The following is a 50512-nucleotide window of genomic DNA, read 5'->3' as shown; positions in this document are numbered from 1 at the left end:
CAAAGTCAAGTTGTCATTTGTTTCAACCTGATTTTTACAACTATTAAGTGTTTTATATAAGCTTCAAAATAACTACCAAGAAAATATCTATTGTAGAGACACAGAGAAAATGAGAAAGAAATCAAAGTATGTCAACATACCCTACACACACACCCCACAAATCAATGAAACATAAAAGAGAGGAGAGGAAATGTAGGACAAAAAGCTGTAAGACAAGCAAAAAATAACTAAATGGCAAAAGTAAGTCCTTCACCATTAGTAATTACTTTAGATATAAATGGCTTAAACTCAGCCACAAGACATGTTGGTAAATGTGTGGATTTAAGGAAGGAAATGTAACTATACTGCCTACAAAATACTCACTTCAGACTTAAGAACACAAATAGACTAAATGAAGAGCGATAATCCGTACACATAGCAACCAGAAGAGATCATATTATAGGAAACAAAATAGATTTGGGATCCAAAAAATGTCAGAGACAAAGAAGGACATTATATAATGTTGAGAGTAATTAACCAGGAATATAGAACACACTCAATATCAGAGCATCCAAACATAAAGAATAAACGTTGATGAAACCAAAGGGAGGGTCTAGTGGTGTGGCTTAGCAATAGAGAGCATGCTGAGTATGTGTGAGGCTGTGGGTGGTGGAAGAAATCTGAAGAGAAGGAGACCACAGCACAATAATAGTAGGAGTTTGCAATACCCCACTTTGACTAGTGGCTATATCACTCATATCGATCAGTAAGGTAACAGAGGACTTGCTTGAACAACAATGTAGACCAACTATTCTTTTTTTTTTTAATGTTTTTTATTGTAGAAATACTGTACAGAGGGGTTACAGTTACATTAAGTAATGACTACATTTCATATCAAGGATTGTTACCTATTCCTTTGTTTTTCCCCTACCATCGCTTCCCCAACTCCTCCCCTCCCCCAAGTTGTAAAGTTCATTTTCAACATAGTGATAGACCAGCTATTCTTAATATATATAGAAGATTCTACACAAAAGTGGTAGAATATACATACTTCTCAAGATAACACAGTATGTTTTCTAGAATATGACATGTTCAGTCAGAAAACAAATCAAACTTTAACAAAGAAAGCTGAAATGATACCACATGCCTTTCTGATCACAGTGTGATAAAACTAGAAATAAATAGCAGAAAAAAAAACCTAGAAAATTTTAAAGTACATGGAAATTATACATTCTCGGACAATGAATGGGTCAAAGAAAAATCAAATGAGAAAATAGAAAATATACTAAGACAAACAAGAATGAAACATAAGCATATTAAAACTTATTGGATGTAGCAAAAGCATAATAAGAAGGAAATTTATAGCATTAAATACCTACATTTAAAAAGAATGTTAATGCCAGGCACTGGTGGCTCACGCCTGTAATCCTAGCTACTCAGGAGGCTGAGATCTGAGGATCATAGTTCAAAGCCAGCCCAAGCAGGAAACTCCATGAGACTCTTAACTCCAATAAACCACTCAGAAAACTGGAAGTGGTGCTGTGGCTCAAGTGGTAGAGTGCTAGCCTTGAGCTGAAGAGCTGAGGGACAGCACTCAGGCCCAGAGTTCAAGCCCCACGACTGACAGAAAAAAAAAAAGAATGTTAACAACTAAAGGAATTGGCAAAAGAAGAACAACATAAGCCCAAAATTAGTAGAAATACAGTAATAAAAAGATTAGAGTGGAAACAAAATAGAGAAAGAAAATATAAACAAAATTAAATTGGATTTTGAAAGGATATAAATCTACATGAATATCAACTAATCTTTAGCCAGTATTCTGAAACAGTACAATAGGTAAAGTCCCTTCAACAAAGTGTTTCAAAAATTGAATATTTCCATATAAAATAATGATATTGGACCTTTATCTTATACAAAAAAACTAATTCAAAGTGGATTGGAGATATAAGCATAAGATCTAAACAGTAAAAATTAAAAAAAAAAAACAACAAACCATCATCTTAGTAATCCCAGCTACTCAGAAGGTAGAGATTGGAGGATTACCATTCAGGGCAGGGGTGGAGGTGAATAAAAGTTAGGAGATTCCATCTCAACCAATAAGATGGGTGTGGTACTGCACATCTGTAATTCTAGCAACTTAAGAGATAGACGTAAGAGTATTACAACCCTGAGAAAAACTATGCCAGAAAAATAACTAAAGTGGAAAGGGGCTGGAAATATGGCTCATGTGATAGAGCAAGTACTAGGGCCTGAGTTCAAATCCTATTATGAAGAATAATGAGGAAGAGGAGGAAGACAAGAAGGAGGAGGAAGAGGAGGAGGAGGAGGAGGAGGAGGAGGAGGAGGAGGAGGAGGAGGAGGAGGAGGAGGAGGAGGAGGAGGAGGAGGAGGAGGAGGAGGAGGAGGAAGAGGAAGACTCTGATATTAAAGACTAGGAAGTAGGCAGCTAAGCTGGGTGCTGGTGGCTCATGCCTGTAAACCTAGCTGAGATCCAGAGGATCACAGTTCAAGGATACCCTGGGTTAAAAAAAAATTCTTGAGATTCTGTCTCAAAAAAAAAAAAATAGAGTAAAAAGTTAGGCTGGAAACATAGCTCAAAGTAGTAGAGCGCCAGCCACAATACTGTGTCACACACACAAAAAGAGTAGGCATCTGAAAAGGTGTCTGGGGACACAACCAAACTTCCCCTTGAAGCAGCCTTTCTTAAGAAAACTAAAGAAAATGAGAGGGAAGACTAGGAGACAGGTAGAGAGCGAGGCAGACAATGGACTATTCAGTGAACACTTTGGTATCATTGGTCAAAACACTGTTAAAAATAAGTGCTATTTCAAAATATCTTTATCCAGAACAAATTTGAAGCAGGACTAATTGGGGTGGAACATTTAGAGTAGAAATGTTCCTGAGGGGCCTAAATTCAGGGGTGTCATAAGCCGAAGAAATTTTAATGAATTTGAAATGATTTTGACATCTATGAAACTTCTTACTGGAAATTATCCAAATGTCCATGAAAAATAGAATGGTTTTTTTTAATTGTGAAATGTATGAGTCTGTTTTCTATGGCCAACCGTGCAAAACCAGAGGCTGGGGAATGTGAAGAAGAAAAGAAGTTTACTTTAGCTCTCTGTTCTGGGGGTGTAAGATGTAGAGAAGGTGCCTGGTGGTGGCTTCTTCCTGGCAGAGTTGGGAGGTGATCTGGGTCATCACTGGAGAGGGACAAGAGCATGTGTGTGTGTGTGTGTGAGAGAGAGAGAGAGAGAGAGAGAGAGAGAGAGAGAGAGAGAGAGAGAGAGAGAGAGAGAGAGAGAGAGAGAGAGAGAGAGAGAGAGAGCTCTTCCTCTTCTTACACAGACACCAGGATTCATGGGGTCCCATCCCGAAGACTCTCCCCAAGGGCTCCAGCCATTCACTCCACCCTCTTCACACCTCTCATGGGAAAGGTGGCAGCACTTGAAGCTTTGGGTGCTCAAACCCTTGGAACTCCTGTTTTCCCACTCTGCCCTTTCACCTCTTCTCTGACGGCTGACCCCTTCCTCAATAACTCAATTCTGATTTATAGTGCATTATGGCAACATCTCCCCCCCAGGGTGAAATGATTTTATTATACTATCCGAGAAACAGTTTGGCCACAAACCATCACCCCGAGAGGTAAACGTTAAATTCTTTCTTCCTTTTTCTATGTCTTTCTTTCTTGTGCCAATACTAGGACTTGAATTCAGGACCTGTGCTCTGTGTCTGAGCTTTCTCATCCAAAGCTGGTGTTCTTACAGCTTAAACCACAGCCAGCTCCACTTCCTGATTTTGGGGGGATGTTTAATGAGAGATTAGAGTCTCACTGGCTTTCCTGCCCTGGCTGGCTTCAAAACCTCGGTCATCAGATCTAAGCCTCCTAGGTATTAACTTCATCATCTAATGAAGGTAAAGAGGCGCAGACACATAGAGAAGCCGGGCAGGGAAACAGTTGGGGTGCACCTGCTGCTGCAGAACCTGAGCGGGAAAACAACTCATCCCTGGACCTGGCCTGAAACAACGAATGCGCACAGCGCAGCCGCAGGTCTTTCCGGGACCCCCCGTGGTCTCCACACCCTGAAAAGGGCTTCAAGGGCACTGGTGGGGTAGGGCGGGGATGGGGAGGTCCCGATCCAGGCACCCCACCCGGGCATCCTGCGGCGGTCAGACGCGACTCCAGTTCCGCGCTCCGCCGCCAGGAGGCGCTGCCGCCCCGTCCGCCGCTGCCTCGGGGCTCGCGGTCCCCCGCAGCCCGGGCGCCCCACCTGCAAGATGTCCGTGTGCGGCGGCGAGCGGCCGCCACGGCCCGGGCCGCGCCTGTCCTGGCTGCTGTGCTGCAGCATCCTGCTGTCCCCGGCCGCCGGGTACGTGATCGTGAGCTCGGTGTCCTGGGCCGTCACCGACGAGGTGGACGAGGAGTTGGACAGCGCCTCCACTGAGGAAGCGCTGCCCGCGCTGCTGGAGGACTCGGGCAGCATCTGGCAGCGGAGCTTCCCGGCCTCGGCGCACAAGGACGACGCGCACCTGCGGCCCCGCGCGGGAGCCGCCCGCGCCCGGACGCCGCCCGCGCCCCGCGGGATGTTCTCCTACCGGCGGGAGGCCGGCCCCGCGGCCCGCGCGGCCCCTGAGCCCGGCCCGCGCGCCGCCACCGCCCGCTCCCTGGCGCACGCCAGCGCTTGGGGCTGCCTGGCCACCGCGTCCGCCCTGGAGAAGGTGAGCACCGGCCGGAGGGCTGACTGGGGTTGGAGGTGCGGGGCGGGCGGGCGCTGCAGGTGCGCGCCTCGGGGTGACCCGCCCGGTAGGTGGCGCGCCCGGCCGTCGCGGCGACGCTGGCCCCCCAGCGCACCACGCCGCAGCCCCGGCCCGAGGGCTCCGCGGCACCGCGGACGCCTGGCGCGGCCGAGCGCGCAGGGCCGGGGGCGGACGCGCGCCCTGCCGGGTGACAGGGCCCGGGCTCCCCGGTGTGGAGAGGGCCGAATGGATGCGCGGATAACCAGCGTGTGGCCAGCGGCCGGTCGCCTGTGGAATCACAGAGGAGCCAAGCGCAGCTCGTGCCCGCTCCCGGCGCCGCCCACATTTCCTGACCGGGCAGCCCAGCCCAGGGTGGGCGAAGCCTGTGGTGAGCGGTGATACTTCCGACAAATGGAGCCCCGGGAGTTCTTCTGGAAGGGAGGCGAAGGCTGCCAAGGGTCCAAGATGCTGCCGGACGGAGCGGCTGCGGACCGCGCGCGGCTTCTGATCCGCCCGCGGTTCGCTTCACCTGTTAGACCCGAGCCCGCCCGGGGGGTGGGGGCGAGCAGGCCCGGAGCTCCGCTAAGTGACCCTCCGCCAGGCTTCCGGAGCTGTCGGGATGCAAGTGGGGACCGCCGCGCTGCAAGGCCCAGGACTTCCTGCAGAAAGGATCCGTCGTGTTAGCGTGCCTAGGGCATTGATCAGGGGGCCGGGTTTTTGCTCAAGCTCTAGACTGAGCCGCTGGCTCCTCTCTTCATCTGGAAAACCAAGTGTTAGCTTGGCAGGTCACACACACACACACACACACACACACACACACACTCAATTTCAGGGCCTGAGGGCTGTCCTTAGCTATTTTGCTCAAAGCTAGTGCTCTACTATTTGAGCCACAGCGCCTCCCCGCCCCCCTCCTCATTCCCACCGCCCTCCCCTTTGGTTCAGTGGAGATAAAAGTCTCATAGAATTTGCTGCCCAGTCTGGCTTTGAACCCACAATCCTCAGACCTCACCCTCCTGAGTAGCTAGAATTACAGGCATGAGTCACCAGTACTTGGCTAGCTTGGTGGTTTGGGAGGTCTTTTTTTCTTTTTTTTCTTACAAAATTATGGCAATGACCACTTTAGTCCAATGATGGTGGCAATGGTCTTAACCTCTTTGTGTCAGATTCTAAGCATTTGGATTGTCACAGCAACCACCCGTTTTTTTTTCAGTTGTGTCTTACACTCCTAAGACACACTGTAAGAAAATGTGACGTTTAAATATAAAGCTAATCTTAGATTAAAACATATCCTTCCAGACAATGAACTGTCTTGTACCCATGTAGTAAAGATAATTTCACTCTTGCCAGGCACTGGTGGCTCACACCTGTAATCCTAGCTACTCAGGAGGCTGAGATCTGAGCACCAAGGTTAGAAGCCAGCCTAAACAGAAATAGAGGCAAAGTGCCTCATACAATCTCTGGCTCGTGTGCAAAAGCGGTAGAGCACAAGTCTTGAGCAAAAAAAAAAAAAAAAGCAAAAGTGCAAGAATCTGAGTTCAAGTCCCAGTACTGGCACATGCATGGACACATGCACATACACATACATGCACACACACCACACACATACACACATAAACACACACACAGTGTTTTCACTCCCACAAACTCTGCCTTATCTTGATTAGGAGTTCCTCTTTCCAGTATGGACACTTAACCCAAATTCAATAAACTCAGAAGCCATTGCATGAATGCAAAGCATGAGTCTGTGAATGATGTTATTACCCTTTTGGAGTGATCCTTGACATGTTGTTTTATTAACAGGTTGAAGTCCTTTCTTTTACAATGGGACACACTAAGGCTGTGCCACACTTGAAAGACTGCCCCTGAATTCTGAGCTAAGTAACAGTGGGTGCACTTTGTAAGGAGGACACTCATGGAAGATTGGGAGGTTGTGCCAGTAGTGTTTGGGAAAACTCTATTGATTACAATTAAAATATAATGAATAAATGAGAAAGTGTAGCCCTAAGAGAAATGATAAGAGAGTGGACACCTGTGGCTCACTCAAGTAATCCTAGCTTCGCAGGAGGCTAAGATCTAAGGATCGAGCTTCAAAGCCAGCTGGAGCAAGAAAGTCCATGAGACTCTTTTGTTGTTGTTGTTGGCTGTGGGGCTTGAACTCTGGGCCTGGGTGCTTTCCCTGAGCTCTTCAGCTCAAGGTGAGCACTCTACCGCTTGAGCCACAGCACCACTTCTGGTTTTCTGGTGGCTAGTTGGAAGAGTCTCACAGCCTTTCCTGCCTGGGCTGGCTTTGAACTGCGATCCTCAGATCTCAGCCTCCTGAGTAGTTAGGATTACAGGTGTGAGCCACTGGTGCCCGGTAGTCCATGAGACTCTTATCTCCAGTTACATACCCCCAAAAGCTGAAGTGAAGCTGTGACCCAAGTGGTAAGGTGCCAACCTTGAACAAAAAAACTCGGGGACAGTGCCCAAGCCCTGAGATCAAGGGCCAGGACACACACACACACACACACACACACACACACACACACACACACACACACGAGAATGTTGCCAGACTCAAAGGCCAAGCAACACATTTAAGAATTCTATCCCCAGTTTCCAAAATTTTGGGGAAGTCAGTGAAGGTGATGGGTATTTGAGGGGAACTTTGTGGGAAAGGCTTAAGAGCACCCACCCTCATAAATTTCATTGCTCTCCCTAACATTAAGTTCAATAACACAGATGTATTTGCTACTTCCAGAATAATCTTGTGATTTCTACACTGAATGTCGCTGCTGAGTATTCGCCTCCAGAGATGCTATCTCCCCCACAGCTACCATGGTGTCATGCCTTCCCCTCCACACACATGCTATGTTGTCAGTACACAGGAATTCAAAGTCTTGTTACTGGGGTGTTTTCTAGATACAAGGACTGCCATTTGGGAGCTGCCTGGCCATCAGTGACGGCCCACTCAGCAACAGCACTGGGACCCCTTTCTTCTACATGACAGCCAAGGATCCCGTGGTGGCTGATCTTATGAAGAACCCCCTGGCATCACTGGCGCTTCCAGAGCTGGAAGGAGAGTTTTGTAGGTAAGCAAGGGTTTGTCCCCACACGTGCAGGCCCAGGTAATTTGGGGCAGAGAGGACAGAACAGAAACTTGTGATGTAAACTGGTGTCCTTTATTCTTGGAATCAGATAAACTAGAATTTCTCTATGTACCCAATGGGTGTGATTGGGAACAAGTGATTTGCCTTTAAAGGTCTGTACAATGGAAATATAATCTTCACTTACACTAGGGTTGCATTCCAATAAACCCATTATAAGCTGAAAATAATAGTAAGTCAAAAATCCATTTAATAATAAAAAAAATCCATTTAATAGCTGAGCACCAGTGGCTCTTGCCTGTAATCCTAGCTACTCAGGAGGCTAAGATCTAAGGATTAAATTTCAAAGCCGCTCAAGCAAAAAAAAAAAGTTTATAAAACTTTTACCTCAAAAAAAACCAACCTAGCAAAAAACTGGAAGTGGAGCTATGACTAGAGTGGTAGAGCACTAGTCTTGTACAAAAATGTTCAGGGATAGCACCGAGGACCTGTATTCAAGCCCCACAAATGGCACAAACACACACACACACACACACACACACACACACACACACACACACAGAGTGCATGGACCACCACTAACTATTTCTAACAGTTTTTGTTCACAAGCTTTTGGGAAATATTTTAATTTGATAAAACTAGATATAAGTAAGTTATTAAGTCAAGTAGTACAGGGCAGATACCTGGCCATACAGATTCTGTTAATTTTCCTCATTAAGAGGTTTTAACCGAGGAATGTTCAACTCTCATTTGAGTTTGGAAAGATTACCCTGGCCACTCGATTGAAGATTCATTCAAGATGATAAGGAGTGGACTATAGCCAAAAATGATGGCACACACCTGTAATCTCAGCTACTAGTGAGGCTGAGGTTGGGAGAATTATGGTAAAAACTTTCAAGAATCCATCTTGATCAATTAAAAAAAATCTAAGTACTGTGCTGCATTTGTGTCATCCCAGCTACATAATGAATAAATATAGGAGGATAGAGGCCCAAGTTGGCCCTCACAAAAAGCAAGACCTTATTCAAAATATAACATAACCAAAGTAGGCTGGGGGCATTGTTTGAGCGGTAAAACACCTGCCTAGCAAGCACAAAATCCTAAATTCAAACTGAGGACTGGGGAAAAAAAGAGAGACAGAGAGAGAAAGAGAAAGGACTATATATATTCTGCAAAGACTACTACATAGAATAGTGTACAATGCAAACTCCCCAAAATTGAGAGTAGAGTAGACTTTTAACAGCCTTAGAGGACAGGGTAAAGGGACATGATAATGTCATGGGTTGCTTTGGCTCCCCTGACCCCCCCAGCCCAAGGACTAGAACCTCCTAGGAGATGAGGGTTTATAGCATGAATGTGTCGCCAAGACTCTAAGACACCAAGACCATGAGGACAGTCAGTGGGTCTGAAGTGCAGATCCACTGTTGCCTGCCAACAACTAGAATTTAGCCCCAGGATAGCTCAAGTTCTTTCAAGAATTCAAGTGGAACAGAAAGATGAATGCTATGTGGTGTCACTGGTTATTTTGGAATATAAAGAAGTGAAGCCCATGGGAGCCAAGAGGACAGCGCTTGGCAGAGACTGGAGAAGATGGGAGGGGAGATGCTGCTCAGTGGGTGCAAACTGGGTATAAGACAGACAAGGGCAGGGCTCTAGTATGTAGCCTGGTTTAAAATGAATGTGTTCATTCATTTGATTTCAGTAATCATCACGCAGTTTATATGTGCATGTTGTTGGGAGCGTTGGGAGAAGGTACAGAACTGTGATTTGAACAGAAGTTCTCATACTTTCACTCCACTTGCTTATAGTTGGCACTCTTACCAGTTGAACCAGGCTTCCAGTCTGGCATTCTGCTAGTTAATTGTAGATGAAGTCTCCCAAACCTTTCTATCCAGGCTGGCTTTGAATCACAATCCTCAGATCTTAGCCTCCTGAGTAGCTAGAATTACCTTGAATATACTTAATCTTCAACAGTTAAATATTTTCTTGAAAGATTACAATCTGAAAAACAGTAAGGAAGGTAGCTTTTCCACTTGTAAAACATCACATCCATTCAAATCAGACCTACAAACATGTTCTGACTAATCATTCTTAGTTTATTTAAGGTCTAGCTTTTTTAATTACTGTGTTTACTTCTGGGTACTGTGATTTCTTCATTTAATTAATTAGACGGATTGAGGGAGGGAAGCAATTTCCTTACGCAGGCTAAAAAGGGTAAGATTCTGTTTTAAGAATCTGGCAACTAGCATCCTGTCCTCTCTTCATCTCCCTCTCCCTTCAAAACTCAGGTGCCCCTGCCACTAAGTGAATTTATGCTCAGACATGTGTGAAAGGTTAAAAACAAAACAACACAAAACAGTGATTTGCAAAGAAAAGACTCAAGAGGTTCAATCCCTAGCACTGCCACAGAGAGAGGGGAGGAGGAAGAAAGGGAGAGAGAGGGGAGAGGAAGGGAAGGGAAGGAAGTGGCTTATGAAAGGAGACTTCTCTGGCAGCCTCTTCCCTTACATTCAGACTTGAACACCCTGGGTTTTAGATTTCATTTTCTCAGTAAGGCCAGGCAGCAAGTCCTCAGGACCAGAGAGGATTGTCTGTTGAATTATATTCTGTTCAATGATAGTGATTTTATTTTCATTTTGATAAGATATAAATGAAATCAAGAGATTTATCAGCTGCTTCTGAAATGAAAACATTTCAATGGATAGTCAACAAATGCTAGGTAGGCTTGATGATTAAGAAAGGAGAAGCTGAAAGTATCTTTTCTCTCTTCTAAGAAAGCTTTCCATCAAGGTCTGCTGACACTGTCATGGCTGAAGGTGTCCCTGTCCTGACAGGTAGAAGGTTGCTTTTCAGAGGTGTGTGTGTGTGTGTGTGTGTGTGTGTGTGTGTGTGTGTGCACGTGTGTGTGTGTGTGTGTGTGTGTGTGTGTGTGTGTGTGTGTGCACGCGTGCGCCAGTCCCAGTCCTGGGGCTTAAACTCAGGGCCTGGGCACTGTTCCTTAGCTTTTATGCTCAAGGCCAGTGTTCTACTATTTGATCCACACCTCAGCTTTTTGGTAGTTACTTAGAGATAAGAATCTCACCGACTTTCCTACTTCAAACCATGATTCTCCAATCTCACTCTCTTGAGTAGCTAAGATTACAGGCATGAGCCTGTAATGACACTGGGCTTCAGAGCTTTTTTAATAGAGCTGAATATGATTTAGCATCAAAGGAGATGCTAAATTCCAGGTTTTGCAACAGGATCTTGTTTCTGAGGATGAGGTACCAGACAATGAATGGACTGAGGCCAGGGCTGCATGAGACATGAACTGGAAGCCTCAGCATGCCTTTCCAGGAGGGGTGCAAAATTAAGCATTGCAGAAGTAACTTGACTGAAGGACTCTCACAAGAAGGTTCTGGAACACGCTGCTCTGAGGTCATCCTCAATCCTGGAAGCAGCCTCACTTGTTATTAGCATACCAGCAGGAGAAGCATTTGGTGGGACAGAAGTGGGGGTTATTTGCCTTCATGAAGTGGGTTCAGGATAAACTTTTAGCAAGTCTTTCTGTATAAGACAATGACCTCACCTACCTCCCCCCATTGTAATGGTTTCTTTTTTGGGGGATGGGGTCTGGTCATGGGGCCTGAACTCTGGGCCTGGGCACTGTCCCTCAGCTCTTCAGCTCAAAGCTAGCATTCTACCACTTGAGCCACAGTGCCACTTCCGGCATTTTTTTCTGCCTATGTGGTGCTGAGGAATCGAACCCAGGGCCTTAAGCATGCAAGGCGAGCGCTCTACCACTGAGCCACCTTCCCAGCCCTGTAATCGTTTCTTATAAGAATAAAATATGGAATATTAGATGTAAACCTCAGCCCCACCTGATAGCAAGAATAGGTTCCCCTAGAAACCAAGCAGTCCATACACTCATCACTGTCCAGCTGAGCCTCAAGCAAGTGCTAAGTGAGCGTGCACTTGCCACAGTTCCCTGTTTGGCAGCCAACGTGAATCTGTATCTGGAATCTGCATTCACCTGAGACGTGATATGTATGTCAAAGCCCAGGCCTGGACCTAATCAGATACAGGAACTAAATCCAATTTCTCTTCACTGATTCATGTTCATTCCCCCTTTTAAAGCAATACATGTCTTCTAAATAATTTACCCTCTGTGCAAATTTGTGCTACCTCTCTTTCTCCTTTGCTGGACAGTTCCTATATTCCTGATAGATTTTCCCAGTATCCCCAGTAGATTTTTTTAAGAGTTACCAAAATCTGGGTATCAATAGTTTATGTCTGTCATGCTAGCTACATGGGAGGCTGAGATTGTTGGGATTGTAGTTCACAGGCAGGCAGAAAGCAAGAACAATGAGGCTGGCCTGTGAACTAGGAAGCTAACAGAGGTAGACTGTGCCTAGATGCAAGCACAGGCAGGAAGCAAAACCACATGTCAAAAATAATGGAGGCCAGGTGCCAGGCAGTTCATACCTATAATTCTAGGTATTCAGCAGGCTGAGATCTGAGAATCAAGATTTGAAGCCAGCTCAAGCAGGAAAATCTGTGAGACTTTTATTTCTAGAAAGCCAGAACTGGAGCTGTGGCTCAACTGATAGAGTGCCAGCCCTGAGCAAAAAAACTCTAGGACAACATCCAGTTCCTAAATTCAAGCCCCAGGATCAACACACACAAAAACCGGGCAAATTTCAGTACGGGAAGGGTGGCTCAGCAGTAAAAGTGCCTATTTACCAAACACAAGGCCCTGAGTTCAAAAGACTGCAGTACCATGAAATAAAAAACCAAAAGAGGGGCTGGGAAGGTGGCTCAGGGGTAGAGTGCTTGCCTTGTATGCATGAGGCTCTGGGTTCAATTCCTCAATACCACATAAGGAGAAAAAGCCAGAAGTGGCACTGTGGCTCAAGTGGCAGAGCACTAGCCTTGAGCTGAAGAGCTCAGGGACAGTGCCCAGGCCCAGAGTTCAGGCCCCACAGCTGACAATAAATAAATAAATAAATAAATAAATAAATAAATAAATAAATAAATAACCAACCAAAAGAACTGTTAGAGAGGCCTGCAAAGGGAAGCTAGTGTCTTATGTCTTCTGCTCATTTCTGTGGTGGTATCTCATTGCAATTTACAGCCTGATATTATTTCTCTCCCTCATATTATTTCATCCCATGAATGTTGGTCCCCATTATTCCTCTCTAGTTTATAAGCTTACTCATGATTGCAGTTCCTTGGTTCTGATACTGCCCTTTCCCACCGTCTGCTAACCACCCTTACCCATTTAGTTCACAAGCTTTAGGCAGAAGTAATGACAATAGTTGTTAAGAATGTAACCCCTGCAAATATATGCCCTCCACAAAGTTTTTAGCACTGTTAAGATTGGTGTAAGGGTTTTTTTGTTGGTTGGTTGAGTTTGAGGGGGGGTTATTGTAAAAATACTGTACAGAGGGGTTACAGTTACATGAGTAAGGTAATGAGTACATTTCCTATTGAGCATTATTACCTCCCCACCTCCCTCCCTCTTTCAATATAGTGTCCTGTACATCTCATAGTCACAATGGGTCAACCTGCATCCCCATTTAAGCATTCTGTTATATCCCTTCCCCTCCTTGGGGGGCTTTTTGGTCAGTCATAAAGCTTGAAGTTGGGGCTTGGGTGCTGTCCCTGAGCTCTTTTGCTAGCACTAGCACTCTACCATTTTGAGCTCCACTCCAATTTTCTAATGGTTAATTGGAGATAAGAGTCTCACAGGGACTTTTCTGCCCAAGCTGGCTTCAGACTGTGAACCTTAGATCTCAGCCTCCTGAGTATCTAGGATTACAGGCCTAAGCCACTGGCATCCAGCTGTTTTTGTTTCTTTGTTTGTTTGTTTGTTTGTTTAACAGGTCCACCAGCTCCTGGCAAGCATTAAGCCACTCTCTGTCCTTGTAGAGTTGCCTATTCTGTACATCATAGAAATGGAATTATGTAATATGTGACATTTTGTGGCTGGTGTCTTTCACTTAGCATCATGTTTTCAGGATTCATTGTGTTGTAGCATGTCAATAACTCTTTCTGGTGGCCAAATAATATTCCATCTTATGACTATATTATATTTTACTTATCCAATCATCCCTTGGTTTGTTGATGAGCATTTATTTCCATCTGTGGCTATTATGAATGATACTGCTGTGACCATTATGTCAAAGTTTTGTACAGACAAATAAACTGAAATTCTGGAATTTCACCTAGAATTGATGAGTCAAACAGTGATCCTTTGCTTAATTTTTTAAGAATGTTTTCCTGATTGGTTGTACTACTTCATATTCCTGCCACCAATGTATAAGTATTCTGATTTCCCTATGTTTTCACCAATACGTATTATTGTCTCTCATTTTTTGCTGTGCTGTTCTAGAGTGAACAAACTGATACCCAATTATGGCTTTGACTTGCACTTTACTGGTGGTAAATAGTACTTAGCATCCTTCTGAGGAGAAGACAGACATGAACTCTTTACCCATTTCTAAACTGGGTTATCTTTTTGTTGTTTAGTTCTATATATCTAATAATTCTGAGGGTTCTTTATTCCCCATAGGACCCTTTTCAGATAGACAATTTGCAAATATTATCCTCATGTTGGAAGAAACAAAAATGCTAAAGATTCAGTACTGACACTTGAATTGTATATGTTCTTGGTCAGTGCCATTATTATGGTTGTTGTTGTTATTGTATTGGGAATCAAACCCAGGGTCTTATATATTCTAGACAAGTACTCTACCACTGAACCACATCTCTAGCCCTAAAAACTTGTTTTTTATTTTTGAGACAGAGTCTTGATCATTTGCTCAGATGGCCTCAAACTTGCAATCATCTTGACTTAGCAGCAGAGCTTATAGGCATGTACCACTACACTTGATACTCTCAGAGGTTGAGCCTTCTTCATCAAGCAAAGAAATAATGAAAGAAACATTCCTGAGATACTTCAGAGGAGTACTTCACGTAGCTTATGTGCAGAAATTTTCTGGGTCTTTCTTTCCTTATTTTCTTTCTTTCTTTCTTCTTCCTTCCTTCCTTTCTTTCTTTCTCTTACACAAGGCTCATCATGAAAATAGGTTTTAGCTGGGATGCACAGTCCCTGTGTTCAATCTCCATCATGAAAAAAAGAGGGAGGGAGAGAGGAAGGAAGGAAAGAAGAACTGATTTTAAGTAACAGAATCACAAATGAATTTGGGAGATAAAATATTATTCCAATTATGTAAAAAACAAGGTGGGTAATAAAAATCAATTGAACATTAATTGAATTTATTCACTTAACCATTAATTAGACACACATACAAAGCAACATAGTGAATATTATTATTGAAATAGGGCTTTTTCCCTTCAAAGGGTATTTTCTGAGTATTTACTATAGAGTGGGTATTCATGGATAAGACTGAAAGACACACATTCTCCCCCTGCTTGTTTGTTGCCAGATACTTGAATCAAGCTAGCAAGATCTGCCACATAGGCATGAATATGAAATCTCCTAAGAGTTAAAACTTCCTCTCCAATAGTTGAGAGTTGTTGGAGTTTAGAAAAATGATATTTCAAAGAATGACAGTTTGACCTACTGAGTACTTAAAGTAAAATAAGTAATTTCAGAGACAGGGCCTCAGTGGTAGAGTGCTTGCCTAGCTGGCATGAGGCTCTCCAGGTGTGGTCCCCAGCAAAGAACAACTGAGTTCTCTTGGTCTAGGTATGTTTATATAGAGTTACTATGACCATTCTGGGTCTGGGGGAACCATCCCTGGTCTAAAAAACATAGTTGGTCAGGGCTTATTGGTAAACCATGGACAAGTGCTGGCAGTGATGGCAGAATGGAAGAGGGATCTAGAAGAAATGTCAGAGAAATATAGGTCCCATGGTTTCCCTCATTTGCAATAATTAGTATATGTCTAGGATAACCTTATCAGATGAGCAGAAAAGCTCAAAAGCTATGTACATATAAGATGATAAGTGAAGTGAACCCCAAGATATGGACCCAAGAAGTCTTCTATGTTGTTGTTGTTAATGTACTATGTGATTTTTTTTGGTTCCTTTGTATATTCTTTCCTATGGTGTATCCCCTGTTGTCCCTGTACTTGATTTTGGTACCCTGCATTTTGTATATGCATTTGTCTAATTTGAGGAGGGAAAGGGGAATAACAAAACGCTGAAACAGGGACACAGGATGGCCCATTGCAACAATGATACCCACAGGACAGTACATTGGAAATGAGCTTTACAACTTGGGATGGGGGAAGAGTAAGGGAGGTGAGAGAGGGAAGGGATATAGTGGGAAAACAACAAGGGAAAGGGTAACAATGCTTGACAAGAAATATACTCATTACCTTACTCATGTAACTGTAAAACCCCTCTGTACAGCATCTTTACAATAAAATAAAATTTTAAAAAAGACAAATCGCAGGAGTGATCTCAGGGAAGCATCGATCAGGAGTCAGCACTGCAGCTAGATCCTCAGGAAGGTGGGACCACACATGAGAATCACAGATCTCCTGATCCTGGAGAAGAGGAGTCAATATGACCCCTGACATGACCCTAAAGACCCATCGCTCACATAACTACCCTATCTGCTAAGCCTGGCCATAGGAACAGGAGTGAGGCTGTCATCCATTAGCTGGCTGTGTTCCTTTTGCTCTGCCTGGATAGAAACCATGAATGGATGAGGAGAAGCTCTGCCATTGCTGGCTTTCCTACTCCCTTGTGTGCCCAAGACTGAGGGTTTGGATTGACAGAACCAGAGGCTTAAGCTTCAAAGCTTGGGGGCTAGGGGTCTTCTAAAGTTTCCAGGCTTTAGAAGTCAGGGATTTATTGCTCTAGGCCTTCAGGTTGGAGGGTTATTGCTCTGGGCTTTAACCACCAGTGGCTCAGCTCTTGGCAGCTATTGTAGCAGCTTCTAGTCACAGTGAGTAGCCACAGCAGACTGCAGGTACCTGCGGATGCTACCTCCTGAGTATGCCTCAAGTGTTAAGACCCCTCAGCTTCCACAAAGTGTTACAGCCTTGGGACCTTAGGACCCTGTGTCCTAACAGAGGCCAGTGCCACAGCTCTCAAACCTGGGGTGTCAGGGACTCTTAGCCCTTAAGCCTTGGCAGTTCTCTGGAATTCTACCAATTACTGAGACTGGCAGTTTCTTAGGCAATTCAAAGCCTCCATTCTGTAGTCTTTGCTTACCACTCTGTTGCCTACACCACTGCTGCCACTATGTAACCACTTCTACAAACTTCTCTTTGTGTTACTAGCTCAGCCTATTCTGCTAATCATATGATAGGAGATAAGGAGGGAAAAAAGTAGGCAAGGTAAGATCATGCAATAGTTTCCTAACTTGAAAAAGTGAGCTTAACAGCCTGTTTGTATACCATAAGGGTCTGTGGCTAGCGTCTGCACCAATCACGTCAGTCCTTCCTTCATGTAAATAAATGGTTGCGTTTGCACCAATTACAGGCCTTCTGCTACACCACCAGGGGAAGTTGCTCACCCCCTCCTCATGAAAATGGCTGCCAATCATTAGAAAGTCACACAAACTTGTCTTAGAGTACTGTTTTCTAAGGCTAGTGCTAGCTTTGTGCAGTAGTCATGATTAGTGCATGTCTACATCTGTGATTGTAGTGGTACTCCACAGCTGCTCAAGTATCCTTTTCAGAATTGCAAAATGTCCAAAAATAGCTACTCTTCCCAAAGGGCAGTCTAGCCAGCTATCAGTAAAAGGTCTTCTCCCTTTACTGATAAAGCTCCCCTGCTCAAGGCTGCCATCCATGAAGAAGGGCCTGCTCTTGATAGTTTCAGTCATTCACAGAAAGTATTAAAAGGGTGCTGATAATAAAGACACGGAATAACATTTAGTAGCATTTAATCGTACTTACTAGTACTTAATGCTTAACAGTGCCTAACTCCTGCCTTACTACTCTGGGAAGATGTGTGCCCCTCTGATCTGTCTCAAGACCAGCCTGGCCCCAACAAGTGTGCTTCCGGGGGTAGCACATAAACTGAGGTATGCAACCTGAGACCAGTAGAGCTATCCCTTAAATGTTTTTTCTGATTTCAAATGTCTCTGAAGACAGGAGGTTAGCCAGGGAACTCTTGGTGCACATTTAAATTTGAGAATGGCTACACTAAGGTCAAAAGTCCTCTCATTTGTAGTTCATTGACCTGAATGCTCAAACCCCCTATTAATGTGTACTTTCCTTTGAGGAACTCATTTAGCTTGTGTGATTCTCAGTTTCCTTGGTCCTAACACAGGAGGAATCGTATCCATAATTTTGCTTTTGAGATGAAATAACTTGGTGTGTGCTCATTATTTAGCACATGTGCAGTACTAACAAATGTTGGAAAGAGAATGGCAGACACTGGAAAAGGAGATGAACATCAATAGTACCCGACTTACTCTGCATACCTCTTTAGTATAATAAGAGATGTATTTATGATGTAATATACATTATACTTCTGTGACAGCTAAGCCACTGACATAAATAACTCCTCATAGAATCCTCCTGAGAGTCTCCTGAGAACACTACCATCATTAGATCCATCTTAACAGATAAGGAAGCTGAGGCTCACAGCCTGAAGGACTTGCACAAGAACTCACAAATCAAATTCTGATGGGGCTGCGATTCCATCCCAGATGACTGCCTCCCTCTACAACCCCCTCTTACATAGCTACACACTAGAAACAGTGACAGGCCTCAGCCACAGTTCAGGAAGAGCTGGTTCTGATGCTATAAAATCTATGCAAACACAGTGGGATTTCATTGATTTGCATGCAATTTCCACAGGAACTTGCTTTAGACACCTGCATACAGATATATGCAACAGCCACTCCCAAAAGCATTCACTTCATCAGCTATCCACTGAGCATTCACTGTGTTATGAACTATGCTAAGCACTGTTGAGATAAAGATGAAGAAAGACAGTATCTTCCTTTGGGGGAAGAGAAAAGTATACAGCACACATAGAGATACTTAGCGTTCATTAAACCTTCTCTAAAGACATTATTCTAGAGATGGTTCGTGGGGAGAGAGAAGTTCCCATGAACCAGCCTTGTCTCACTCTACATGTTTGTCTGTTCTCTCTGTCTACCACCAAATACACCTATAGGTGGCAGGGACTCCTTAATTAATATTCCCATGATTCTCATGAATGACCTCTCACCTAAGCTCCAGACCTCAAATCCCACTTCTTCAATCCTCTCCTTGTTCCCCAGTGGGATCTTCTGCTCAGGCTCCCCATGCACTTGGTCACTCAGAGTAGACCTTCCATTGTCCTAGGTTTGTTCTCCCTTTCATAACCCACAATAGTCAGCAAAGTTTACTTAGTCTCCCTCTCCTCGGCTCCACACTTCTCTCCACCTCTGCCCCAAGTTTCCACTGTCACTCACTATCCTCTGTTGATGTTCCCAGTTGGATCCCAGTTCTTAGATCCTAACTGACCCCTTTCCCATCCATTCCCCATCCTAAAACCAGAGGAATAGTTACAAATCACCCATCTCATTATTATACCATTCTGCTTTAAATCCCTCATGCTTTCTCACTTAGAATTTTTTCCTTAAAAGTTTCATCTTGCTGTGGGATGAAATGTCCCAGAGTGTGCTCACTTTGCACCACATGTGCAGTACTAACAAATGCTCCTGTTGTCACAGCCAGCTCCACTGGATTGGATGAAAATTGGTAGAGCCTTCAAGGCCTTGAGTGATTTACCTGTGCACAGGTCTAACCTGTCTGACATCCCTCTCCTTCCCGTCTTTGACCTAGTCTAAATGACTGTGTCTTTGGCCCATTCCAGCTGCTATAACAAAATGACAGAGTCTGAGTAGCTTATAAGCAACTGGTATTTGTTTCTCATAGTTTCATGAGAAATCAAAACACAATCAGAATCTGGTTCATAGAAGGCAACTTCTTGCTGTGTCTTCTAGTGGTAGAAGGGGTGAGGGTCTCTGCCAGGACTCTTTTAGAAAAGCAAAGATCTCATTCATGAGGGTGGGAAGCACTAATGTCTGAGCCTTTCCTGTCCCCTCATTTTTCAGAGTTAAGCCTTCCTGGGCCCTCAGGACATAACAGCAAGTGAATAAATAAATCGGAATCTATATAGCAAGCTCCCAGTTTCTGCTGTAGTACAAACTCTGTGAGGACCAAGATTCTGTCTTTCTAGCTCTTCATAGCCCCCAGCAACCAGTGCAGAGCCTTGAGCATAGCATGGGACCGAATATTTACTGACTGAAATATGGCATATTTGAGATGGACCTTGGGGGTTGGTACATTCTTTTTCAGTTGCTGCTGTAATGAAGTTGCATAGCTTTTTTAGCTTAGAACAACATTGGTTATTCTTACACAGTTCTAGAGGCCAGAAGTCCAAAGTGAATTTTACAAAGCTTAAATAGATCCGTGTGATGCAGGTACCAGTGGCTTATACCTATCCTGGTTAATCTGAGAGCTGATGATCAAGATTGTAAGTCAGCCTAGTCAGAAGAGGTCATGAGACTTTTATCTTCAATTAACTAGCCAAAACCTAGATCAGAAGTATGGCTCAAGTGCTAGATCACCAGCCATGTGCAAATAATCTTGGTGAGAATGCAAGGCCCTGAATTCAAGCTCCAGCACTGGCAAAAAACAAAACAAAAACAAAATATACGAATGTTTGTCTCACCTGCTGTTCTCTGAAAGCTCTAAAGGAGAATTCATTTCTTTGCCTCTTTCATCATCTAGAGGTTATTTTCATACCTTGGTTCAGGGTCCCATGAGGTCCAACCTCTTGTTTCTATTGCCCTAAATCCTTTAGTCTATATATAAGAATGCCCTATAAGAATCCTTCCAATTACATTTTCCCTATGGAATCATCCAGAATATTCCTCCCTTCTCAAGTCCCCAAACAGCAACACACCTGCCATGTAAGGTATTACATGAGACCCAATGGTTAGGACATGGGCCTCTTTGGGGAAGCTATGGTTCAACCAACCACAAATGAATGTGCCAGTTTAAATGTACTTGCAAATGAAGATCACGACATGATAATTTATACTAATGTATGCTGTGGTATTTCAGGGGAGTCACGATTGCATTTATTTATAATATAAATGTTTTAAATTACAGAAGTTAAAATGGCTCAACTACATGCAATGTGATCTTCAGCTGGCCAGGATAAATTTTTATATATTCCAAGCTTATCTGTAAGCATTATGCCCACCTTTGGTCCTCAGCTCCACCCAGAGTTCCTGTCATACAGCTGGCCACTCCCTCTTTCTACCCAGACCCAACTGAGCACCCACCTGCCTCACTTCTTGCCCCCAGACCCTCCTGCTACAGATGCTTCTTCCCTGGGAAATATGGCCCCTCTAATAAACCTTGTAATAATCTTTCTTCTCTGCCTTCCTGCCTCCATATGGTCCCTGGGATGGATGTGAAGGATTCCTTTCCATATCAAAGTGAGAGAAACGATTAACTCAAGAGAAAAGGTTCATACATGGAAGCATATAGAGGTGTCATGTTGGACCTGGCATAGCTTAAGTGGTAGAGAACCTGCCTTCCTAACAAGTAATGGTAGAGAGCCTGCCTTCCTAGCAAGTAATAGGCACCGAGGTCAACTCCAATGACACTAGGAAAAAAGAAAAAAAAAGCCTCATTTTAGATAGTGACAACTCTCAGCAAGGACTCTTCATAGCATTTCTCCCATCCTAGAAGTGACTCTCCTTCCCCATTTTTCTGTCCTGTCCTATTGTAGGAGGCCAACTAGTGTCTGCTAAATAAGATTTGACATGGAATAAAAGATCCTAGCTCAAGATGAGCAATGAATGTAATGTAGCAATCTGTTCTTTAAATCTGTATGCCCCAGGCTTGTGAATGATGCTGATTTCATTCTGAGAAATTCTGGGGATTTATGGATAAAAAACATTGAACTGAAACATAGAAATGGCCTCAAACGGGCTGTCAAAATATGTCATCAAAATGACAAGTGTTGTTCTGAATTGCAAAAATCAGAGGCTAGGAAGGTCTGAGGAATGACACAAATGACTTATATAGTGATTCTGGAACAGATATTAAAAGATGGTTTCAACGTCCCATGAGAAGAAAGTAACCAGCTATAGGCAATATCATTTGCAGAGGATGGATGTCATCTTGAAAGACCATCCATTCCCTTGATAATTTCTCTACAATTGATCAGTTAGGAAATTATTGCTGATTTCTGTGTCATCTTCCTGACCCTATAACAAAAAATACTTGAGATAACCAACTTACCAAGGAAAAATGGTTCATTTTTTTGTTTATGGACTGGAGGTCTCAATCTATGATCCTAGATTTCTCAGCCTGTGGCAAAGAAGCATAAGAGATAGTGTGTCCCAGAGGAAAACCACTCACCTCCTTGCCCGGAAGCAAAACATAGAATGAGGAAGGATTGGAGTCCCCAAATTAGTCCAAGGGCATATCCTCAATAATCTGAGGATTTACTACTAGGCTCCATCTGAGGATCTACTACTAGGCTCCACCCCTCAAAGGTTCTAGCACAGCCCCATAATGAAATAGGATGAGGACCTCGCCTTTAACATGTGGGCCTTTAGGGGACATTCTGTATCCAAACAAAGTCTTCTCTCTAAGGAAAGCCTCCATAACGGAAATTCGCATGAGAACATTCCTATGTACCAAATGAACTAAGATGAACTAGAAGATAATAACAGAGATAGATTTATATTTGTTTGTTTTACACCTAATTTCGCAAAGAATGTGAGCGATGGTTTTAATTGAATGGCCTAAAGAGGTCTGTTATAAGGCTGGCTTGAACCTGAATTCTAAATAGAGTGCTTGTGTTTCTTTAAGCATTTATAGGTCTCCTAAAATATGGTGGCCACATAAAACCAAAGGAAGGATTCTGGGATTGAACTGAATTGGGAGTTTGATACGATGAATCGTATTTGAGAGAACGAAAATTGGTCAAGAGAAGCTGATATGGTTGGAATAGTTTTGCCATCTAAAACTCATGTTGAACTTTAATTCCTATTATAAGAGATTAAGAGGTAGGGTCAAGGTAGAACCTTTAAGAGATAATTGAGGATTTCCCCCTTTTTAAAGAATAGATGAGTTAATCTGTGTGATTAATAAATTCATTGATTAATGGGTGTGATTAACAGATTCATTGATTAATGGGTTATTTCAAGAGTATGTCTGTTACAAAATCCAGTCTCTAGGGCAGGTCTCTAGGGTACTCCTTGTCTCCTGCTATGTGGTCCCTAGGGAGAAGGTCATCACCAGATGTGGCCCCTCAACCTTGGGGCCATAAGACAAAAATAACCCTTTTTCTTTATAACTCACCCAATCCATGGTATTGTGTTACTATCAACAGCCAATGGACTATGACAAATGCCAAGGTCAAAACCAAGAAAATGGCATCAAGAAGGTAACAAAACTGGACAAAAACTAATGAGTACTAGATGAGACACGACATGTGCATGCTACAAATTTTTTAAATTCTATTACAAGCGAAATAGAATAAAATAGATGTGTTTTGTAGCTACTTCCATAGAAGGATGGAGCAGCAGATATGGAAGTGATTCACTGTTTCTTTTTCCATGCCTTCTACTACCATGTTGAGGTCAATTCTGGATATTGTAGTTTAACAGGAACATCACAACTGAGGATATGTAAGTAGCCAGCCTTGGTAAAGACAGTCTTAGAACCATGTGTTCTTTCTATAGATATCTGCAAGGTTAGCAAAACAAAGGGAAGTCATATGTATTCAAGTTACCTTGAAGGACAGAAGCAAAACTGGAGCGTGGAAACTCACAAGAGCCAGTTTTCTTCTCTGCTGCCACCTTATTTTTACCTTCAGCTCCATTCTATAGCCTAGTTCCCACTGCCCACTCCCACAACCACTCTCTAGATTTGCTAGAAAATACACCACAGCCAGCATCTTTATCCTTAGCCTCTGTCCCATATCCGTGCTTGGAAAACCCTCTGAAGCATGCTTGGACTACAGGGTGCCCACCAATCCTTTGCTTCCATCACAGTCTCCTGCCTGGCAGCACCTCCTAACTCCCCTCCCCCTTTGCCCAGGTCACATTCTGTGGTCCATCTCAAGACCTCCTCTGGTCTGCCCTCTTCTCTCTGTAGTTGCTCCAGGGCCACACCTAATCCCCTTAAACCCTGCTCAACTTTGCCCAGGGCAAAGTACATGCTGTTTCTTCCCCCAGTTAACCCAAAAAACAAGATCCTCCCAAGTGATCTCAGTAGTACTCAGTGGGACTAGAAAAACCTCACTCCATTTCCCAAGCAGGATCCTTACCTCCCTCCCTCACTCTCACACCTTCTCCTTTTCTTGAGAACAAAACTTATTGTTCCCTTCCTTTTTCTCTTAGTAATAGATCACCAACATATTTTTGTTTTGGGGTTTTTTTTTTGTTTGTTTGTTTTGCTAAGTCTGAAGCCATACAAGTGACAGCTCACTCCTTCCCTTCACTCAGTCTCTAACTGATCTGCATCTACACCAGGGAATTCAAACCTGAGGCTGGCACATCTCTCCCTGGGGACATTTGACAATATCTAAAAACCACTTTACTTTTGTGACTTGAGGAGGGGGATGCTACTGGCATCTCAGTGGGAAGTTGCTAATTATTCTCCAATATTCAGGATAGCCCCCATCAAGCAAATTATCTAGCCCCAAATATCAATACAGTAGTATCAAAGTAAAGAAATTTTAATTTCCAGAAATTAAAAAAAGAATAAAAAATAACAAAAGAAACAATCTTCACTGTTCTTCATTTCTTTTGTTGTTGTTGCTGCTGCTGCTGCTGCTGATGATGATGATGATGATGATGATGATGATAGTTTTGGGGCTTGAACTCTGGGCCTGGGTGCTCTCTGAGCTTTTTTGCTCAAGGCTAGTCCTCTACTACTTGACCCACAGCTCTACTTCCATCTTTTTTATTAGCTTTAATTAGAGACAAGAGTCTCCCAGACTTTCTTGTCCTGGTTAGCTTTTCATCCTGATCCTCAGATCTTATCCTCCTGAGTAGTTAGGATTATAGGTGTGAGCCACTGGTGCCAGAATGAATGGATAGATAGATTTATTACCTGGATGGATGCATGCAGGCATGCATGCATCAGGTACAGACAAAGCCTGCATGCTTGTCTCACCTATGAGATAGTTCAGGTTATCTCCTGCATTCCAACCCGGTCTCAGTAACAGTAAAAAAAAAAAAAAAACCCTCCCCAGATTTCCAGTTGCCTTTCATGAAGAAGAAATCTCTCATGATGGAAAGCTCTTATATGATGATGATGATTTTACCAGTCACAAGATTGCACAGTTCAGTCTATGGAAATCTCTGTCTCTCAGGGATTCAATAAAACAAATCAGTTTTTTCTCTTTCAAAGAATCTAAATAAAATTAAAGTAATTTTTTTTTGGTCCGGTCGTGGGCCTGAACTCAGCTCTTCAGCTCAAGGCTAGCGCTCTACCACTAGAGCCACAGTGCCACTTCCGGCTTTTTTCTTTTTGCTCATGGTGGTGCTGAGGAATCGAACCCAGGGCCTCATGCATGCAAGGCACGCACTCTACCACTAAGCCACCTTCCCAGCCCCTGTAGCAGGCTTTTACCAGAAGGTATGACTAGGTTTGTCTAGGTACCCTCAATTTCAGATTAAACTTTTTTTTAGTATAAGTATGTTCCAAATATTTGGATAGGGCATACTTATATTGAAAAAACAAATGTTGCTTCTCTAAAATTCAGATTTAACTAGGCATCCTGTATTTGTATTTACTGTAACACAGGGCAGATATCACACCACATGCCCTTCCTGCTCCCTTTCCTGGCTGTCCCTCAGAACTGAAAGGCACATCTCTTCTTACCTTGTGTCTCCACCATGTACTAGGAGAGGGGAGGGGAGGCCCGGGGAGGGAAAGAGAAAGGGGAAGGCAAAGGGATTTTAATATGAGCAGGTCAATCTCTCACAGACATTGTAGCTTTAAATTAGAGTTTTTACTCAGTGTGATATAATTATCTTTACCTTCTTGGTTCCAAAGTGATTCAAGTCCAACCAAAAGCAACTAATGCAGTGTTTTACATGATATCAAGAGCTGTGAAAGATCTACAACTTTTACCCTATTTGCAAACATTGCCTGACACAGTTCATAGATTCTCGCAGAAGACATGCTTATTCCTGGGCTAAGGATAAAGGATTCTTACTCATCACATTATTGTCTGCATATCATGGCACTATTTTTTGAGCTCTAATTCCAATAGGATGATATGAAGAGGGCCAGATGACATTTGCATACACAGAGACCATCTGTGATTTTTAACAGTTGAGGAAAAGGTATCTACTGTGTGCCTCTGCTCTCAAGACATCCAGAAACATAAGAACCATGATGAAATCTGACTCCAAACCCATGGCCTGTTAATCCTACCTCAGGGAAATGTTTGACTTTGTGAATATTATTAAATGGTGCCTGTCTTTGCTTTGCATGGTAGGCTATTGTAGAAATGCATACATAGGGATTATTTGCTTGAAACAGTTCCATGATAAATATAAAATATGATTTGGGATCCACTAGCTCATGACTGTCATTCTAGCTACATAGGAGGCTAATATCAGGAAGATTGTAGTTCTAGGCTAGCCCAGGCAAAAAAAACTCTACAAGATTCCATCTCAATGCACATCATTCCAGCCACAGTAGGAAGCATAAAATAGCAAGTTTCTATTCTACTGAGTACCATGCCTATGTTTGTTCATCCTCTCTCCCTCCATGTTTGCACCCCCCCTTATGCCCTCCCTAAGACAGAAAAAAAGAATAAGCAAAAATAAAATAAAACCAAAAATCAGCAACAACCACACCACCAAAAAAAAAAAACCCTAAAGCCCATGTTCCATTTCTTGGAATTCATTCAGATAAATTGTATTTTAAATGTTCAGAGGTTGGGGCTGGGAAGGTGGCTCAGTGGTAGAGCGCTTGCCTTGCATGCCTGAGGCCCTGGGTTCAATTCCTCAGCACCACATAAGCAAAAAGAAAAAGCCGGAGGTGGCACTTTGGCTCAAGTGGTAGAGTGCTAGTCTTGAGCTGAAGAGCTGAGGGACAGCACCCAGGCCCAGAGTTCAGGCCCCACGACCGGACCCCCCACACACAAAAAATAAAATAAAATGTTCAGAGGTTATGCCTCTTGGAAGAAACAGGAGGATCTTCCTATAGTTTCGCTGTTTATGCCTAGAATCCTGTATAATTGAACATGCCCTGGTGTATATTAGAGTTAACTTCTGCATATGAGAGAAAACATGTACCTTTTGTCTGAGCTTGGCTTTTCTCACTTAACATGATTTGTTCTAGGTCCATCCATTTCCCTGCAAATGACATAATCTTATTCTTTCTAATGAATGAGTAAAATTCCATTGTGTATATAAGTACCATATATTTTTTTGGGGGGGGGAGTCCGGTCATGGGGCCTGAACTCTGGGCCTGGGCACTGTCCCTCAGCTCTTCAGCTCAAGCTAGCACTCTACCACTTGAACCACAGCTCCACTTCCGGCTTTTTTTTTCTGCTTATGTGGTGCTGAGGAATCGAACCCAGGGCCTCATGCATGCAAGGCAAGCGCTCTACCACTGAGCCACCTTCCCAGCCCAAGTACCATATTTTTTGATCCACCCATCTATTGTAGAGCCTCTGAAGATCCCCTTTTCTTGACTTTTCCAGCTTCTTGAGGCTACCTACATTCCTTGGTTCATGCCCCCTTCCCTATTCTCATATCACATCCCTTCCACACTGTTTTTTTGCCTTTCTCTTCTACGTGTGTGTGTGTGTGTGTGTGCGCGCGCGCGCACACACACACACTGTTCTGAGGTTTGAACTCAGGGCCTGGGCACTGTCCCCTGACTTTTTCACTCAAGGGTAATACTCTACCCTTTGAGCCACAGCACCACTTCTGATTTTCTGATGGTTAATTAGAGATAAGAGTCTCATGGTCTTTCCTGCCCAGGCTGGCTTCCAGCCTCAATCCTCAGGTCTCAGTCTCCTGAGTAGCTAGGATTACAGTAGTGAGCCACCAGGGCCTGGCTTGCATTTTTAAATCTATAATGTCCTTTCTATTCCGAATAACCAGCAGCAGTGGGAATCAAATACATCCCCTACTGAAATGTATGGTTATTCTTTCATGACTGAGTTGAGTGCCAGTTTCATTGCAGAGTAACTTTGCTGAAGTATTTACTTGCCATCATGAACCCATGATTATCTTGACCATTATTTCAGATCTCTGTAAACTTGATTCCTGTTTGCTGACTTCACATATTTTCTCTATGTACCTGTGTCTTTTTCCCAAAGTGCAGTGGGCTTCCATATTTCTAGGTTGTGATGACATCCCCCCATTCTTTCATCACACTCACAACTCAGCAGCTATATTCTTGCAACACAGCTTGTAAAACTTTCAAAGTTAACACAGTGTTCTTACGTGAAGCCATTTACCAGAATACGTGGGCATGGCCACTCTTACCCTCTCTCGCTAGGACTCACAGGGGTGTGTAATAAAGGAAAACTTCTAGACAGGTGAAAACAAGTTCCTTAATTAAAAGGCAAACATGTGCTTCGCTTGACGATGTAACTTGCTCAAGACTTCAATGTGAAGTAATAGACACGAGGAGTTTTTGTAAGGTGTTGGAAATGTCTCGGGATGTTGGGGTGTCCCATAGGAATAAGAATACCAACTCGGGAACTCAGCAAGGCAGAAAGGTGTGCTACTGACAGAAAGCCAAGTAAGCAAGTGCACTGGGTGGACAGTACATCTTTGTTTTAATCCTAACTGCCTTTCATTCCAATTGCTCAGAACTTAGGTACATAATCTTACACAATTGGTTAGATTGAAAGGGGTTAAAAGTTTAAGCTATCAACCAAAACCAGACTACCTGGCCAAAGCAAGAACTTGTTAAAGCAAAAAAAAAAAAATTCTAACTCCTACTTAAGTCACATCTCAAGACATCTGAAGCATCTCTTTCTCCAGCAGGCTGAGACAAAGTCTTCTACAACATCTAGCAAGCATGGGCCATCTAGCACTTTGTCCATTTTGCATTAACTAGATGGAAGAACCAATTCAAAGAGGATTCTATAGGTGTACCAAGGCGAGGACGGAAGGGGCCAGCTCCAAATCATGTGACACAGGCTGATGAAAATAATAAACCATAAAGAAATGTACATATCATCTGATGTGGAAGAAATAGTTGTATTGTCAAAGCTCATAGAATTCACAAACTTTATAGACTATGATCATGACAATTTACCTTGTGGAGGTTAAAATGTATTTGGGACTTTAAGTATCACTATTCAACAATACTGTGAAATTTGTGAAATTTATGTAATCACTTAATCTCAATAAGAAATCATTTAATAAAAAAGAAAATAATAAACCATCACTGAAATTAGAAAATAAGAAGCTCAAGTGAAAACGATATGAGAAATTGATAGTCCTAAATACTTATGCTTGAAAAAAATACTATAAATTAACAAGGTAAGTATCCAAATCAAAGCCCCATTCACCTTGCTATCAGATCAAGAAAAAAAATAGGAAATTAGCTGGGCACCAGTAACTCATACTTGTAATCTTAGCTATTCAGGAGGCTGAGATCTAGGGATCATGGTTTGAAGCCAGCCCAGGCAGGAAAGTCCATGAGACTCTATCTCCAAGCAACCACAAAAAAGCTGGAAGTAGAGCTGTGGTTCAAATGGTAGAGGGCTAGCTTTGATCACAGAAGCTCTGGGATAGTGCCCAGGCCCAGAGTCCCAGCCTTAGGGTTGGAGAGAGAGAGGAGGGGGGAGAAATAAAGAGATGGGGAGGAAGAGGGAGAGGGAGATGAAGAGGAAGAAGGAGAGGGAAAGAGAGAGAGAGAGAGAGAGAGAGAGAGAGAGAGAGAGAGAGAGAGAGAGAGAATTACCATAACATTTTTAAGCCTACTCTGTGTGTGTGTGTGTGTGTGTGTGTGTGTGTGTGTGTGTGTGTGTGTGTGTGCGCACAAGTGCAGGCACTGTAGCTAGAACTCAGGGCCTCTTGCTTGATTTTTTTTTCTATTCGAGGCTGGTGCTCTACCACTTGAGCTACATCTCTACTTCTGGATTTTACTGGTTGAGATGAGTCTCTCGGATTTATCTGCCTGGGCCAGCTTAGAACCATGATCCTCAGATTCAGCCTCTTCAGTAGCTAGTAGCCATCAGCCTTGTGTATTTTATTTGCTAAAATCTATTCCCAAAGGATGATTTTTTAAAACTTTATTTATGATATCTTTTGTTTTTAAGAAAGGAAACAATAAAATTACAGTCAATAATGGCTTTTAATCTAGAATAGAGACAAGGAGCATAGCTCACATAGCTTGAAAACTTCTGGCAAAATTGGTGAAGCAAGAAAGAGAAGAAGCAAATAAGGAATAAAAAGAGGAACATCAAACCTAAGCACAGACTTAGAAGAATGTTATAAATAGCTGAAGGTATGGTGGCTTGAACCCAGTGCCTCTTGCTCTTGTTTGACTCTTTTGTTAGCACTCTCCCACTCAGGCCACACCTCCACCCTGGCTTTTTGCTAGTTATTTTGGGAATGGAACCTCGAAGAGTTTTCTGCCTGGAAATCTTGATCTTCCAGATCTCAGCTTCTTGAGTAGCTAGGATTACAGGTATGAACCATGGGTAGCTGGCTGTAAGTGATTTTATAAAAATAAAATTGAGCATTCAGATGAAATAGATTAAAAAAAAAAGAACTTGCCAAAGGACAGAAATCTTTGAACTATACCATTTAAAATAATTGAATCATTTCCTTTATGTCCAGGGATATTGAGCATTTCTTCATGTATTTATTGGCCATTTTTACTTCTGAGAATTGTCTGTTTAGTTCTTTGTCCATTTGTTAATTGGGTTATTGACTCTTTGTGGGGGGTAGTTTTTTAGCTCCTCATATTAGATCCTTAATTAGATTCTCTGGCAAAGATCTTCTCCTATTCTGTAGGTTGTATTTTTATTTGTTTGCTTGGTGCTGGAGATTGAACCCAGGGCTTTACATATGCTAAGCATATGCTCTACCACTGAGCTACAACCTCATCTCCTAATGCTGGCTGTCTTTTTAGCTTAAAACTATATCCTGCCTGGTGCTGGTGGCTCATGCCTATAATCCTAGCTACTCAGGAGGCTGAGAACTGAGGACTGAGGTTCAAAGCTAGCCCAAGCAGAAAAGTTCATGAAACTTTTATCTACACTTAACCACCAAAAAGCCAGAAGTGAAGCTGTGGCTGAAAGTGGTAGAGCACTTGAGCAGAAAAGGCCAAGAGACAGTGTGCAGGACTATGTTCAAGCCTCAGGACTGGCACACACACACACACACACACACACACACACACACACACACACACACACACACACACACACACACACACACACACACACACACACACACGAGGCCCCACAACTGTATCTTTCATTGCGCAGAAACTTTTCAACTTGATACAATCCCAACTGGCAATATGATAGTAATACTCACTGTACATATGTGAAAGTGAAACTAGAAAACTTCAAGAAGCAGGTGGATTTAGGATAAATAGAGGAGAATAATGAAAGGATGACACTGACCAAGATTATTTTTACATGGACATGCTTTGTACAGATATTTGAAGATCATAAAATAATTAAGTCACTTTTTTAAAAAGTACTCACAAAATTACTATCAGGCTCAGGTGAGCTTATATATTCATTTTCTACATGTTACGTAGATAACAACTCCTAATCTTATATACAAAGTTGTAGAGCTTAGAAGTAGGAAGCGCTTCCACCATTTTCAGGACCAGTATAAGCTTAATGCCAACTATCAAGAATAGTAGGAGAAGGGAAATTACCCATCAAAATAGTTCATAAACACAGATGCAGAAGTCCCAAATAAATTGATAGCAAGCTGAACCTATTATTATGAATGAAGAAGGAAACACATTCATGCAGCTACTATATCAGTAAAAAAAAAATTGTAGGAAATTACAGAAATCATCTTGTTAGAGCAGTTGAAACTTGCCCATTGTATATTTTTATTTCCCAAATCTGGTAACCTTATACCCAAAGGATATTTTTTTAATTAGAATATTTTGTTAGAGAAAAGGGTTGTACTTTACTTAGTCAAACCATCTATCTTTAGGGTTTATTCATGTTGTGTCTTGTTTAAGAAATTTCTTCTAACCCTCAAGTCATTAGCATATTTTTCTACACTTTTATCTTAAATGTGTTAGAGTTTGCTCTGTATTTATAAATTATTGATTTCATTTAAAATTAGCTTGTGATGGGATATAGTTATTTATTTTAAAGTATTTTCCATATAGCCACTTTCCAGCACTATTTATTGAGTAATAAAGTTTACTTGCTAAATTCTACTTCTATCCTGATGATCTATCAAGAGTCCTTTCTGCATAGACCTTAGGTTTCTATGACTTTTCATCTACTTCTCCCTTGGCCCATTTTTGCTCAGTGCCTTATTGAATATTGAATATTTTGTTAATATTGAATATTTTGTTAAGGAACACCTTCTCACCTTGCTGCCTTCTTTACAGTGATTTTGACTACTGAGTTTTGTTATTCCATTTAAAGTTTAAATATAGCATCCAGTGCTAACTGATACATGCCTGGTGTGTGGGGAAATAAGGATTTAAAAGTAGATTGTGGTGATGGTTACATAAATCTATAGATTAAAAAATCTGATGTGTATGGTTCTAAAGTTGGAATTTTAGCCAGGCACCAGTGGCTCATGCTTGTAATCCTAGCTACTCAGATGGCTGGGATCTAAAGATCATGGTTCAAAGCCAGCCCAAACAGGAAAGTCCATGAGACTCTTATCTCTAATTGAGCACCAAAAAAGCTGGAAGCAGAGTTGTGGTTCGAGTGATAGAGTGCTAGCCTTGAGCACAAAAGCTCAAGGACAGTGCCAAAGTGCTAAGTTCAAGTCCCAGGACTGGCAAAATAAAAACAACATATGAATGTGATTATTTGAATATGAAGTGTCTTCACAAGTTCTTATGTGAAGGCCTTCCCAGTCTTCTGTGGGTGATAGACACCATCAGAGGTGAAGCCTAATTGGAAAAAGTAGATCCCTAGAGACATACCCTGGAAAGATATGCTTGGCCACTCACCTCCTTCTTGCCAGGAAATGAGTAGCTCTGTTCCACCACAATCTCCGGCTGTGATGTTCTGCCTGGCCTTGGGCCCACAGCAATAGGAATAATCGACCATGGACTGAAGCCTCCGAACCTGAAAGCCAAAATAAATCCTTTCTTCTTAAGTTTGTTTGCTCAGAACAGCAACAACCACAACAAATATACTACTTCACTAACACAGTATTTATTTGAGTGTCAGATAAACAACAAATGTTTTAATCCTATGAGGATGGCCCAGGCTATATTTTGTCCAGCAATCCTAATTAGGAATTTATTATATATTAAATAGATTTAGACTTCAGATTTAAATATTTGGGCAAGAAGTGATATGTTAAGTACAAGTGTATGATTACAGCTCAACAAGAAAAAGGCAAACCATCTGGGCACTCACATCTGGTGACTCACATCTATCATCCTAGCTACTTGTGAGGCTAAAGTGTCAAGGATCTCAGTTTGAGGCCCAACTAGGCAAACGCAATACTCTTCAACCAGGTATGTGAGAGGCTGAAATCAAGTGGATCATGGTTTCAGCCCAGCTCTAGCAGAAAAGTTTGAATCGGTACTTGAACAGAAAAAGTGAATGTAGTAACTTATGCCTTTCATCCAAGCTATAGATGGAAGAATAAAAAAAGAGGCTCACTCTCCAGGCACATACTTGGACAAGAAGCAAATTCTCAAAAAATAGTGAGTGCATAAACAATCTGAAGGCATGGCTCAGTGGTAGAGCATCTGCTTAACAAGCATTATGTGGTTCTGAGCTCAAACTCCAGCACTGGGAAAGGAAGGAAGGAAGGAAGGAAGGAAGGAATGAAGGAAGGAAGGAAAGAAGGAAGGAAGGAAGGAAGGAAGGAAGGAAGGAAGGAAGGAAGGAAGGAAGGAAGGAAGGAAGGAAGGAAGGAAGGAAGGGAAGGGAAGGGAAGGGAAGGGAAGGGAAGGAGGGAAAATAACTCAACCCAACAGAGAAATACAAAGAAAAAGAAAAGCCAACAAATAAACATGTAAACATGTTTAACTTTGTATACCATCAAGGGAATTACAAACTAAAACAATACTGAAATCTTCAATTGAAGAAATTTTAACTCTTCAACAAATGGTACTGGTAAAATTAGATATTCACTTGCAGAAAACTGAACTAGATCCCCACATATCACCTTGTACCATCATCAATTCAAAATGGTTCAAAGACTTCCATGTAAGACCAGCAAAACTTTTAATTGGTGTAACATCAAATGTTAGAGAGAATGTGGAGCCACAGGATCGTGACTGCACAGATTACAAATGACAAAACCACTCTTGCAACTTTCAGATATGTGCCTAGGGAGTTAGATACAAGGGTGATTATTGTAGAATTGTTTGTAACCAAATTAAATTGAAAATGGACGAACTAAAGAAGAGTGAATAAATTCAGTGAACACTTTTACCACAGCATACTACACTGAAGACAAAAAATAACTGAGTTCATGTTGACAATATCTGTAATCCTAGCTACGCAGGAAGCTGAGATCTAAGGTTTGAAAGTAGCCTGGCAGAAAAGCCCATGAGGTGCTATCTCCAAATAATGAAGAAAAATACTGAACTGGCGGTGTCTTAAGTGGTAGAGCACCAGCCATGAAAAAGTTGAGAGCAATAAAGTTCTGAATTCAAGTCCTGGTACCAGCACAATAACTAAATGAATAAATAGAAAAACATTAAATCACTGAAAGTTATGTTTGATGTGTACACATTAAATGTTAAATGTACAAAAGACAAAATGTTGCTTGTGGATGCATACAAAAACAGATATAAGCATAAAAGCATTAAAAAAAGAAACCATTAAGATTTGACATTAAGACTTGACTTGATGGGTATTGATAAAATGAACCTTTGAGATTTGCTGACAATACTGTCAGACATAATGTTGAGAACTGAACCTGTCAGAGGGAATAATTCTCTAGAATCTAACACTGCCTTTCAAGGTTTGAGAAATACTGGATGTTTTAGTGGACTTACACCACCCTGATTGATGCACATGTGCAACCACTGGGCTTGGTAGCAGCCCGAGTCTTTCTTCTGCAGAATGCTGGTCCAGTCTTGCTAAGCTTGTTTCTCCTGATTTGTAAATCTGTTCTGCACCCAAGTAAAATGATCTTTGTACCAAGCACTGGCTCATTTCTATAATTCTGCCTATTCAAGGAGACTGAAATGTGGAGGATCAAGGTTGGAGGCTAGCTTGCAAAAGGAAAGCACAACAAACTTATTTACTTGTAGTTTCTGTGACATGGAAGACTCAAGACCCAGGGCAAACTACCCATTGTTATATGTACGTTGGTGAAGCAGAGAAAGCCAAGTGGAAGTGGGATTGGACAAAAAGGTCCGAGATCACAGAACCTTGTGGAACAGAGCCTGGCCAGGCTGGCAGCTCAGGGCCCTCCAGGCCTTCTGGGCAGCACCCCTCTAAACTGGAATCTACTTGTAAAGTGGCTCCAAGGATTTCTTTAATTAAATTGATGGTGATGATGACGATGGAGTTGTACAATTCCAGAATTCATGTTGTGAATACAATGCTTCTTGGGCAATGTTACCCCTTTCTCGATTTTTCCCTATTTTATTCCTCCCATAGTTCATTTTTCACATAGTGCATATTGAATACAATGACTACATTTGTTCACCCTTCTTCCCTCCATTCCTGGGACCCACTTCCCACCTTCACCCTCCCTCCCCCCAAAAAACCCATGTTTCCATTTCCTGGAATTCATTCTGATAAACAGTACTTTTATTGTTCAGAGGAGTTATGCCTTTGGATTCCTCCTCTATGTTTATCTTCATTTCTTCAATTTGTATGTAAATACATAGAGCCCTGTATATGTTATCATGTCTATTTGTTTTCTAAATCAGGCTTCCACATATGAGAGAAAATATGTACCATTTGTCTCTCTGAGACTGGTTTACATAACATTATTTGTTCTAGGTCCATCCATTTCCCTGAAAATGACATAATATTACTTTTTTCTAATAGATGAATAAAATTCCATTGTGTATATGTATCACATTTTCTTGATCCAGTCATCCTTTGTAGGGCATCTGGACTATTTTCATAACAGTTATTAAGAATAGTGCATCAATGAACATGGATGTGCAAGTGTCTTTCCTATATCCTAACTTGTAATATTCTGGGTAGAAACTCAGGAGTGTCATGGCTGGATCATAGGTAGCTCTATTTTTAATTTTTTTGAGGAATCTCCAAACCATCCTCTAGAGTGGTTATACCAGTTTACATTCTCATCAATCATGCAATAATGTTCCTTTTTTCCCCACATCCCCATCAGCATTTGTTATTGTTCAAATTTTCTTTTCTTTTTTTCTTTTTTCTTTTTGTTGATTGTGGGGCCTGAACTCTGGGCTTTGGCCCTGTCCCTCAGCTCTTCAGCTCAAGGCTAGCGCTCTACCACTTGAGCCACAGCACTACTTCTGGCTTTTTCTACTTATGTGGTGCCAAGGAATCAAACCCAGGGCCTCATGCATGCAAGGCAAGCACTATAGCACTGAACCACCTTCCCAGCCCCTGTTCAATTTTCAGTCTTACTAGAATGAGATGGAATCCTGATGTTGTTTTGATTTGCATTTCTGTTATGGACAGAGATGTTGAACATTTCCTCATGTGTTTGTGGCCATTCTTCTCCTTCTGAGACATCTCTTTAGCTCCTTTTCCCATTTAGTGATTGGTTTGTTCATTGGGGGTGGGGGATGGTTCTTGAGCTCCTTGTATATTTTGGATAAAAGGCCCTTATCAGATGCATTGCTGGTTAATATCTTCTTCTCCAGTGTGTTGGCTGTCTTTCTAGTTTAGAAACTATGTTCTTTGCTGTGCAGAAATTTTATTTTTATGTAATTCCATTTGTCAAGTCTCTCTCCTGTTTACTATGACCCTGGGACTGTCTTCAAAAAGTTCCTGCCATTCCAATAAGTTCTAATATTTCTCCTACCCTATCTTGTAGTAGTTTCAAAGTTTCAGGCCTGACGTTGAGATCTTGGATCCATTTTGAATTGATATTGGTGCAAGGTGACAAACAGGGATCCACTTTTAGTTTCTATATATGGTGTCCAGTTTTCCCAACATCAATTATTGAAGACGTTGTCATTTTTCCCAACATATATATGTATATACACATATATATACATATATATATATATATATATATACATATACATATGCTTGACAAATATCAGATGACTGTAAGTATACGGGTTTATTTCTGGGTCTTCTAGACTATTCCATTGGTCTTCAGGCATACTTTTATGTCAGTACCAAGCTGTTTGTTAGTATCTCTCTGTAGTAAAGTTTAAAGTCTGGAATTGTGCCTTTGCTTGGTGTCTACTCTTTTTTGGGGGCGGGGAGTGGAGGGAGGGACCGGTCATGGGGCCTGAACTCTGGGCCTGGGCACTGTCCCTCAGCTCTTCAGCTCAAGGCTAGCACTCTACCACGTGAGCCACAGCACCACTTCCGGCTTTTTTTTTCTGCTTATGTGGTACTGAGGAATCGAACCCAGGGCCTCATGCATGCAAGGCAAACGCTCTACCACTGAGCCACCTTCCCAGCCCAGGTGTCTATGCTTGAGCTGTATTTCCCAACTACAGCCCTGTATTTCTGATTAAACACACAGAACTCTGGTATTGCCCAGTCTCTAATTTGCCATCTTCTTTCTCCTCTGATGCTGAGACCTTTTAAAGTAGTTATAAACAATGTCAAAATCTGAATGACAGAAGCAGTAATTTGACTCCTTGGTGGTTTTTTGTTGTTGTGTTTTTGTTGTTGTTTTTGTCAGTCCTGGGGCTTGAACTCAGGGCCTGGGCATTGTCCCTGAGCTTCTTTTGCTCAAGGCTAGCACTCTACCACTTGAGCCACAACTCCACTTCCAGCTTTTTCTGTTTGTGTATACTGAGGAATCGAACCCAGAGCTTTAAGCTTGTTAGGCAAGCATTCTACCACTAAGCCATATTTCCAGCCCCATGACTCCTTTTTTCACATTTTCACTAGATCCTTGGTGTTTTGGGCTGATGTCCTATCATTGTTTCACCACATGAAAAATGTCTTCTCACACAGGAAAAACATCGTGGACCCAGAAGATCCCCGGTGTGCCCGCTTAACACTCACAGGACAGATGACCACTGTGTCTCCAGCAGAAGTAGAATTTGCCAAGCACGCCATGTTTTCAAGGTGTGAAGATGTTTTCAAGTTGAGATGCCAAAAAATATGCAATAAGAAGAACGAGTCCAGGTCAACTCTGTGCTATTTGGTGCCTGTGAAGTAATGGCCGCAATGGGCCTGAGCTGCCCCGTGGTAGCATTGTGGTAAATGACGTGCTGGGGGCTTCAGGTGCTATGCAGGCAGGTGGCTTCAGTGAGCTGACACCACCCTTGGGGAAGCATCCCCACCTTGAGATGCTGCAGGTGTAAATGCCTTTGGCACAGTTCTTGTGTATTCCAAGCTTAGCAAAGCCCTGCCTTGCACTGAAAATAACTGAACCTTCCTAGTCCAGTCAGTGTCACAAACATTCTCAAATATCCTCCCTAAGGATTTATTATTGTATTTGTCACAGATATCATATTTGTGACAAATACTTTTCCATTTTGTACTTGGTGTCTGAATGCTGCTTATGCCAATTTCAGATATTAAAGCAATTTTGAAAATCTGGTATCAGGTACTGAGCTTCGGGCTTCTCAATTGCTTGGCTGTTTTGCTAATGCCTGGTACTCTACCACTTGAGACATACCTCTAGTCTACTTTTTGCCAGTTCTGAGCCATACCTCTAGTCTACTTTTTGCCAGTTCATTGGAGATGGAATCTCTCAACAGGCTATTCTGCCTGGGCTGGCTTTAAACTGTGATCTTCTGGATTTCATTTTCTTGAGTAGCTAAGTACAGGAGTGAGCCACTAGCACCCAGCAGGCCATTTTGATCTTGATAAGGTTTAAAAAGATGGGTGCTGGTGGCTCACACCTCTGATCCTTCCTACCCAGACAGCTGAGCTCTGAAGATCACAGTTTGAAGCCAGTCCAGGCAGAAAAAAAAAATCTGAGATTCTTACCAGATGTAGAAGTGTGGCACAAGTGAGACAAATAAAGAAAAAGCTGAAGGAGAACAACCAGTCCCTGAGTCTAAGCCCCAGTTCTCACACATACAAAACAACATTATTAAGTAAATAAATCAATAAAGTTTAAAAAAATAGGTATACCACAGACCTCGTCCTCAAATATACTACAATCTATGTCATGGTTATCTGTAGAGGAGGACAAATCTGTCAGTAGCAGAAGGTAGATGTGACCCTGTCCACCCTAGCTGGCTCTCGGACTGGATCAACAGTGGAATCTTGCTGCAGGAGTGGAGTCTGTCCCTAAACTAGAGGTGTCCCATGTGCTCACTATTTTGGTACCCTTTCCTATAGCGATCATATGTCCTTAACTGATGCCTCCAACATCCAGCACTCCACTGTGCCCTTGCTGGGTGCAAGTGTTTTATGTGCCCTTATTGGTTGACTCCCCACACTAGCCCATGACCAAAGCAACATCAGCATGGCCAGGTGACAGGTGGGCCTGCGAACATCAACAAGTCCAGAAGGCCTCATGGCTCGTCAACCACTGAACTGGTATTCAAGCCAAGGGATCATGGTCCACTCAGGGTAGGGACTCCAGCTTCCTGCCTCTTTAAGGCTATCCCAGGACCTGACGCACAGCAACTTGGTTTGTGCCTCTGGCTGGGTGGAGCAGCTGTGAGCTCAAATCAAGCCAGGAGTCTAGAGCTATCATGCCCAGACAGACATGTGCCCTTGAGAAGAGCAGCTTCACTGTGGACTTCCTTTGTCCCTGCAGGCACCCAGGCATGCGCAAGTGGCCTCGCCAGTATGAATGGTTCTTCATGAAGATGAGGATAGAACATGTCTGGCTTCAGAAATGGTATGGAGGTGTATCCGACATTTCAAGGGAGGAATATTTCAAAGCAACGCCTAGAAAGGCCTGATAGTGTAAGAAGAAAGTCCTCGGTGTTGGCATTAAGGAGAAGTTATTTTTAAGGGCTGCAGCCAGAGACAGCTCTCCAATGCTGTCTAGTTCCTGAAGGGCTCCTAGCTGCCCTGCCATCCTCCAGCAGAATGAGCGATGCGGACAGGGTCCCTTGTGTTGGGGCACTTCACATCAACGATCTTTGTTTATGTTGCATTCTTTTCACCCATTTGGAAGTCATTGTTGGTTGTCAAAATGGCCCTGTGAGACCACTGATTGCTCTTCCATTCTTTTAAGGAAAAAAAAAAGGCTGTATGTACAATGTGATTGCTTTGTATTGTGTGAATATTTCTGTTGCCTGCTGTGCCAAAAGCAGTATCCTGGATCTTAAGCTCACAGTGGCCAAAAAGGAGCTGAATGCGCATGACACAACACACATTGTGCTCAGGATGCAGATAGGGGACTGGAGGTGGCTACTCATCCTTCCACCAGATTGCAAATGCATTGTTAAATCGCAATTGCTAGAATGTATTGACCACTCATGGAACAACTGTCTCCCGCTGGAACATGACAGCGTTAGAACCAGTCAGAGTTTTGTATGCAAGCTGAGTTTATGTGAGTAGGCTATTGGTGAAAAAAGAGAATGGGGCTGGGCAGCATTATTTTTACATATAAAGTCTCATATCTGTAGTCTTAGCTACTCAAGAGGCTGAGGTCTGAGGATCATAGTTTGAAGCCAACCTGGGCAGGAAAGTTTGTGAGACTCTTATTTCCAATTAACCAGAAAAAAAAATCTGGAAGTGGAGCTGTAGCTCAAGGGGTAGCTATCCAGCCTTGAGTGAAAAGTGACCAGGCCCTGAGATCAAGCCCTAGTCTGCCACAAAAAGAGAGAGAGAATGGTCTATCTTTGGCACCAAGCTTCCCAAATCCCAGATGCTCCCATTTTCTGATAGCCCTGTTCTTTCATGCATTACTTGTAACAGCCAAAATAAGAAGCATCCCCTTCCATCATTTGTAGAGAAGAATGGAAAGCAAAGGCAATATGCAGGACATGGAAGGGAAGCATGAGCCACTGAGGGCCTCTTCCCTGCCCAGCCCTGGGCTAGGCCCTTAATGATACAATCAGTTAAGACACATGCATTATCATCCCTTACATGCAATGAAACTGAGGCTTAGAAAGAGCAAGCCACCACCTCACTGTCAGACTCTTGCCCTTGGAGCAGCATCCCCAAGCTCTAAGTTTTCAGAACAAGAATTTCTGAAATGTGCAGGTGTCATTGAACCAGACACTGCAGTGATGGGATGGCAAACATGGACTTGTCACTGCCTTAAAGTCAACTCTAAAACTTGGTTCTTAACTACAGAGTTCAAAATTTTCTACAAGTGATATAGTGTTTGCAAGATATTAGATCATACTGGTACACACCTATAAGACCTAAATGGACCTAAGTGTATGACTAAGCCCTCTTCTCATTTCAGTCTATAAAGGATATAGTAGTATCTAAGTTTGCTATCTTCCCATAGGAATTTAAAGCCTACTGGGTTAGATATATTACACAAAAACACATCACCATTTAGAGAAAATACACATTCTTCAAATAGATATAGAGGATTATATTAATAGTTATATTTTTATTTTAAAAAGTAAGACAGAGTTTGAGGTGTCAGCACACATTTTAAGTGCCTATTAATAAAAATAGTAGGATGGCCAATCTTCTTTCATTTGTTCTTAGCCAGCTCACAGAAGAGCTCCAGACAGTGGCAATTTCTAAATGTAAGATAAGTTGGCCTGGGAATGTGGCTTAGTGATAGAATACTTGCCTAGCATGCATGAAGACCTGGGTTCAATTCCTCAATACCACATCAACAGAAAAATCTGGAAGTGGTGCTGTGGCTCTAGTGGTAGAGCACTAGCCTTGAGCAAAAGCTCAGGGACAGCACGCAGGCCCAGAGTTCAAGCCCCAGGATTTGCACACACAAAAAGAATATGTAAGGTAGCTTCTGAAGATATTTCATGTTTTCTAATTGAAAACAATTGCTATGCCAACTTAGAAGAAAGAGGGGAAACTGGAAGAACAACCACATGTCAGAAGTATTCCATAGGTCAACCTCAAACTTTATTCCTTTTCTTTCAAATAACTCCAAACAACATATAGTTATCCCTACCATGTTTCAGTGGGCCAGTAATCCAGGTGTGGTTGAGCTGGATCCTCTGCTTCCTGAAATTTACTTTTTATAAACTTTACTTTTGAAAACATCTCTGCCTCCTGCTCCTATCATATAGAGAAAATGTCCCTATGCCAAGTTGACTTATTGCCAGGTTCCATTTAGCTCATTTCAGGTCCCCGGCGCTTCAAAGGGCTTGGAAGGCTGGATTTCATTTATTATTGATGAGTGCTGTCAACTCTTAGTCAAAATTGCAAGAAATGGAATCTGAGCACATCAGACAGTAAGAATAGTGTTTACAACTCATGAGGTTGAGTATGATGTGCCTTACTCAGGCAGGAATGGTTCAGAAAAAGCTCTAGAAACTCATACTAATTAAAAGTTTTGAGACTGTACCAGAAGTTCTAGCCATTGTAATAAGGCAAGAAAAAGAAAAGTGCGTATGAATTGGAAAGAAATAAAAGTAACCTTGTTTACATAGGACATGATTGCCCACAAAGACAATTCCAAATAATGTGCTTTTTGTTTCTTTGTCTTTCTAACTGTATTTTTCATCTTTTCTTTTTTTATACCGGGGATCAAACCTAGGACCTTGCACTTGCTAGGCAAGCACTTTGCCACTGAGCTACATCCCAGCCCCCAAATAATGTGCTTTTTGAACATAAAAAGAGCCTGCAGTACTGAATGCAGCAAGGTCTCAGGATGCAAGATCAGCACAAAAATTTAATCATTACACTAACAAAGAACATGAGGAAGCCATGTTTATTGTGTTTTTAGTAAAAATCACAATACCACTTAGAATCATTACAAAGAAAATTACATAGTTTGGGACATAAATTTAACAAAACATATAGAGGCTTTATGTGCTGGAAAAAATATTCTGATGAAAGAAATTAAAGGCTTCAATAAATGAAAAACAGTACTGCATTCATGGATTTTCATTATGTTTAGTAAATATACACAAACTTATTCTAAGTTATATCCCAGGATAGGGCTGTGGCTCACTAGCACAGCATTTGTCTACCATACACAAAGCCTTAGGTTAGCACTGCAAAAGAAAAAATTTTATCTCAAGGTTTAAAAGGTTTAAAATAGCTAAAACAATCAAAAGAAAAATTAAATTGGGTAAATCATTTATTTTCACTTCTTGAGTTATTGGCAGAGGCACAGATATAAACCAATGGAACAGAACAGAATCTAGAAATAGATACATGCTCTGCTTTAGTGATTTTTTTTGAAGATACAACATAATGCAACACAGAAAAGATAATGTTTTTAATAAATTTGCCAGAGCAAGTGGGTATCTATAGGGAAAGAAAATGACTCTTGGACTAAACTTCATACTTTACCCAAAAAATTAACTCAAAAGAGGTATTCTGTAAACATATAATGTAACTATAAAAACACAGAAAATCTTTAGGACCAAGGGCTAGCAATGTGTTCTTAGACTTGATGCCAAAATCACAGTCTGTGAGAAGAAAATGTGATAACTTATGTCTCATAAAAAAATTTTAAAAAATTGTTTTGCAAAGGACCAGGGTAAAAAGGAGGATGAAAAGACAGGCTGATAGAGATAGAAAGTATCTGCAAGCCACACACCTGATAAAAGGCTACCATCTAGATACAGATAAAGAATTATCAGTGCTGAACAGGTATTGAAATTCCAACGGAAACCTAAGACACAAAAAGCCATCTCATTTCAGAAAATGTGTGAACAACAAGTACAGACACAAAGAACTATCCAACATAATAGTTTATTGGGGAACTTACCTCCCAAAACTGCTAAAGTAAAACAGTGGTGATAATGTCAAAGATTGGTAAGGATAAAGAGGGCCTGGTTGGGTCATATATTGCGGCTGGGAATATAAAACAGAATAGCCACGCTGGAAAACCACTCAATAGATTTCCCCAAAATCAAAACATACAACTCCCATACTAAGCAACAATTACATACCTGGGCATTGATCTCAGAGAAATGAAAAGTTACATTTTCAAAAAAAATTTGTACATGAATTATATATGATACTCAAAATATGTCAGGAACACAGTGACCTTCAATCTGATGGTTAGCAAAACAAATTGTAGTAAATCCACATCTTCGAATACTATTCCCAAGAAAGCAAAAAATGAATGACTAAAATAGGCACCAAGTAGAATGCCACTCAAGAGAAGTCAGATGAACAAGAAAACTTGACTCTAAAAGTTTACCCACTATGTGACTCCATTTCTATCACATTTTGAAATATGAAATTACAAAAATGAAAGATAGAATAGGGGTTACCAGAAAGGCAGGTAGAGAATAAGAGACGTAGCTATGACTACGAAAGGTTAACACAAAAGTCCTTGTTGGTGTGGAAATGTTCTGAATGAATATGAGAAACTTAGTCATTAAATTATACTAAGTTTTAGTAAGATGTTACTGGATATAAGGTATGCAGGATTTACTTATATGATTTGTTAAAACTGCATATGAATCTATAATTACATACAACTATTCAGAATCTACAATTCTCTCTGAAGGGCAAGTTTAATATGAACAATCCTTGTCTTCATTAAAATAAGACATTTATGCTATCTTTCTTGATGACCCCTAGTAAAAGAAGAAATTGTGCCTAAACCCAGCAGAAAAAAGACAACATTCTTTTTGAACTATTAATACATGCATTTGCAAATGAAATGTAATACTTCTTTACAGAGTTTCTAAATGTATTCTGTAATACTGAATACAAATTCGAAGAGTTGATCCAGGGCTGAGGGTATAGTTTCATGGAAGTCATTTGACCAGCATGCACAAGTTAGATTTGAGTCCAACAGCATCAAAAAGAATTCTACATGTCTGCTGTACAGATTGTATGAAGGGCATTTTAGAGGGGAGGATGTCATCAAGTTTCTGACATAAACATGTTGAGTCAGGTTATAGGTATATGGTTTAGGCATCCAAAGTACATACAATGCTTCTGTACTGCTATTTATGCAAAGAACTCCATTTCCAGTCATCTTCCTCTAAAGGTCCTAAGAAATCATTCTTTGGTTACTGTGACTAAGCTATCCGAGCCAAGCACTAGTGGCTCAGCCTGTCATCCAAGCTAATCAGGAAAATTAGATCTGAGAATCATGGTTAGAAGCCAGCCAAGGCAGGAAAAGTCTGTGAGATTCTCCAATTAACCACCAAAAGGCCAGAAGTAGAGGTGTTGTTCAAGTGGTAAAATGCCAGCCTGGCACAAAAAAAAAAAGTAAGAATGAGAGGCCCTGAGTTCAAGCCCCAGTGCTGGTGAAAAATAAATAAATAAATAAAAGTAAGCAAAGCATATCCAGACCCCATGGTTTAATTAACAGTGACTGTACCAATCTTGGAAGCTGGTAATTGACATAATCCTGCTTGTCCCACTGTGCCTTGTATATGTTGGCTCTTTGTAACAGCTGTTTTGAGATTCATATGTATTTCAGAAAGATTTCCAAAAGGGCTATATTTCAATTTTAGGCATTTTACTGTCAAATACTGGTTTAAGAATAAAATTTTGCCAGGCATGATGGAGCATACCTGTAATCCCAGCACTCAGGAGGCTGTGGCAGGAAGATCACAAGGTCAAGGCCTGCCTAGAGTATACTGACAGACTCTGTCTTTATAAAAGGAAAGAAAGAAAAGAAGGAAGGAAGGAGGAAGAGAGGGAGAGAGAAAAAAAGAGGGAGATAGAAAGAGGGAAAAACTTTAGGATAATCTACCTGTTGATGCATGTTTGATAACAGGTAATAAGTTATGAAAATGTTGAATTGTACTGAATTTATGACTTATATGTACCATGTAATGCATGTAGACTATAAAACCTGTACTCAAAAATGGATATGTCTTTCACCAGACTGTTTTATTCCTGACATGGTCTCTGTGCTTAATTAAATGAAGTTATGATATTCATATATTGTCCTTTTCTGTAAGACTACAAATTAATGTTATTAGATTTTGATGCTACTTCAGTGAATCCGCTGATAAATTTTCAGTGGAGCCAAGCACCGATAGCTCATATCTGTAATCCTAGCTATTCAAGAGGCTGAGGTTTGAAGATCAAAGTTCAAAGCCAGCCCAGGTAGGGTTTATCTCGAATTAATCACCAAAAAAGCCAGAAATAGAAGTTTGATTGGCTCAAGTGGTAGAGTGCCAGCCTTAAGTGAAAAAGCTAAGGAACAGTGCTTAGGCCCTGAGTTCAAGCCCTAGCACTAACACACACACACACACACACACACACACACACACACACACACACACACACATCAATAGAAAATTTTCCATGGCTCTTACACTGAGGTATCTTGGATGCATTGCTTCTCATTCTTACAAATTTGGAAAATTAGTGATTTCCCTGTATCTCATTTTCTTTTTGTATAAAATTGGATCATTATCATTTAGTGCCTGGCACACCACAAAGTTTTAAAAAATGACTTGTTAGACAAGTGCCAGTAATTCATGCTTATAATTCTAGCTACTCAAGAATCTGAGACTGAGAGGATCCTGGTTTGAAGACAGTCCAGGTAGAAAACCTTGCAAGACCCCTTCATAAACCACAGCTGGGCCCACTGGTACATGCCTGTCATCCTAAGATACCTAGGAGGCTGAGATTCAGAGGATCACATCTCCAGGACACAAACCCACAAGACTTCATCTCCACAGAGGAGAGCTGAATGTATGGTACATGCCTCTGATCCCAGCAACTACGTAAAGTTTAAAGCTGGTAGACTTGCAATGTAGGTGAGTACCTAAGCAGTAAGCTAGATCCTTGTCTTAAACACAGTCAGCAAAAACAAACAAACAAAAAAAAAATGTGCTGGAGACATGGCTAGGCACTAGAGCAGCAGCCTGGCAAGGTGAGACCAGGCCCTGAATTCAAAACCCCAGTATAAAAGAAAAGAAAAAAGGAAAGAAAGAAAATAGAGAAAGGGAAAAAAGGGGGGAAAGGGAGGGAGGGAGGGAGGGAAGGAAAGGCTGTGTTCTATGGATTCTTGTTTTCTCACTATATTAAAGTCATCTGTCCTGAAGTCACTCTTCTTGGCAAGAATGGGAGCTATTTGAAGTGGCTGATTTCACTTCCTTCTGCTTTGACTTTACTCCCTTGTCTTTTTTTTTGTTTGTTTTTGGACAGGCTTTCTGTGTGTAGCCTGCTACAGACTGATCTTCAATTGGAGATCCCCCACCTTGGAATTAGGGTATGCACCAACACGCCTGTTTGTTTGTTTGTTAATGATCGGTCGTGGGCCTGAACTTTGGGCCTGGGCGCTGTCCCTCAGCTCTTCAGCTCAAGGCTAGCACTCTACTACTTGAGCCACACACAGCTGGCTTTTTCTGCTTATGTAGTGCTAAGGAATCGAACCCAGGGCCTCATGCATGCAAGGCAAGCACTCTACCACTGAGCCACCTTCCCAGTCCCACCCCTATTTATTCTTGCCTTCTTGACCCTTCACCAAGGTGCTCCTGATCATTTCCATACAAACTACTGAACCTCAAGAGAGATTCTGAGAAACTTCTAAGTTTCCAAACATGGAGATCTTACAGCACAGCAGAGGCAGGGAATCGCTGCGCCATCTGGTGGCTCCTTCTGGAACTTCATGTTCTCAAGAACCCAGACTCCAGCAGAGAAACCTTGAGCCCACTTTCAGTGAAGTATGTTGGTTGGCACACACACAAGCTCTTCTCTTTGCAAATACATAGAAATAAATATCTTCCTTCTTGTTACACAGAAGACTCACAAATAATGATGTTTGATCGTGGTATTTTTCAATTCTTTATAGCAGTTACTGTGAGTAAATTTCTCCTGTTCTAGGAGTTTACATACACTACTTCACTCTGTTGTTTACATCATCCTGTGAGGACAGAAACACTTTGATGTGGAAACCTGAGGTTCAACAGACTCACAGACTATGCTCCTGGGGTCTCATATATGAGGACCAGCAGATATTAAATCTATGTGTGACTAGGACACTATTTCCCCCGCCTTTAGAGTTTTGGAGGTTTCAAAAAGAGCCCATATTCCCCCGTTTGTGTTTCTTTCATCTTCTGCTGCTCTCAGCAGATTCCTCAGACCCCCACCAGGACAGTCAGTGGCTGTCCCAGGATCTGGTCTCTGCCAAGACCCAGTTATAGCTTTGTAGACTGTACTGGGTCTCTCCAAGATGGCAGATCTCTTACTACCTCATTCGGACTGCTAAGTGGGAAGACCTACCTCAAGTCAAAACAGAAGCGAATAATGCCAGTGAATAAAGCCCAGGTGAATTCAAATTGCCACGTCTCCCCTCTGAATTCCTACCCAACATAACAGCCAGGCTTAGGGTTGAATTCTTCCACGTCCCATTGGGATTTCAATTTTACTTTTTTGTCGAAGCACGACTGTTAGAACCAAGTATACACTTATGTAGGCTCCAGCCTCCACAGCCCGCCCTCTTTCCTCCTTCTCTCCAGCCCTTCCAATCTCTTGATAACTAATTCCTAGCATTAAACCCTTCTTTACTTGAAATAACTCTTATTTCATGGTTTTGCATGTATGTATATGCCACTACAGGGACTTCAGGGCCCCCCTCACTCTTGCTTCGCTTTTTCACTCAAGGTTAGAGCTCTACCACTTGAGTCACAGCTCATTTCTGGCTTTTTCCTGGTTGTTGACGACAAGTTTCTCTTAAATTTATCTGCCTGGGCTAGTTTCAAACCAGGATCCTCAGATCTCAGACTCCTGAGTAACTAGGATGAGCTGCCAACACCTGATATAACTCCATTTTTGTCAGGCACTTACATCTAACTTAACATAAATTTTCATAGCATTGGTTTCTTCTCTTGGGGGAGCAGTTATTTGATGAGGGTTGACCTGAAACCTCGTAAATGCTTGATTAAGGGTGTATCACTAAACCACATCCCTAGCTTGACATTTATTTCTTAGCTTCTCATTGAATGAAGAGGTTCATTCTCTTTCTGTCATTTCTGTGTCTCATTCTTTCTGTGCCATCACACAATACTTTATGTCGTTCAACAAAAATTATGGGACATCATAGCTCTTTACATATATATATATATACATATATATATATACATTTTTATTGTGAAAATACCATACAGAAGAGTTACAATTACATGAGCAAGGTAATGAGTACATTTCTTATCAAGCATTGTTGCCTCCTCCTTTTTTTCCCCTTCCCATCCCTCCCTTCCCATCTCCCCCCACCCCTCAGTGAAAGCAGGGGTTTATACCGTGGGGGAGGGACATACAAAGCAACAAAGAAATCATCTTATAAATATGCTAGAAACAATCGCAAGAAAGAAAAAAACATTTGAATCCTTATCTTGGGGTTCATTTTGCCTAACATCAACTTATCTGACCGTTTCTCTTTTCTTGTAAAGATGCTGTGCAGAGGAGTTACAGTTACATGAGTAAGGTAATGAATACATTTCTTGTCAAACATTATTATCCCTTCCTTTGTTTTTCTCCTACTATCCCTTCCCTCCCTTTTTGCACAATGTTACCCCCTCCCTCATTTTCTCCCATTTCCCTTCCAGCCTTCTCCCTTCCCCCCAATTGTAAAGTTCGTTTCCAACTTAGTGTCTAGTGACTATCACTGTTGCATTGGTTCACCCTTTGTCCCAACAAACCAGATAAACTGATATACAAAACAAAGGGTACAGAAAAAAAGAAAAAATCAGGGAGAGTGCCCAGGCCCTGATTTCAAGCCCCCAGGATGGGCATACACACACACATGCACACACACACACACACGCACACACACACACACACACACACACACACACACACACACACACACACACACACACACTTCTCTTTCCAACTACTTTACAAAGAGAATAAAATCAACTCAGAATGAGGAAGGAAAAACATGCCCTGCCATGAGTCAGCTGAGCACAGAGACCACAGACAGCACAGTTACAAAAGTAACCAGAAACAGTATTGCTGCCCAGGTTGAAGCAATCTGGACACCCTCCCAGCAATCCTACATTGAGTGACTTCTGCTTTCTTGACTGTGGGAAACTTCCTTCTAAAATCTCAGAGGGTGGAAAACTTTGCTGTTGGAGGTCAAATCATTAGGAATGAAATACTGTACCCTTGCCTGGTGTGTTTAAGTCTTTGAAGTTGGAGACACAGCCCTGATTTCCACACAGGTGTGGAAGGGCTTCAAATGAGGATTCCTCAACACTCAACTTCCTCCTTTCCAAGTCACACGGCTGGGTTTCTTGTGCAGTCCAGACTTTAGCAGACAGCCAGTGCACCTGGAGGCTAGAAAGCATAACTTTAACTTTTATCTAATGACTTGCTTTGCCGCATCACACAGATGAACTCCAGGTTTTGGTACCAGTTTATAAAGTAAATCCTTACTATCAGTCAGAAGGGAACTTGAAGTATTTATTGATAGTCTTTTTCTCGTGTGACAACTTCAGCCTGTCCAAATTATGTCACACATT

The 50512-nt window shown here is 42.0% G+C and overlaps 1 protein-coding gene across 1 annotated transcript; it reads left to right on the top strand.

The window, feature by feature from the left end:
- Window positions 1-4257: 4257 nt before the first annotated feature.
- On the top strand, window positions 4258-45954 carry Creg2 (cellular repressor of E1A stimulated genes 2). The gene is made up of 4 exons (XM_069988550.1): window positions 4258-4698; window positions 7618-7787; window positions 38004-38117; window positions 39769-45954. Exons 1-4 carry the CDS (start codon window positions 4258-4260, stop codon window positions 39914-39916), a joined length of 873 nt encoding a protein of 290 aa, XP_069844651.1. The 3' UTR covers window positions 39917-45954.
- The last annotated feature ends 4558 nt before the right edge of the window (window positions 45955-50512 follow it).

The sequence above is a fragment of the Dipodomys merriami genome, unplaced genomic scaffold (genome assembly GCF_024711535.1).
Source record: "Dipodomys merriami isolate MVZ:Mamm:240054 unplaced genomic scaffold, mDipMer1.0.p SCAF_36, whole genome shotgun sequence".
Classification (NCBI taxonomy): domain Eukaryota; kingdom Metazoa; phylum Chordata; class Mammalia; order Rodentia; family Heteromyidae; genus Dipodomys; species Dipodomys merriami.
This window is presented reverse-complemented; position numbering and strand designations above follow the sequence as displayed.

Excerpts from the sequence above, each read along its gene's own strand:
- Creg2 (XM_069988550.1), top strand. The coding sequence starts at position 4,258 with ATGTCCGTGTGCGGCGGCGAGCGGCCGCCACGGCCCGGGCCGCGCCTG. Across the intron at positions 7,788-38,003 it reads CTGGAAGGAGAGTTTTGTAG|GAAAAACATCGTGGACCCAG; the intron begins GTAAGCAAGGGT and ends CTTCTCACACAG. Across the intron at positions 38,118-39,768 it reads AAGCACGCCATGTTTTCAAG|GCACCCAGGCATGCGCAAGT; the intron begins GTGTGAAGATGT and ends TTGTCCCTGCAG.